General features: G+C 35.4%; 7 protein-coding genes, 1 non-coding gene and 1 pseudogene across 9 annotated transcripts; 6 read left to right on the top strand and 3 right to left on the bottom strand.

The window, feature by feature from the left end:
- Nucleotides 1-1,173: 1,173 nt before the first annotated feature.
- Nucleotides 1,174-3,042, top strand: LOC143551469 (F-box protein SKIP14-like). Its single transcript, XM_077041894.1, has 2 exons — nt 1,174-1,928; nt 2,540-3,042. Exons 1-2 carry the CDS (start codon nt 1,221-1,223, stop codon nt 3,005-3,007), a joined length of 1,176 nt encoding a protein of 391 aa, XP_076898009.1. The 5' UTR covers nt 1,174-1,220; the 3' UTR covers nt 3,008-3,042.
- A 3,715-nt stretch (nt 3,043-6,757) lies between these two features.
- Nucleotides 6,758-6,830, top strand: TRNAW-CCA (transfer RNA tryptophan (anticodon CCA)). The gene has a single exon. It is a non-coding gene; the product is annotated as a tRNA-Trp (tRNA).
- A 12,175-nt stretch (nt 6,831-19,005) lies between these two features.
- Nucleotides 19,006-19,944, bottom strand: LOC143551470 (uncharacterized). Its single transcript, XM_077041895.1, has 3 exons — nt 19,685-19,944; nt 19,295-19,383; nt 19,006-19,197 (listed from the first exon to the last, which is right to left on the bottom strand). The coding sequence occupies exons 1-3, from the start codon at nt 19,712-19,714 to the stop codon at nt 19,053-19,055; spliced, it is 264 nt and encodes an 87-aa protein (XP_076898010.1). The 5' UTR covers nt 19,715-19,944; the 3' UTR covers nt 19,006-19,052.
- Nucleotides 19,945-26,382: 6,438 nt separating this feature from the next.
- Nucleotides 26,383-30,484, top strand: LOC143551495 (glyceraldehyde-3-phosphate dehydrogenase, cytosolic-like). The gene is made up of 11 exons (XM_077041908.1): nt 26,383-26,434; nt 26,566-26,598; nt 27,476-27,576; nt 28,710-28,825; nt 28,925-29,024; nt 29,116-29,262; nt 29,362-29,422; nt 29,522-29,619; nt 29,706-29,848; nt 29,930-30,103; nt 30,210-30,484. Exons 1-11 carry the CDS (start codon nt 26,431-26,433, stop codon nt 30,256-30,258), a joined length of 1,026 nt encoding a protein of 341 aa, XP_076898023.1. The 5' UTR covers nt 26,383-26,430; the 3' UTR covers nt 30,259-30,484.
- Nucleotides 30,485-40,631: 10,147 nt separating this feature from the next.
- LOC143551496 (uncharacterized) lies at nt 40,632-46,613 on the top strand. Its single transcript, XM_077041909.1, has 2 exons — nt 40,632-42,390; nt 45,114-46,613. The coding sequence occupies exons 1-2, from the start codon at nt 41,707-41,709 to the stop codon at nt 46,335-46,337; spliced, it is 1,908 nt and encodes a 635-aa protein (XP_076898024.1). The 5' UTR covers nt 40,632-41,706; the 3' UTR covers nt 46,338-46,613.
- Nucleotides 46,614-48,368: 1,755 nt separating this feature from the next.
- On the bottom strand, nt 48,369-49,674 carry LOC143551485 (TLC domain-containing protein At5g14285 pseudogene; annotated as a pseudogene). The gene is made up of 2 exons (XR_013138506.1): nt 49,285-49,674; nt 48,369-49,126 (listed from the first exon to the last, which is right to left on the bottom strand). The product of XR_013138506.1 is annotated as a TLC domain-containing protein At5g14285 pseudogene (transcript).
- A 2,928-nt stretch (nt 49,675-52,602) lies between these two features.
- On the bottom strand, nt 52,603-55,992 carry LOC143551472 (putative F-box protein At1g67623). The gene is made up of 3 exons (XM_077041896.1): nt 55,636-55,992; nt 53,621-53,786; nt 52,603-53,123 (listed from the first exon to the last, which is right to left on the bottom strand). The coding sequence occupies exons 1-3, from the start codon at nt 55,779-55,781 to the stop codon at nt 52,719-52,721; spliced, it is 717 nt and encodes a 238-aa protein (XP_076898011.1). The 5' UTR covers nt 55,782-55,992; the 3' UTR covers nt 52,603-52,718.
- Nucleotides 55,993-59,092: 3,100 nt separating this feature from the next.
- Nucleotides 59,093-60,065, top strand: LOC143551486 (ATP synthase protein MI25-like). The gene is made up of 2 exons (XM_077041904.1): nt 59,093-59,110; nt 59,166-60,065. Exons 1-2 carry the CDS (start codon nt 59,093-59,095, stop codon nt 59,817-59,819), a joined length of 672 nt encoding a protein of 223 aa, XP_076898019.1. The 3' UTR covers nt 59,820-60,065.
- A 2,329-nt stretch (nt 60,066-62,394) lies between these two features.
- On the top strand, nt 62,395-70,702 carry LOC143551487 (uncharacterized). Its single transcript, XM_077041905.1, has 7 exons — nt 62,395-62,430; nt 64,168-64,675; nt 65,271-65,379; nt 65,478-65,598; nt 65,715-66,377; nt 66,981-68,589; nt 69,949-70,702. Exons 2-7 carry the CDS (start codon nt 64,480-64,482, stop codon nt 70,383-70,385), a joined length of 3,135 nt encoding a protein of 1,044 aa, XP_076898020.1. The 5' UTR covers nt 62,395-62,430; nt 64,168-64,479; the 3' UTR covers nt 70,386-70,702.
- Nucleotides 70,703-71,499: the final 797 nt, after the last annotated feature.

A 71,499-nucleotide genomic window follows, 5' to 3' on the forward strand; every position in this document is an offset into this window, starting at 1 on the left:
CACAACCTTATTATTTACCGGCACCAGCCGGTAAACCATTACCACAAACGGTCAAGCGTAAAACTAGATAAACACAAACACAACCAGCCACGTGTCAGTTTCCACCTCATACACTGACTACTTAATAATATAAATACTCGTTTTTAACCCTTCCATCTCCTTCTCTCATAACATAACATTCCAACACATACACACTCTCTCTCTAAAAACCCACTTTCTCTCTGTAGAAATTAACCCCAATTCGACTCTGATTACCCTCCGATTCGCTCAATGGCACCTGCATTAGCCTCCAATTGATCATCGGTATCGTCAATTCCGTTTAATTCCGTTTAATTCCATTCAATTTCGTTCAATTCCGTTCAATTTCGTTCAATTCTGAGGTGTTTTCGTGGCTTAATCAGGTTATTGTTCGATTATTATGGGTTGGATTTGAGGGCTGTTATCGAATTGTGAAATTAGGGTTTCGTTTGGAATTTGGGGATTAGGGTTTTTTTTGTTTGTTATTATTATGGCGATGATATTTGTTGATTTGTTGATTCGTTGATTTGTTGATTTGTGTTAGTGGTTTGATTATCATCTGTGTATTATAAATCGTAGAATAAAAAAAATTGTGAAATTGTGAAATTTTTGGCGGGTCTTTTTTATTATTTTGCCCCCAAAAGTTAGGGTTTTTTTTTTTGGTTTTTTATATTTTCGGTTTTTTATATTTAGGGTTTACAGAAGACGTGATCTTCAAGAAAAGCAAAAAAAAAGTGTAAAAGAAAAAAAAATAAGAAAAAAAATAAAAATTTAGGGTTTGTTATGTCATTTTCTTGGTCTAGGGTGTCGTTGAATTGAATTCGGTTCCGGTTTCGTTGATTAAGTTTCGGGTTTGTTAAGTTTGGCTTCGGTTTCGTTGAGGAGTTTGGTTTCAGTGTAGTTTGGTGTTGTGTTAATAAAGAGTCGTGTTGAAGGCGAAATAGAAGGCGAACGGGTGAACGGGTAAACGGGCGACAAGCGGCGCGCTTTTAACGTTTCGTATCTGGAAAGATATTTTTCCAGGGTTTGTTTTGTCATTTTCTTGGAATAGGGTTTCGTTGAATTAAGTTTTGGTTTCGGTTGTGTTTAGAAAGAGTAGTGTTTACATTGGAATAGAAGGCAAACGGGTAAACGCGCGCGATAAGCTACGCGCATTTATAGTTTCGTATCAGGAAAGATATATTTTCTGGGGTTAATAGAGAATGGCATTGAATTTCTCTCAGCGTCCGATATTTCCGACTCATACGTCGGGAGATAATATTGTTTCACCGCTGAGAATCGTGAACGGGGAGAAAGTGAGTCACGAGTTCGATAAAACCGGTTCACCGGAGTCTGTTTCGAAAGATATTATTGATCTGTTGCCATCGGATCCGTTTGGGATGGATATCGATATTAGTGATATTAGTACTACGTTCACCGCCATTACCGGATGGTTAGGTGATTTAGAGCTTGAGTATAGAGATTACATGAGAAACACATATGTGAATCATAAAGAAGATTACGGGTTGTTTGCGGGTTTTAGTTTGTTTTTAAACAGCGCGATGAAGTTCCAGTCGATCCCAACTGATTTCATGTTCCGTGAGTATGATTGTAACCGTGTAAATGACGGTGGAGAACCGCATGAACCGCACGAGGCGTTTGTACTATCGCTTGGTTATTTGGGAACAAAAGATCTGCTTGCGGTGGAGCGTGTTTGTAAATCTTTGTGTGGTGCGGTCCGTAATGATTCGCTGTTGTGGCGGAATCTTTACATTGATCAGCCATTGAATGAGAGGATTACTGATGATATTCTTGTCGAGTTAACGAACCGTGCTGAGGGTAATCTTCAATGTTTGAGCCTCATTAAATGCCCGAAGATTACGGATGATGGTTTAAAGCGTGTTTTGGAAACGAATCCGAAAATAACCAAGGTAAATACTTGTTTCAAATATTTTGATTTTATATTGTTATATCATATATGGTAATAATAATATCTTGTGTTTTTATATTGTTATATCATATATGGTAATAATATCTTAGTGTTATGTACTTATTCGTCCACGTGGTTTGTCCAAATTTACATTTTTAGTCTAATAGCTTCAAATTTGCGGTTTTGTCCTTGTGGTTTCATTTCACTTGCAATTAAACCCAAATTCATTAACCCCGTTAAGTCTGGTCGTTAAACCCATCTGCGTACCCTTCACGTGAGGGGCAGTTTTGTCCTTTCCCCCCCTCAAATACACCCCAACTTAACGGGGTTAAGTTTAACGACCAAACTGGGGTTTATTTGGGGAGAAAAAGGACAAAAATGCCCCTCACGTGAAGGGTACGCTGATGGGTTTAACGACCAGACTTAACGGGGTTAATGAATTCGGGTTTAATTGCAAGTGAAATGAAACTACAGGGACGAAAACCGCAAATTTGAAACTATTAGACTAAAACCGCATATTTGGACAAACCACAAGGACGCAAACCGCAGTTCACTCTGTTTTTTTATTCTTATCATATATGCTAATAATAATATCTTGTGTTTTAAATGTAGTTATTCATTCCTGGATGCACACGGCTGAGTATCGAGGGTATCTTGAATAACCTGAAGGCGTTTAACTCGAATACCGAAACTGTCGGTATAAAGCAAATAAAAACAGGTGGATTTTATGGGATAACATTAGATCATTATAAAGTGTTGAGTAACTTGTTGGGAATAGAGAAAACTAGTCATGTTCCGAATTATTATCACCGGGCAAACTCGTGTCATCCGTGTGATGATGAGCGCACGTTAGACGTTGAAATCTGCCCGAGATGTGAGAATCTGAGGCTCGTGTATGACTGTCCGGCTGGCGGGTGTCAACCGAAAGAGCAGTGTAGGGCTTGCATAATATGCATTCCTAGGTGTGCGGAATGTGGGCGGTGTGTACATAATAGTGAGTATGAGGAGACGTTTTCGTTGGAGTATCTTTGTTCGGAATGTTTGAAACAGTTGCCGATGTGTGAAGAGCCGCGTGGGTAGGTTGGTGGGGCCGCGTGTGATTGAAAGACGAAAAAGGCTGCCTCGGTTTGTTGGTCGGTCGAATATGAAAAAAGACGAAAAAGAAAAGTAACGAAAATATGTTTAAAGTGGGGGGGGGGTCGGGATTGCACGCTTGCATGCACGTCGTTAGATTTGTGGGGTCGGTCATGGTTAACGTTTTTGTTCGGGTCAGGATTGCACGCTTGCATGCGTGTCGTTAGGTTTGCGGGTCAGTGATGGTTGGTGGGGCCCGCATTTGGTTGAAAGATGAAAAAGGCTGCGTCGGTCGGTTTGTTATGTTAACGAGTCCCCTATCGGTTTGTCGGTCGGTCGAATATGAAAAAAAGACGAAAAAGAAAAGTAACGAAAATATGTTTTAAATGAGGGGGTCGGGATTGCACGCTTGCATGTGCGTCGTTAGATTTGTGGGGTTAGTCATGGTTAAAGCATGCGTGTCGTTAGGTTTGCGGATCAGTGATGACTGATGACATGGTTAAAGTTGGTGTTCGGGGGTCGGGTTAGTGCTTGTTTACATGATTTACATGAAGAGATGGTCAATGTGGAAGTGGTCTGGGTTCATGATGGTTCAACCTTTGTTGACGACTAAAGCGACAAGTGATGATGAGCTTGGTTGGGGCTCATTAGGTTTATGCGTGTCCGGGTCTGGTACGAGACTGACCCGGATCATGACCGGGCTTACTACGTGGGTGGCCTGGTTCACTGTGTTTTGTGTTGATGTTGCATTTGTGTCTTTTTTTTTTTTTTTACCAATGTTTGTTTTTGTTATGTGACTGTGAAGACTTGTATTTTGTTATATTACATGAAGAGATGGTCAATGTGGAAGTGGTTCGGGTTCATGATGGTTCAACCTTTGTTGACGACTAAAGCAACAAGTGATGATTAGCTTGGTTGGGGCTCATTAGGTTTATGCGTGTCCGGGTCTGGTACGAGACTGACCCGGATCATGACCGGGCTTACGACGTGGGTGGCCTGGTTCACTGTGTTTTGTGTTGATGTTGCATTTGTGTCTTTTTTTTGTATTTTACCAATGTTTGTTTTTGTTATATAACTGTAAAGACTTGTATTTTGTTATATGCATTTTATCGAGCCGGGGGTCTCACCGGAAGCAGCTTCTCTATTCTTATGGGGTAGAGGTAAGGCTGTCTACATCTTACCCTTCTCAGACCCTATCATAACTTTGCTATTGGTGGGATATACTGAGTACGATGATGATGATGTTGGTACTTTTAGTTTGGTGATTTGAATACAATAGTTAAATGGGGTGCAAGTTTCTTACATCACAAATGATGTAAAAGAAACCCGGTTTGGACCCGCTGACCCGTTTTATAACTTGACTCGCTTCAACGTAAAAAATTGGTTTGTGTCGACCCAGTTTGGACTCAAACCTAACCCGCGAGTTCATACACAAGTTTGTAGTCTCCTCTTGAACTGGTTTGGAACCGACTTGATTTAGAAAACTAACCTGTAAAGCTCGAGCTCGGCTTGTTTCATGATTTTAAAAGCATGCTTTTAAAACATTTTTTTTTTCGAAACGGTTTCAATTTGGTGTAAAGCTCTTTGCATCGCAATGTCTATTGTGTCTGCTTGACATTTGATAAGTGGAGACAAATTAGGGGTGTACACTCTTGCATCTAAACTAAGGGCGAAAACGAGTAGAGCTGCTCGCGAGCTACTCAAGATCGGATTGTGAAGAGGCTCGATCGAGCCGAGCTTAAACAATCTCATGCTTGAGCTTAAAAGTAAGCTCGTCTAATAAACGAGTCCGAACCCGAGCTTTACTTATCAAGCTTGAGCCGGGCTAGTGAGTCTAAATGAGAGCCATTTATACAACTTTTATAATATATATGCTAAATGTTTTGAAAAAATAACTAAATAACATGTATTATGTTATATATAAAATTATAATTTGAAAAAAAAAACTAATTATAAATTTAAAAAATTAATTGTTTTATAGTGAGTGAGCTGAGCCCAATTCGTGCTCGAGCTTGAAAAAACTATGAAACAAGTCGAGCTCCAAATCTGTGTAAGTTAAACGAGTCAAGCCCGAGCCTGGTCAAGCTCAGGCTCGGCTCGGCTCGGCTCGGCTTGTTTACACCTCTATCTAAACCGGCTCCCAACCCAATCATTTCGGTCCAAACTAGTTTTGACCAAACACTGACCAACCAATATAGGTTTCTAACCGAACCAATTTGGGCATCTAAGCCGAGTAGTACATGTCTACTTGAAAGTTGATTTGATAGACCAAATTATGAGTGCATGCAAATAATGAAAGACAAGTTATATATTATTTTTTTATTGTGGTACACGAGTACAAATATTTGGAGACATCATCACGGCTTTGTTGACCATGTTGGCTTTCATGTGATCAATTGAGTACATTATGTGACAATGTATCATTTCACGTGACATGTACAATGTTATTTTGTTCTTAGAATGGCAAAATGGGCAAGACAACTAATATTCTATAGGTTTTTATATTCTAGTTTCTAACCGTTTTAACTTTTGATTGAGTTTAAGAGTCGGTAAAACAGGAACACGAGAATGGATAACTTTTGTACTGGGTTCATGTCTGAAATTTTAAGTGTCCAAAACGAGTATAGAAAATGAGTCTCATATAAATTTTTACGGCCCAATTTCAATTGTTATTGGGCCTTTTTCCATTTTTTTTGCTCAAGTAAACATAAATAGAAAACACTCTTTTTTCCCGGTTAATTTGGCCCAATTAAACATAAACAAGCTAAAATAGGCCCTTTTTCATTTTTTTTGGCTCAATTTCATTTGTTAATTGTTAATGTTTAAAAAAACGGTATATGTGCGCGTATAATTTTTATTTTTTAATTTTGTGCCTCGGAGCTCGGACGGAAACCAAGTCTTAAGACCTAAATGGTTGTTGAGCCCATATCTAGGTCTGGTGGTTTTTTTCATAGTTAAATATTTTATCTTAACCTAGTAACCTATTAGTCCTTTTAAACATAAAACATAACCCAAAAAATATATGTGTTACCAAACATTTCAGTATATCTCATTCATATGGTAAGGTGCAAAAGAATGCGACGATGACAAACATTTTCTCTATCTCAAAGATAACAACTCCAATACTTTTGAAGTGAATTTGTGGTAATTCAAACAGCATAAACTTATTTATATGCAAGGTTACATATCATTTCACACCAAGAGTAACAAGATTGTCTTCGAGATTTCGTGGACCCAAAACGAGTATAGAAAATAGATCTTACATAAATTTTCTTTGGCTCAATTTCACTTGCTACCAGACCCTTTTTTTAGTTTTTTCGGCTCAATTTAACATAAACAAGCTAAACAAAGCTCTTTTTTAAGTTAATTTGGCTTAATTAAACTAAACATAAACAAACTAAAATAGGTCCTTTTTCATTTATATTTTTTTGCCCAAATTCATCTGTTAATGCTTAGATTTTGTTCCCAGTACCGAAACCATGTCCTAAACGATCGCCAAGACCAAGCAGGAATCTGGGCGACCCCAAATTAGGTAATTTTAAACCCGTCAAGAATAACCGATCTCAAACAACATATTTTTACTATGAAATAAACAGATAAAACTAAATCACAATGATGAAGAAAGCATAGAATACAAATAAAACAATTACAGTGGTCGCATGTGTACAGAAATAATGCAAGATGTACAAGTTTTCAAAGGAGATTAAGCGTTAGTCTTTATGATATTAATAGATGATCATAATAGAAGAGCATCAAGGATCCGTGGCGCAATGGTAGCGCGTCTGACTCCAGATCAGAAGGTTTGCCTGTTCGATTCACGTCGGGTTCAAATCAGTTGAACGTTCCAATATGTTTTGTTTATTTTTTTCTTTTCAAATAATATCCTTGTTATAATAACTTTAATTTAATACCTTACAATAGAAAGGAAAGACAGACTGTTTGAAATTTCGTATTTACAGATATGGTATTCACTAAAGTTGCCATGTGATTTCGTCATTTCACCATTTATGTTTTGTGGCTAGAATTACTATTTCTGAATTAGTGAAGCCATTAATCGAACCAAAAGTTCGCAAATTGTTTGACGGTAAGTTCATTCATTTTTGTTTATATCATAAACAGACGGGCATGAATAAAGTTTTTTGTTCATTTAATTAAAGGAACAAAACTAAAGGAACGAACATTATCACACGTTATGTTTGTGCATTTATGTTAGCGAACGTTGGTTTATGTTTGTTTATTTGCATTCAGTTATATTTGTTCACTTATGTTTCTTTAAATTTTAATAAATACATAAGTAGTTATATTTGTATAAATATAAACATGAAATGAAGTGTTTAAATTATATGTAGTGTCTTGATCAAGAATTTTTTTAATGAATGGGCATGAACAAAAAAAAATGTTCGATTGTGTATTAGTATTCGTATTTGGTTAAAGTTAAATGAACGAATATGAACATGTTCGTGTTCGTTCAGTTCGTTTCCATGCCTAACTTTCAATCCAAGTTAATGGTACCACACTACCACTATATATTATTTAATAGTATATATTAACGAGTAACCCCGGGTTCATTTACATGCCTAACCGTTAATTACTCAACGAATATTCCCCGAGTACTTATAGCCTAGGCCGAGTACTCAGTGAGTCGTTCCTGGGTATTTCCCGACTAAGACTGAGTAGTCACAACTCCCAGACTAGACCGAGCTGACAGCGTCTGGCGACCTATACAACCATGCTTACATCATATATGGTTTCACATTATTTTTTATGCTCATGTCAAAAAAGTTGCATCAATAAATATAACACCTACAATTCAAAACATGTCTTTCTTAAGATTTCCTCATGTAAAGGTAGTGTTGTTTTGGCCTTTTAAGGATAAACCTAGCCATAGATTTATTTGTCTTTCAGAGTATTGGAAAGGGCATGAGAAGTGGTTTATTGGAACCTATGTGTCCCAAACTCCATGTGCATTATGGTCCATGTAACTTGTCACTCACTAGACATAATGCTTTTAAAGTATTTTGTTATTTCATGAGATACATGTAGCATTACTACAGAGATTTAAGATGACTTGTGCCACTAGTAGAAATATACCTCTATATGTACTAGCCATTTTTTTTTCAAGCTATTTCGAATATACTAGTCATTTTCTGTCACACTTCTCCCTGTTTGATAAAGTACTACTATACATAGTTGTATTTGTTGGATTTAATGGTCGGTTCGGGTCAAGTCAACGCGACCGACCCGAATGTGATAAAGTACTACTATACATAGTTGTATTTGTTGGATTTAATGGTCGGTTCGGGTCAAGTCAACGCGACCGACCCGAATGTGACCCGGACTGAGTTATACTGGGGGTGACGAGATAATGGCCTACTTAAATGTTAATTAGGCCCGACACAATAAATTAGGTGGACTGGATATTAATTAAAGGCTTTGTTTGGTTTATTGGGCTCAAGCCCAAATTGGTTTAATTTGATTAAACCCTAATAAAGTTTCTATATATAGTATAAGATTTTATAATTAAGACAACCACAACAAACCCTAGCCCCATATTATCTTATTACAGCCGCCACCACCGCCGGCCGCGCCTCCATCTTCTCCGGTCTTTGGACATCACACACCACCATCTCAACCACTCATAAGTTGCTGGTGCTGCTTCTTGTCCGTCTGTCTGCAGTCGCTGCTGTTGTTTGTCGCTGCCGGAGAACCGCCGGAAAAACGTGGCAGCCACCGGACCACCACAGCTTGTTGTTTCTCCACTGCTGTTGTTGTTCTGCTCTACCACCAGCTGCCCGCCGCCGTTATTTGTTGTTCCAGGCTTCCGTCGCCACACCGTCGTAGTCAGCCGGAGCGCCGCCGCTGTCTGCAACCACCAACAGCTGTCGGATTTGCTTGGTGTTTTTGATTGTGTCATCCAGCTCATCTCGTTATCCTTCGGTGCCTTCCCGGTTTCGATAACCGAGGTATATCGACAAACTAGATCTATGGTTGATTTATTTATGTTTTATCATACTCGTATGAGAGTTGTAATCGGATCCGGGTTTTGGGTTTTCGGTTTTGGTTCGGGTTAATCGTTTGATCGTTCCGCTGCGTTTATATAGTTCGTTTATATATCCATGTTTATTAATATTGATTAATAACTATTGAAACGAAATAATTACTAAAACGGGTTTAAAAGGTTTATCCGTTTTCGTTCCGAACCACCGTTGAAACCCAACAGTGGTATCAGAGCCGCGGTTACAACGTACGAGTCGATCCCGGTTCGTTTAAAACCGGATATACATCTTAAACTTTAAATCGTTTAAAGTTTATAGATCTAGTTTTATTTTCGGGTGATTTTGAGTTGGTCAAAGTTTTGTTTATTTTATTTGACCAAGTCAAAACGATCCGAAATTCGTTTATTTTAAATATGTAAATCCGGCCCTGACCTATGTGTTTGTTTGGTTGTGTTTGGTGTTTGAGCTTGTTTTGGCCATATGGTTGGTTCAAAAGTTGTAAACGGTTATTATTTATTTTTCGGTTTTCTTTTGGCCATAAAGGTGGTTCAAATTTGTAATAGGGCAAATAATTGTTAGTTTATAAATTTGTAATTAAGAAGACGCGAAGATAACCGAGGACGAGCTCAAGGATTTCTTGGAGTTAGTGGGAGTTCGGACGAGATGACGGGATGCACGGAGAATTCCATCCTTGTGGTTGTTTGTGTTGTGAACCCCTTGACCCGATCGGTCTCCCTAATTGGCTCTAGCGAGACCGATCACCTTTTGGCCATAAGGATTTACATATTATTTGCTATTGTGGTTGCTTGGATTGTTTATAACAGGATTATAATATCACCGACCTAATACCAAATAAATTTGAAAATAAACATTTTATTAACCAATTATGTTTTGCAAATTATAAACGTTTTGATTTCCAAAACTAATAACTTAATAGATTTCTATTAACTTAAAATTGGTTAGTCATATCGCGACAAACTTAGTTTTTAATAGGTTATTTAAAACTAAGTGTCATGAGAGATGAAAGGGTTCATCTATTCGTCCCGTTAATAAATACAGTAAAATTTGACTTTTACTCTATTTGGTAAATTTTAAAAATTAATCCCAATTTAAAACCAATAGTTTATGCCAATCCTACTACAAGTCACACTTGAGGCATACTGCGAAATTTCGAGTGTTTGGAGCTACATCACCGCACTTGTTTTCTAGCCTATCCCATCAAGGTGAAAGCGCTTCGTTGACACATCCGACCCTTTCACACGTCACGGTACCAGGACAACTATTATTTTACTCTCCTGTTACGTGCTAAAGCTGTCTGGAGACTTAAAGTGGGCAAAGATGAGGCTAAACGTATATATACAGACAATCGTTGTCTCTATAGGCCTCATAACCGAGAGTTGTGCTCTATTCACAATTGACAATCGTTGTCGGTCTGCCTAACCACTTATTAATGTTGTGTGCTACAGCTGCCTTTAATAACTGGAAGCCAGATTCTCATACTCCTAATTAATTAATGTTATTGGGTCATTAATAATAGGACTACAACGTCAAAAATACTAATTAAATTTACTTTTGCTTAATTAATCAGATGTCGTCAAACGAAATCTCACCCTACGCCCTTAAGACTATCCTTGAGAGGGATAAACTGAACGGTACCAACTTCATCGAATGGCACCGCAACTTGAGACTTGTTCTAACCATGGCAAAGCGCCTGTATGTTCTCGATGGACCTGTTCCAACCGAGCCTGAAAACAACACAGCCGTTGCACGAAAAGTCCTTGACAAGCATAAGGATGACTCGGCTGAGGTCTCCTGTATTATGCTAGCCACCATGACTTTTGAGCTTGCTAAAGGCTTGGAAGACTTTGGTGCCTATGAGATGCTTGAGCAACTCAAGGGCATGTTCCAGAAAAAAGCCCGTCAAGAACGTTTCGACACCATGAAACAACTCATAAGTTGCAAGATGGCAGAAGGTTCTCCCGTCAGTGCGCATGTTCTTAAGATGAAGGGGCACATCGATCAGCTCAAAAAACTTGATTATCTCATGCCTGATGAAATGGCATCTGATTTCATTCTCAACTCTCTCCCCAAATCATACGACCAGTTCGTAATGAATTTCAACATGAATGGTTGGGTGAAGACAGTGCCGGAGCTTCATAACATGCTTAAGACGGCTGAGATGAACATTCCTTCTAGGACCAATCAAGTTCTAATGATTCGATCTGCTGGTGTCAAGAAGCCAAAACCAAAGAATCAGGGTTTTAAGGGAAAAGACAAGAAGAAAGTTATTGTTGCTGCCAAGGTTGCCACCAACACTAACAAGATAGTTGCAAAGCCAAAGCTGCCGCCCTTTGAGGAGCGTAAGTGCTACAAATGCAACCAAATGGGGCACTGGATGAGAAACTGCCCCGAATACCTTGCTGAGATCAAGAAGAAGAGAGCCAATGGTGAAGGCTCTTCTGGAGGTATTTCCATATACGTTATTGAACTTTTCACTGTCTCTAGCAAAACATGGGTATTTGATACCGGATGTGGTTACCACATCGTTAATGTCTTGCAGGAGCCTGAGAAGTGGAGGAAACTTAATAAAGGCAGCATGGAACTCATCATTGGAGATGGGAAGAGAGTACCAGTTCTGGCAACTGGAGTATTTCATTTTACTTGTCCATCTGGCCTAGTTTTTCCTTTAAATAATTGTTTGTATGCTCCTGGCTTGACCAGAAACATCATTTCAGTTTCTTTGTTGTTTGAACAAGGATTTAAGTATGTTCTTAATGGCATGGCTATTTCTGCTTACTTAAATGATATCTTTTATTTTGAGGCTAAACCTCGAAATGGTATTTATGAGATTGATGTTCAACCTGACAATAACGTATATCATCTTTCAAAACGTATCAAGACTAGCATCAATGATACTTTTCTATGGCATTGCCGACTTGGCCACATAAGCAAGGCAAGAGTTAAAAGGCTCCAATCCGAAGGGAATATTGAATCCACAGGACCGGACTCTTTTGACGATTGTGAATCTTGCTTAGCTGACAAACTCGCCAAAGACTCCTTCACTAGTAAAAGTGAACGAGCAAGTGATATGTTAGGACTCATACATACTGATGTATGTGGACCTTTCAGAACCATGACTAGAAACCATGAAAGATACTTCGTTTCTTTTATCGACGATTATAGTCGATACGCTTATGTGTATCTTATGAAACACAAGCACGAAACTTTTGAAAAGTTCAAAGAGTTTCAAAGCGAAGCGGAAAAACAACTTGATAAAACCATTAAGATACTTCGATCAGATCGAGGTGGAGAGTATCTCAGCTCAGAGTTCATCACTCATCTAAAAGAGCATGGAATTGTTTCACAGCTCACTCCACCTGGCACACCCCAACTTAATGGCGTGAGCGAGATGAGGAATCGAACTTTTCTAAACATGGTTCGATCGATGATGTGTAGAACTAACTTGCCTCACTCCTTTTGGGGATACGCCCTTATGACCGCCGCCCGCATTGTCAATTTAGCTCCAACTAAGAAGATAGACAAAACACCATATGAGATATGGCATAAGGGAAAGAAGCCCAAATTGTCTTATCTTAGAGTATGGGGATGTGATGCTTATATCACGAGTGAGTCTGATGACAAACTTGATCCCCGCGGCGAAAAAGTTATTTTCGTCGGATACTATTATAAAAGCGGTTATTACTTCTTTCATCCTGAAACAAATACGATTTCTGCCAGGAGGAAAGGCCACTTCCTTGAGAAGAAATTTCTCAATCGAGGAACTGGAGATAACATTGTCGATCTTGAAGAAATTCAAGATCCACAACCAACCGCTGAAGAAGTTGGAGAGTCTGATCAACAAGTTGTTGTTGCTGATACGTCAGACGTGAACACAAGCGTTCGCAGAAGTAGTAGGACTCCCGTACCAAATTCTAGATACTTATGTCATCTAGATGGTACCGAAGTCTTATTAGTAGCCGAGTTTGGGGACGAGCCTACTAACTACAAATCTGCTATCTTGGATCCGAAATCCAAGAAATGGCAAGATTCCATGAACGCAGAGATGCAATCCATGCATGATAACCAAGCTTGGAACTTGGTTGAGCTACCCCCCGATAGTCGGGTAGTACGGAGCAAATGGATTTTCAAGAAGAAAACCGACATGCATGGAAATGTGCAAACCTACAAGGCACGCTAGTCGCGAAAGGTTTCACTCAAACTCAAGGTGTTGACTATGATGAAACTTTTTCGCCCGTTGCCATGACCAAGTCAATTAGGATATTGCTTGCCATTGCTGCATACTATGATTATGAGATATGGCAAATGGATGTCAAAACCGCTTTCCTTAATGGACATCTTTCTAAAGATGTCTATATGGTTCAGCCTGAAGGTTTTGTCGATCCAAAATATCCTAATAAGGTTTGCAAATTGAACAAGTCCATTTATGGGCTTAAGCAGGCATCTCGAAGCTGGAATCTTCACTTTGACGAGAAAATCAAAGAGTTTGGTTTTGTCAAAAATGAAGATGAACCTTGTGTTTACAGAAAGGCTAGTGAGAGCACTATATCATTCCTCATCTTGTATGTGGATGACATACTGATCATTGGAAACAACATTCCTATGCTTAAGGAAGTTAAGCAATGGTTGGAATCTTGTTTTGCAATGAAAGATCTTGGAGAAGCCGCATATATTCTGGGAATAAAGATCTATAGAGATAGATCTAAGCGGATTCTAAGGCTAAGTCAAAGTACTTACATAGACAAAGTAATGACACGCTTCTCAATGGAAAACTCCAAGAAAGGAGCAGTTCCAATTACTAAGGGAACCGTGTTGAGCAAATCGCAATCTCCGGCAACGGACATTGAATCTGAACGTATGCAAGCAATTCCATATGCTTCTGCGGTTGGCTCTATCATGTATGCTATGTTGTGTACTAGACCTGACGTCTCGTATGCCTTGAGTATGACTAGTCGTTTTCAACAAAGTCCTGGCATTGCCCATTGGACTGCTGTGAAGAACATTCTAAGGTACTTGAATAGGACCAAAGACATGTTCTTGGTGTTTGGGGGAGTGGAAGAGGAGCTCACTGTAAAGTGTTACACTGATGCTAGCTTCCAGACTGACCGAGATGATTCTCGCTCACAGTCAGGTTTCGTTTTCACTCTCAATGGAGGAGCTATTTATTGGAAAAGCTCCAAGCAGAGTGTAGTAGCGGATTCTACCACCGAATCCAAATATATAGCTGCATCAGATGCTGCTAAGGAGGCTGCTTGGATGAAGAAGTTCATCACCGATCTCGATATGGTTCCGAGTATTCACAAACCAATCGAGATATTCTGTGATAACACAGGTGTTATTGCTCAAGCCAAAGAGCCAAGGTCTCATCACAGAACCAAGCACATTCTAAGGAAGTTCCATTTTATTCGGGAAATATTGGAACGAGGTGACATCGTGATAAGCAAAGTAGACACAGATCAAAATTTAGCTGACCCGTTCACTAAGCCGATGACTCAGGACAAGCATGATCAGCATAGAGATGCTATCGGGCTTAGACTTGCTAGTGATTTATTTTGATTTAGTATTTGGATGTATGAACATTTAATCAGTTGTACTTTTCTGTTCACTTTTGATTTAATAGTTAAATGCAAACGTTGAATAATACAACTGTGTTCATTTTAATACGTTTAATCCGTGAATATTGTATTCTAAATTATCCGTAGTCGGTCAGACTCGTGGGAGCGATTCTGAATTAAGACTATTCTGACTTTGGACTCAAGCAGTTGACTTCCAAACTCACAGACCTCATTATGAATGACGCTGGATGTAACTCACATCAAATCATCCTCATGGATCTTGATCATAAGATGTTTGTTAATAGTATGCTGATTTAATATCCTTATACCTGAGATACATATTAGAACTTTCGTTTACCGAGGAATATTCTTTGATCATGTCAACCGCTGTTGCGTAACTGCCAGCCATAAAGGCATTGGTTGGGAATGTTCTGGAGTTCAGTGGGAGTTGTATGTAGTCAAGATGGGATTATGTACTCTTACATTTAAATGTAACAGTTAGACATATTGGCGCCCTCGTTGATTCAAACTGGTAAAGTGTGAGGCCTCACCCAAACTAACTGTGTGTTTGATTGGACCACCTTGACTCTATATCGAGAATTACAATAATTGAACGTCATATGAGATTGATTTGATCCATGTCTCATTATTTAATTAATGTCTTATACAGAAATGATAGATGACAACGATTACTATAAATTCATTATCTTACAACAAGGTATTCCAAGATACTTTGATTATGGATTTAAAATGTCATATTCAGTTGGGGACAGCTATGTGTAGCTAGATCGCCTCTGGCTGTCAGCGTTATTATACTTGACCCAAATTCGTCCAAGTGGGAGACTGTTGGATTTAATGGTCGGTTCGGGTCAAGTCAATGCGACCGACCCGAATGTGACCCGGACTGAGTTACACCGGGGGTGACGAGATAATGGCATACTTAAATGTTAATTAGGCCCGACACAATAAATTAGGTGGACTGGATATTAATTAAAGGCTTTGTTTGGTTTATTGGGCTCAAGCCCAAATTGGTTTAATTTGATTAAACCCTAATAAACTTTCTATATATAGTATAAGATTTTATAATTAAGACAACCACAACAAACCCTAGCCCCATATTATCCTATTACAGCCGCCACCACCTCCGTCGTTTTTCCGGCCATCGGAAAAACGCGCCTCCATCTTCTCCGGTCTTTGGACATCACACACCACCATCTCAACCACTCATAAGTTGCTGGTGCTGCTTCTTGTCCGTCTGTCTGCAGCCGCTGCTGTTGTTTGTCGTTGCCGGAGAACCGCCGGAAAAACGTGGCAGCCACCGGACCACCACAGCTTGTTGTTTCTCCACTGCTGTTGTTGTTCTGCTGTACCACCAGCTGCCCGCCGCCGTTATTTGTTGTTCCAGGCTTCCGTCGCCGCACCGTCGTAGTCCGTCGGAGCGTCGCCGCTGTCTGCAACCACCAACAGCCGCCGGATTTGCTTGGTGTTTTTGATTGTGTCATCTAGCTCATCTCGTTATCCTTCGGTGTCTTCCCGGTTTCGATAACCGAGGTATATCGACAAACTAGATCTATGGTTGATTTATTTATGTTTTATCGTACTCGTATGAGAGTTGTAATCGGATCCGGGTTTTGGGTTTTTGGTTTTGGTTCGGGTTAATCGTTTGATCGTTCCGCTGCGTTTTTATAGTTCGTTTATATATCCATGTTTATTAATATTGATTAATAACTATTGAAATGAAATAATTACTAAAACGGGTTTAAAAGGTTTATCCGTTTTCGTTCCGAACCACCGTTGAAACCCAACAGTATTAATACATATGGAATATTTATCCTCAACTCTTATCAATAATGTAATCTCGTTTTAAACCTTTCTCAACCAAGAATTTAACCATGTCGATAGTAAGTCAATCCTAATACCTTGTATCATATATATCAACATGATTAACATCAACTTCATTTTCATCAATTTAGCATCATCATAACGATCTACATCAATACTAGCATAATCAAACACGATCTCCATCTACCTTCATGTTATTATATAAGAACACAACATTATAATATTGTTCGATTAAAGGTGACTTCATGTTATTATATAAGAAAACTTTCTTTTACATCTTAGAGTATCATTTTTGTTAGCATATAGAAATTGGCGTTTTTATAATAAGAGAAGTCATATAAATGGAGTCTAATTATTATCTTGGATTGTAATTTGTATCTTAAACTTTTTTTGTAAGGCCCCGTTGCCGGTGCCCCACATGTGGTGTTGGATTTACTCAATAAACGCAGTTCTAAATATTATAGTTAACTAAAACATTCGCGGAATATAAAAACTTTCATAAAATATTTCATAACAACCATATCTTGTCTTAAAACAACATATCGTCTTTCAAAATAAATCAAAGCATTAAACTTAAACTTCTTGAGCATTCCGATGCGAGCCTCTTATTCAATGCCACGTGTCCCCTCAAGCGAGCTGCCTCGTTCTACCCACCTGCGTGCATACTAAAAGTCAGCTACGCTGAGTGAGTTATAGATAATCATACAACATGCAATCGGTTCACATACTTGCACACACGCCCGAAGGGGTGTACATTATTCATACTTACTTGTCTTACGTAACTATCCATCCTATTTAAAGAGCCTTCCGCCCTATAACCTCACAGATATTATAAGGGTCTGGTCCCTAACATCATAGATATTATTAGGGTCTGGTCCCTACCATCACAGATATTATTAGGGTCTGGTCCCTTTTCTACCTGTCTATCTCTTACATTCATTCATAACGTACATACATGTCATTCATATTTCATACATAGCATTATAGCTTGACAGTACGTGCAATATCCGAAAATCGTTCACGTACCGGCAAGCAATCATTCTTACCTTTCACATAATCACATAAGGCATACACTTATCACTTAGGATAAATGTATTAACAATCACGTCGAGTATGCACACAGCCCCGAAAACATAACAAGGAAATGGGCGTAGAAACTCACCTGAATGCGGTTACGTTCACCGTTAATGGTAATCCCTTTCTTCAGTTGCGCACGGCTGACTGTATAATAATTACACATATCAATTAACTACTACAACTCACATTGTATTTCTAGTCTTAGTTATTACCCACAACGAACGGGGGTCCGGGGGGCAGCGCCCCTGGCAGCGGGGTCTAGGGGCCCCAGCCCCTAGCAGGGTCCAAGGGGCAAAGCCCCTGGCTGGGGTCTTGTAAAAATTTTATTTCCATTAACTGTCTTAACACATTTTTTATTAGGATTTTAATTTGTTTTCTAATTCGTTAACTCATTCCTCATAACGAATTAAGTCTGATTTGCTATCCGATTCGTTACCGAACTTAACTTACCCGAACTTAATTGTAAGCGAACTTGTATACCAGCGAAGTTATGTACAAGCGAACTTAGCATTAAGCGAAGTTAACTACAAGCGAACATGTTCAGGAGCGAACTTAGAGTGGCGAAGTTGTTCAGCAACGAACTTAAACCTCAGCGAACTTGGCTTGGCGAACTTAGCTGCAGGCGAGGTTAGCTGCAGGCGAAGTTGCCCAGTCGCCGCCTCTGTTCGATCTTAATCCCCCATAATCATCTCTGTTCTAACATGAAATTCTTGGATATGGTATTTAACTAACCCGCAATCATTCCTATGGTCGTTTTTGGATATGATTCGACCCGAAAACACGTAAAGTTTGGACCTTTAAATTCAAAAACGTTCAATACTAGGTTTAAGGGTTTATTAATCGAGCCGTTTCCATTTTCGGGTTCATTACACTCGTATTTATTATCAAGTTTACAACTTTATGTTTTGTTTATACCCGATCTATTCTAGACTCAAGTTTCAAGGTTAAACGTTAGTAAAAACGTAAACTTTAAGGTAAAGGACATACCTTTAGTGCCCGTTTGGATCTCGTTTAACTTGGTTATGAACTCTAGACCTTGTATATAGCTCGTGTGATAAAGATCTAATACAAGCTAGCGTCCGTTGGGTCTCAAATCCCTCTCGTCTCTCTCTCGGCCGAATATGGTGTAGGATGTGTGTGTTTTTGAGTGTGTAAAGGAATAAGATGGATATAAACGAGGATTTAGGGTTTTAGGGTGGGTTAAGGGGTATTTATATCCCTTAAAGCTCATGGACCTAAGGCCCATTAACCTTTAATCCACCATAATTAATTAAAGCCCATGATCTTTATTAGTACTACTTAATTAATTATTTAGGCCCAATAACTAAACGCGACTTTCTTATATTAAATATGGAAATTTTAGGATGTTACATTTTTTCAAGATTTAGGCACTTCAAATATCTTTTTATATAAATGTGTAAATAGGCTGCTTTAAATGCTAGCAAACTTAACCTTTTTAAAACAATGCATTCATACAAAACACAAAACATCTTTTCTAACTACTATGAAAAATACATTAAACCAATATGAACCGATTCAATATGTCTCTTCATTTTCAAAACATTACTCTCGAGTAAAATAATCATTGACTGATGGCATGATCTGAGAGGTACGACCTCGAACAAACTTTCTTAATCTATGTTCTGCATAGTTTTCACCTTCGGCGTGGTTCTCCAAAATCCCCGCGGCTCTGTTTTCTTTTGTAACCCTAAAACCGGAAACATAAAATTTAGTATAAAATTGTTACTAGATTCAAGATTCTTTTTGTTTGAACAATATCTTAGATATGTAGTTAAAAGTTTTACCTCACATCAGGATTAGTGGATATATTACGTACAAGTTGTGTAGCCATCAGTCCAATAACTCCAACAATCGGTACCATTAAAGGGTAGACCTACACAAGAAATACACTTTGTATAATAAATATTATGCATATAACTGCTTGAAACTTAAAAGAAAAGAAAATCACAAAAAAATGCACAATCTTTTGAAACCGGATCAATAGCCGAACCGACAAGGCAACAATTCATACGATTCAATAGGTCGACCAACCAATGAAAGAAGCGAGTGTGGTGATTCACTAGTTTCTATGGTTTAAAACCATAAGTCCATAAATTTCTATGCTAGGATTATCTAAACCGTCTAACCTTTAAAACAATACACAATAAAAAAATAAACAATAACGAAAAAGTTACCTCGGGTTTTACCCATCTCCGCCAAGACATTTTTAATGACAAAACAAAAGATTTCTTGCTAGAGGTAGAACAATGCAAATTTAAAGATCAAAGAAAACAAAGCTTGTATCCTTGTATTTATAATAATTTTTAGCCATCACCAAAAGTGCACAAAAGTTGAATTGTTTTGGTAGTCATAAATGTGCATTAATCTAGATTCATGGAATTCAATTCATACACGAATTCTATTTTCTCCCTTTGAAACTAATGGTAAACTTCTAGACACGTCTAGAAAAAAATGACGAAAACAATATACACCTAATTGTTTTTTTAACGTCGGAGAATATCACGTGTAAATCTATCTTTTTGAGGCTATGTGCAAGGTTGACTCCTCGACCACTGTGAGACCGTACCCCCCTTGATGCACGAGAACCAGATGAAATCTGTAAACCCTTGTCCCCCGTCAGATTCGAAATCGGGCTTAAAGCCCTGATTCAGCTCTTCACCATGATGTTTTTCGAACTGGCCCAAATGAGAATTGAACATGCGTCTTACCACTAGACCAACTTCTCTCCACATTGCTAGCTGCGTTGTTTTTTATTTTATAAACTAAAATATAAAATAAAAAACATTGTGAGATGGACATATTACGGGTTAATAATCCTAACCTCTTAGAAATGCTTGTTACGATTGTTTCGAAATGTCAAAATATTTACACATATTATGTTACGTACGTGTTGGAAAAATAAATTTCAAGTAACTTGTCTATTGATCCATGTTCATTTGTATTTGTTCACACGACCTTGTGTTTGTAATATGTTTTAATTCTAAGATATTTTGCATAATGCGCACTAAACATACCTTTTTAAACCTTATAATAAAAAACATTTGTACACTAGAAGTAACACGTCTATAGAGTTATTTTAACTACAGCGTCACCAAATAACAAACCTGTAATTGTTTTGTTACAAATCTCGTTTTATAAAATCATAACCGATATTTTTTCGTAATCTTTATAACATAAGGCAAAATAATTTTAAAAGTTTGATATATAAATATATTTATAAAATGAAATTATTAGCTTTTCGATGATGTCAAGTTTCACGCCGGTTTATAGGAATATGTCCAACTACTAAGGTGGTGTTTGTTTTTCCTCAAAAGCTCTTCCAGACCACTTCTGTCTGCGCCGCGCAGACGTTGTGGTCTGCAGTGTGTTTGTTTTTCCGAAGACATTTCATTAAAAAACCTCTGCCCGTCCTCTTCTCCCAGAAGTGTTGTTCATGCTACTTCTAACCTCTTCTCAACTTTTATTTCCCTTAGCTCTCTCAAACCTAAAACCTATACATCTTCTTCTTCAACCCTCAAATCCCGTCAGCCCCTTCCCACCTTTGATTCAGCCGCCACCACCTTGCTCCACCTCGCCGCCGCTCCTCCGCCACCTTCCTCCTGCACTTCCATCCATCCACCGCTGCTACGCCCTGTCTACACAACCCCGCCTCCCACGCTGTTCCTTGCCTCATATTATTCGGCGGCGCCACTGCCTCATATTATTTGGCGGCGACACTGCTGTTGGCGGTGGACCTTCGTCTCCGGTCCCTGGAATCCGTAACCATCCATCCATCCTTCATTGATTGATTGTTTACTTGAGTTTGTATAATTGTCCCCAAATTGATTGATTAGGTTAAATGTTTCAATTTTAGGGTTAGATGGTGTCACAAACTCTGTTCATGTGTGTGATGTTCTCACCAGAAAATGGACCACAAATTTGTTTATATATTTGGTTTTTTTAAGCATTTTTAGTAGGTTTGATTTGTTTATGTTTAGGTTTTGTTGTTGATTAATATTAATTTAGGTTTTGGTTGTTGATTAATGTCAATTGTGGTTTTATTTGATTTGTTAAGAATTTTAATAGGTTTGATTACCATTAGTTTGTTTGGTTCGGTTTGTTTATGAATTATTTGTTTATATCATTCAGAAATAATTTTTAACAGTCTGCAGACGTTAAAAAACAAACAGTCTTTTTCTTGCATGTTGCAGAGGTTTGGTCCACCTCTTCTGCCACAGATCCCTGCAGATGTGGTTCGCAGACTGCAGACATTTTACCACTTAAAAAACAAACACCACCTAAGTATTCTCGTCCACAACTCCAATCTTGCCTTTTGATATTATGTGAGCATTTGACTTCTCAATTTTCTTTTTATTTGACTTTTATATCTTAATTAGGAATATTATTTTTAAATAATTCAAGCTATGCTCTATTGAAAAATAGCAGTCTCAATTTCTTTTTTTGTTGGCGTTGATCTCAACTAGAGGTGCACAAATCGGTTTAAACCTCAAAGTCGGTTCGGTTTGGTCAACAAAAGTCAAAATCAGTTTATGATCGTTTCGGTTCGGGTTGAAGCTGGTTTCTTACAATGTTACGATCGGTTTCGGTTTGGCTTTTTACCGGTTTTGGCCTGCTTCGGTTTGGTTAAACCGGTTTTGACAGAGAAAGTTACAAACCGGTTCCGAACCTATATTTTCAATATGTTCCAAACTGGTTACTACATAATCAATTTCAAACTAGTTCGGTTTTGGTTCGATTATCAGGTCGGTTCGGTTAACCAGTTTGTTTGTCCACCTTTAGTCCCAACTAAATGTGTACTTTTTGCCAACCGTTCGCGGTTCGCGGCTGATGGAGTTAACCGTTCGTTAGTCTATGCTTACATGACATGCCTAGTTGTCAATAAACATCTATGTGGCAACATTACGTGACAATAATTATTTATTTCTTTTTAAGAAAATTGGTTTTAAATAATCTTAACTATGCTCTATTGCCAAAAAAAAACCCAATTAAAGGTGTATTTTTTTCAAACGGCATGCCAGGTGTGCCACGTAAGCAACAACCCAACGGAGTTAACAATTTGTTAGTTGCTAACCGTTGGAAAAAAAACTTTTAGTTATGACCGCCACCAACCAAGTGTGAAGTTGCAAGTTGGACTGTTATTTGCCAATAAAACATATTTGGATGATTTAAAATCAATTTTCCAAAAAAAAATAAAATTCATCCCTTGTTATTGATAATTCTCAAAGTTGAAAACTTTGGTTTTAGTTTCTTTTTCTTGAACGACAACTTTCATTAAACTGACAAACTAACAAAACGTTAGAGAAAACACTTGAGAGTAACCACATACAAATAACATATAGTATACGTAGGCAATATATATGATAGTTAAGTTACTCTTTTAACTTTATTAAACTTTACAATGACTATGAAAGTTTAACGTATTTGCTCACTAATCTTACTAAATTAGATCACCACTTTCATAATCCTATCACAACATAAAGTTGTGAAGAGGTAGGTCCCTGCAAAGCCTAGTTGGACCCGCAAGACACACTTTGAGGTACGTCTGCGCAAAGACTAACTGGTCCCGCAAGACCCACCAGGCTCAGAGATGAAGACCTTATACGCGGTAAGCCAGCTGTTCCCGCAGGAAAGCCTCCCTTGGTACAGTACCCTGCCTGTTCCCGCAGCTATGGGTACAAGCCAAAAAGGAAGGCTACCCGCACTAACGGTAAGGCTACACGCATAAGGCAGTAACTCATACTTCAGCAATGTCACCTGAAGAAGGAACGAGCAAGGCGAGAATATTCCCGCCCAAAAGAGCCAGTCCGTACGCTTCTGGAAGATCTTTTGTACTATACCTGCCAAGGTATGGACAAAATAGACAAGATCTGACCAAAGCAGCCCATGAACCAATCACAGGGTGACAGCTCACCGACAATAGTACGAGGAGGAGCACGCTCTAGTACAAAATGTCACTATCAGCCGCTGCCTACCCACCAGCTCCCATCGTGGCACGTACATAGCCCGTAGTTGGTGGAAAAGGAATAGTATACAGCCGGCCATGTCACTATCAGCCGCTGCCTACCCACCAGCTCCCATCGTGGCACGTACATAGCCCGTAGTTGGTGGAAAAGGAATAGTATACAGCCGGCCATGTCACTATCAGCCGCTGCCTACCCACCAACTCCCATCGTGGCACGTACATAGCCCGTAGTTGGTGGAAAAGGAATATTATACAGCTGGCCGTACCTGCTTGGAAACCTACCTTCGGCTATAAATACTCCAACACCTTGGAACGGTATCATCATCTTATCTTCTCTAGCTATTTCTCTCAATATACACTTATATTCAGAGCAATCTAGTCTGATTCTCACGCCGGATGGTGGTCACAAGGAGGAACCCCCCCTTCTCAGTGACGAGCTCACGGTGTCTGTTTTGCAGGTCAAGAAGAATAACCATCTTTGCCGGACCTAACCCTCGTGGGAAACATCTACTTAACCCTAAGATTATCCGTAATCTGCCGGGGTCACTTAGTGTTTCTTCAAGTTGTGAAGAGCATGCGCCACAAATTATTTGAGTTATTTATTCATTATGAAATTCTTAAAAAATAAATAATTAAATAAAGGTAAACTTCGTTTATTGGCTAATTTTATTAAATGCATTATTGAGTAAATAAAGTCAAATGTCATGGTCCCTCATTTCTTTTCCACAAATATACGTATACCTCTGTTTTCTTTTCCACAATATTGATGATAATATCAAAAAAAAAATATATAAATTCCTTTGGAAAAATTCCAAGAGTTGTCTTTTCTATATAAATATTTCGTTTGTGTCCCCGTAAATTAAGAGTTTCAGAAATATTTCCTCCAAGCACATTGTCAACGACATGTTTATAAGAATAATAAGACAAGACAACGTGTTTGTAGAACTAGTAGGTAGGCGGCATGTGTTATTAATAACTTAAGGAACGACTTGTTTGTTTAACAAAACTCATTGGGGCAACCTGTTTCTTTAACAAAGTCGTTGGCACGACTTGCTCTGTTCAACGACTTAAAAGATTGGGTTTCGCAATTTAAAAAGGGTAACGACACAACTTGTTGTTTGAATGCCTTCTGTTTCGATGTAATTACTACTTTTCAGTTTATTAAAAAAAAAATTAATTCCAAAAATATGTTTACAAACTCGTCTGCAGGACTTGTTTGTTCACTAAAGTCGTCTGAGACGACCTTTGAGGGCCAGGAGACGTTATTTGATTGGAGGACAACATATTAAAAAATAATTTTTATGAAACTCTTGATTTACATGATAACATATATTTTGAGACTTTTCTCATCCCATTTATTTATTATAAACAAATGTAAACTTTATGATGGATGACCAAAAAAAGAAAAAAGAAAAATATCAATTATGACCAACTTTATACTTTATACTATTATTCTTGTATGATTACAAGTCCTTGGGGACCTATTGAAAATACCGAACTTATATTATATACACCTGTAAAATTGTCTTTAGACGTTTATTAATTATTAAATTCAACGGTTGTCTCAACCTTTTTGAGATCTAAAATGGATTCCAAAATGTGAGAAATGATGATACATATCTTTTGTATACGATTACTGAAAAAGTAAAAATACTTATATGAAATATGAGACCGAGTTTACGTCCAAGGTAAATTTATTTGATTTTCTAAAGAAATAAAGTTTTAATTAATTATAAATAATAATAACTAGATAAATATATTTTATAATTAAATTAAATTTGAGAACAAATATGGCATTTCCATAAATTTTGTTTGACGTATTTAATTGAGAAAAAAATGGTAAATAAATTTTCTCTTTTTCAAAATATATTTGATTTTGTGTCCATATATTATATAAAATATAGAAATAGAAAGACATAATATATTCAGACATCATTTGACCCATTATACAACTTGTACAAGACATTAATGGTTGTATAAGTGTCATATTGTGTCATATGACCTTGATAAAAACTACACGAATCGTATAGCATGTATACAAGTGAAGTTAAAGAAATATACGAGACATCAAGGCCTGTATGACTCGCATACAATTTCTATACACTGTGAATATGTGTGACGCACACAATTTATACACAAGTTGTACAGGCCTATACAAGTCTAGGGGTGCAAATGAGCCGAGCTACTCCTGATATACTCGAGTTCGGCTCGTTAAAAAACTTAATCAAGCCCGAGCTTGAGCCTAAAAGAAAGCTCGTTTAAAAAACGATTCCGGGCCTGAGCTTCACTTTTCAAGCTCGAGCCGACGCGAGCCTAAACGAGTCTGCCATTTTTATAATTATATATATTTAATAATTATTAGTTAATATATATAATGTTATGCAAAAAATAAATAAAAACAGCTAAATAATATATAATATTTAATACATAAAATTATAATACGAAAAAATATATAAAAATAGCTATCATTATATAAAAAAATAATTGATAAATAATAAACGAGCCGAGTACAAAACGAGCTCGAGCTTGTAAATCTACTCATAACTCAAACTCGAGTTTTAAAAATAGAGCTCGAAACGAAACGAGCTCGAGCTCTGGGTAAATTAAACGACTCGGCTTGTTTGCACCACGTAACAAGTCATGTATAACCACATAAGATCACAATATAATATAAATTTAAAAATAATAATATTATAATGGAAATTATTCCAACGGCTTCATTTCAAAACTTACTATATTTCTTTTCTAAAAATAAACCTCCATTGGTCCATTTCTTTCTCTCCAAGACAATAATAAAAAAAAAACTGCTTACGTCAGCCAGCGTCTTGGTTTACTCCGCCAGCCGTACCTATAAATACCACCAACACCAACCAACCATTTTCTCACACTCATTATTCCTCTCTCTCTCTCTCTCTTAAACCTAATTACTACTCTCTTTTTAGTCTCCACTCATTCGCCATGGGTAAACAAACAAAACACCTTTAATAGTTCAATAATATTAATAATAATACCTTTTAGTTTATTATTATTATTATTATTATTACTATTAATGTATTGATTTTAACTTTATGTATGTTTGATTTCATTTTGCAGCAACTGATAAGAAGATTAAGATCGGAATCAACGGTACGGTTTCCGTTATTCTGTTACTGAATCCGTTAGATCTGACTTGATATGTTTTAGGATATGGAATATTCCGTTAATTTTCAGCTGTGCTTTAGTTATATGTTACTGAATTTGTTAGATCTGACTTGATATGTTTAAGGATAAGGTATAATCCGTTGATGTTCATCTGATTTTGAGCTCGTTTGTGAGTTATCGGTTACTGATATCGTTAGATCTGATTGATAGGTTTTAGGATTAGGAATATTCAGTTAACTTTGAGCTGTTGTTGAATTAGTTTTGCGTTATTGTTTACTGATTTAGCGGTTAACTTATAACAGTGTGATCTGTTTGAGTTCGTGTTGCGTTATTGTTTACTGATTCATTGGTTAAACTGTAATAGTTTTGAACTGTTACTGAATATGTTAGATCTGACTGATATGTTTTAGTATACGGAATATTCCGTTAATGTTCATCTGATTTTGAGCTCGTTTGCGAGTTATCGGTTCCTGATGTTGTTAGATCTGACTGATTTATTTTAGGATTAGGAACATTCTGTTAATTTTGAACTGTTTTTGAGTTTGTGAGCTCGTGTTGTGTTATTGTATACTGTTACAACGGTACGGTTTTTGTTAATATGTTATAGTTTGATCTGTTATTGAATTTGTTAGATCTGACTGATATGTTATAGGATAAGGAATATTCCTTTAAGTTTGAACTGATTATGAGTTTGTTAGGATAAGGAATATTCCGTTACTGAATTTGTGCTACGTACTTGTGTTATTGTTTACTTATTTGTTAGATCTGACTGGTACGTGTTAGGATTAGGAATATTCTGTTAATTTTCATGTTTTTTTCACTTCGTGTTTACTGATTTGTTAGATCTATATATATGTTGCAGGATTTGGAAGAATCGGACGTCTCGTTGCTAGAGTTGCACTTCAGAGAGATGATATCGAGCTTGTTGCTGTTAACGATCCGTTTATCTCCACTGATTACATGGTACTGTCTGTGATTTCATGATGCTAGTGTTTATGTATGCTTAGATCTCTACTTTTTATATTAATCATTGATATAGTGATTACTATGTGTGATATTATGTTGGGAAGGTGTCTATGTTGGCTTAAATATGTGGTTACTGTAGAATTGATTGATATGTTGATTACTGTGTGTGATGTTATGATGCTAGGTTTTGTGTAGGCTTAGATCTATGGTTCTGTGTGTGATGTTAATATGCTAGGGTTTATTTAAGCTTAGATCTGTATTTGCTGTATAAATAATTGTTAACTGATATTTGGAAGAATGTCATTGGCTAAATACTGTTAACGATCTCTTATGGTGTTCTGTGTGTGATGTTATGATGCTAGTGTTTATATTGTTTTACATCTTTGGTTACTTTATGAATGGTTGCTATCCTAATTACTGTGTGTGTGGTTATGATGCTAGGGTTTATGTAGGCTTAGATATGTCATATGTAGATACTGTATGAAAAATGTAGTGATTGCTATGCGTGATGTTATGATGATAGGGTTTATGTAGTTGTAGATCTGTTGTTGCTATTTGAAGTTATGAACGATTTCTGTGCTGATTACTGGTGAATCTGATTGGTAAGATATACGATGTTATTTGTAAATTGTAAGTTATTATTAACTATTAGTTTTTCTTCACCGACTACATTGTAATTCGTGTGATGTTATGATGCTAGAGTTTATATAGTTTTAGATCTGTATTTAATGTATAAATAGTTGCTATATTGATTCTTTAAGAGTCTGAACTGTGAATCGTACAATGCTGTTGGTTAACTGCATATAATTGCTGTTATGATGCTAGTGTTTTATGTATCACTTTTTAAATAATTGTTATACTGATTACTGGTGGAATTTGACCAGTGGATTGTACTATACTGTTAATCATTCGTTTAGGTCTCTATTAACTATATGATACCGTGTGAAATTTTTGTATTGTTATGATGATATGGTTATTGCATAAATGATTAATGATCTCTGTTTGTATGTGTTACATGTAGTATATTATGAGATCTGTTTGTTCAATTTAGATGATACATTGTTAGTGATTAGGATGCAAGTGTTAGGTCTTATCCTTTTGCAGTTATTTACAAGTTTATTTTCTTGCAGACATACATGTTCAAGTATGACAGTGTTCATGGCCAATGGAAACATCATGAGCTTAAGGTTAAGGACGAGAAGACTCTTCTCTTCGGTGAGAAGCCTGTCAGTGTTTTTGGCTTCAGGTAAAATTCGTTTGACGACAGTAAGAATTATCTGCTAAAATATTCTTTTCCTGTTAAGTTGAACAGAGTTCTTATTCTTATTTCTTTTGTATTTATTAGGAACCCAGAAGAGATCCCATGGGGTGCAGCTGGAGCCGACTTTGTGGTCGAGTCCACTGGTGTCTTCACCGATAAGGACAAAGCTGCTGCTCACTTGAAGGTCTGATTGGAGTTTACCTCACTAATTACAATATTATAATCCGAATGTTCTGTTATGTTTGCTTATTTTGCATACGGTTTTATATATTCAGGGTGGTGCCAAGAAGGTTGTTATCTCTGCTCCTAGTGGCAATGCTCCCATGTTTGTTGTCGGTGTTAACGAGCACGAGTACACTCCCGATCTTAACATTGTTTCAAACGCCAGCTGCACAACCAACTGCCTTGCTCCTTTGGCTAAGGTATTATTATTGTTGTTATTATTATTATTATTACATAATATTTATATATTCAACTTTCTCTATATGTATTGTCAACTAACATTTTTATATCAATTTCAGGTGATTAACGACAGGTTTGGCATTGTTGAGGGTCTGATGACAACTGTTCATGCCATGACTGGTAATGAAGCCTTTAAGTTGGTTAATAAAACCAGTCATATTAATAATATATTATGAGTTAAATCGTAAATGGTCGTGTAATATTGTTAAAACATTTCAGCCACCCAAAAGACTGTTGATGGTCCCTCGATGAAGGACTGGAGAGGTGGAAGAGCTGCGTCTTTCAATATCATTCCCAGCAGCACTGGAGCCGCCAAGGTAATTATTAAACTAATATAAAAAATATTATCGTGTTTTCATTATATTAGTCAGCTCGTTTAACCTTTTATTCCTGTTTTATGTAGGCTGTTGGCAAAGTTTTGCCCGCTCTTAATGGCAAGTTGACCGGTATGGCTTTCCGTGTGCCAACTGTTGATGTGTCGGTTGTTGACTTGACTGTCAGACTCGAGAAGAAGGCTACTTATGAGCAAGTCAAGGCTGCCATCAAGTAAGTTTTGAACATCTTATTAATATTATTGTTATTAGTTTGATACTTGGAATTTTACTAATGTTTTTTTTTGCGGTACAGGGAGGAATCAGAAGGCAAACTCAAGGGTATTTTGGGATACGTCGAGGAAGATGTTGTGTCAACCGACTTTGTTGGTGACAGCAGGTCAAGCATCTTTGATGCCAAGGCCGGAATTGCATTGAACGATAACTTCTTGAAGCTTGTGTCTTGGTATGACAACGAATGGGGTTACAGGTACTTTCTTACAAACTTATTCTGATTATGTATCGTTTTCAAATTTGACATACATAGTTCATTAATAGTCGGTATATTGACTTTATTTTAAACTTGTTTGTTTCAGCTCCCGTGTGATTGACCTGATTGTTCACATCGCGTCTGTGCAAGCATAAGCGTTGGATAGGTGTGGTGACCCGGCTATGTGTTGGTTTTTCTTGAGTTTGAATAAAAAGAATCTTATTATGAGATTGTTACGGTGCTACATATTTTGATACATGTAGGCTCGTTTTTGGTTGTTTCTGGTTTTTTTTTACGAGCACTTTGCTTTCTTTGTTTAGTTAAAAACCTTTCCCAATTGTACTCAGCTTCACAACATTTATGATATGATATAGCCTGGTTGGATTTCATCTGATTGTTTAACTTTGAACTTATATTGCTTAAATGTGCATGACAAAACTGGTGCAAAGAAGTTATTTGTCAAAACATATTAAGGCCTAAACGGCTATTAGTCAAAACTGGTCACTTTATTACTGTATAATCTTGTGTATAGGAGACTCGAGGTGAAAACGAGTTTCTTTCACATTGGTCTGCCAAACAGTGAGTGACGAAGGGTGAGCTACTCTAAAGTGTATTGAGGTCTTGCTAGATGGTTTAGCCGAGAACCATAGAGATTCAAGAAATGGTGAAACCAAAGGCGAGCTTGAATGACTTGGCGGCCTCTATGAACTTCATCGTTAAACACAAAGCGTTTTGTTAATATAATCTTTATTGAAGATACCCGACTGGACACAAACTAGACGACACCCCGTGGACTTAACCGGATGTTTCCACCTTAGCCTTCTTTTCCACCTTGACACAGTGACCAAGTATAGAACCGGTATTTTAAAACCGGGTATTTGAATACCCTATTCCCGGGTATTGAAAATCCCTATTTTCGGATGGGGCCACAAGTTTTTTGAGGTATTTTTCGAGTATTTTTCAGGTAATTTTGAATATGACTATTTTTAAAAACCCAGTTTCAGGTGAAAAGCTAGGTTCCGGGTATTACCGCCTTACCGGGTACAAATGTCTGGTTCCAGGTATGGGTTTTGTACTGAAACCCATACGCCATCCCGGGTATTGAAAATCCCTATTTTCGGATATAGATTGAGTTTTTTAAGGGGCCACGTGTTTTTTGAGGTATTTTTCGAGTATTTTTCAGGTAATTTTGAATATAACTATTTTTAAAAACCCAGTTTCAGGTGAAAAGCTAGGTTCCGGGTATTACCGCCTTACCGGGTACAAATGTCTGGTTCCAGGTATGGGTTTTGTACTGAAACCCATACGCCATCCCGGGTATTGAAAATCCCTATTTTCGGATATAGATTGAGTTTTTTAAGGGGCCACGTGTTTTTTGAGGTAATTTCGAGTATTTTTCAGGTAATTTTGGATATGACTATTTTTAAAAACCCAGTTTCAGGTGTTAGAAAAGCTAGGTTCCGGGTATTACCGCCTTACCGGGTACAAATGTCTGGTTCCAGGTATGAGTTTTGTACTGAAACCCATACGCCATCCGTACCCGACGACTCTCGTAGAGTCATGGTTTCAGGTTTTTCTCAGTTCAAGTTTTTAATGCACCTCTAGTTTAAGGCCATTCCCATCAATAAACTAGTTTGGTTTGATGCATTGTTTAAAACAAAGTAAAAATGCATCAAATTAGGCCGACCATTAGTTAAATCAAGCTAGTTTGCTCACCCATTTGCAAGGCCACATGTCACTATATCATTGGTTTACATTTTAATTTCTTTCTTTTTCTTTTCATATTAATTAATTTTAACATTAAAATGTTTTTCTTTAATAACTTTTAATTAATAAGTTTTTTAAAATAATCTAAAAACACAGTCTTATTTAGTATTTTTCGTGAACACACTTAAGATCGCAAAAAAGAAATATTTTTATAATAAAATAATATTAATCATTACTGATTTACATTAATCATTAAGATTTTTCTGATAAAACTTATTATTTAAACAATCTAACATTATCTGATTATATAATGCATCTTCCGACACTTGTCAAATTCGTATTAGTTTATAAGATTTTTTTGGATAAAACAACAGTTTATAATAAAATAAACAACTACAAATTATATTTATTTAATAAAAAGTAATGAAGTTTTATTTGTTAATGAGTGTGGAAAGTTTGGTTTGGTAGAAGAGAGATAAATTAATTTTATAATAAAGATTGGGTTGAGTTAGTTTGTAAATGAGAATGGTTTAAGTGAACAAACTACGAACTGACGGGTTGGATCGGGTATATTTTTTCAAACCGGGTGAAGTTTATAACCCGATAGTATACCAAAAGCTTGACTACTTGTTAACTTACACAAACCAACACCTTTTGCTTAATACTTAAGACCAAGTATAGAACCGAGTATTTAAAATCGGGTATTTGAATACCCAATTCCCGGGTATTGAAAATCTCTATTTTCGGATATAGAGTTTTTAAAGGGGCCACACGTTTTTTGAGGTATTTTTCAAAAGTATTTTTCAGGTAATTTGGGATATGGATCAGGTATAAACCGGGATCAGGTATTGGAAAAGTTGGGTTACGGGTATTACCGCCTTACCGGGTACAAATGTCTGGTTCCAAGTATGGGTTTTGTACTGAAACCCATACGCCATCCGTACCCGACAACTCTCTTAGAGTCGTGATTTCAGGTTTTTCTCGGTTCAAGTTTTTTATGCACCTCTAGTTTAAGACCATACCCATCAATAAACTAATTTGGTTTGATACACTGTTTTAAAAAAAATGCATCAAATTAGGCCGAACATTCGTTAAATCAAGCTAGTTGCCCACCCCCTTGCAAGGCCACATGTCACTATATCATTGGTTTACAATTTTAATTTCTTTTCATTTCTCATGTTTTTCTTTAATAAATTTTTAAAAAAATCTAAAAACACACTGGTATATTAAAAAACATAAGATCGCAAAAAAATATCTTTATAATAAAATAAATATTAAACATTACTGATTTACATTATCCGACACTTGTCAACTCCATATTGGTTTATAAGATTTTTCTGATAAAACTTATTATCTAAACAATCTAACATTATCTGATTATATAATTCATCATCCGACACTTGTCAAATTCGTATTATTTCATAAAATTTTTTTGGATAAAACAACAGTTAACAATAGAAAAAACAACTACAAATTATATTTATTTAATAAAAAGTAATGAAGTTTTATTTGTTAATGAGTGCGGAAAGTTTGCTTTGGTAGAAGAGAAATAAATTAATCTCTACTATATATAATATAGAAGTTAGGGACCTCTTAAATTTTAAGAGGTACCTAACTTGTTGCTACAAGTACAACTCCTATAGCCTTATATTTTGAATATTTAGGGCTAAATTTGTCTTTCCATCAACATATCATACAGTTACAAATTTAGTAGATATATATTTACACTATTTCCCCCTTATCTTTGTATTTCTTTTGTAAATTTAACAAATATTTACATTTCAAACCCATCATCTTTCTTCACATATTGCTCAAATATATTTTTCTTACTGTTTTCTTTATATCTTTCAAGTATATCATATTTTCTTAAAAATTAAAACATACCATTGTAACGCTCTTATTTTTATCTACGTTTTGATATAAATTTTGTCTAAAATTGAGGTACGTATTATGTAGTACAAGTCATAATTGCATCTATTTACAAGAGTTTAAAGCATAAAATTAAAGCTTTAATTTATATTATTTTAGCATCTCTTTAATTTTAGTAACCTGATATTTATCTGATGCATTTGCTATAAATTCTCTACATATTAAATTTTTTTGGATAAATAGAATAATTAACTTCAGATATTATACATAACATATTTAATAATAAGCCAAATTCAAAACTAAACTTATAGACAAAATATTGCAACTCAAGCATTTAAACTAATTGCACTAACATTATTAACCAAATCTCACTAAATGCTATTTAGCATGTTACAACTGTTTTTGCATAATATGACAGAAAAAAAATATATTAAAATATAAGTAAACCGAAACAACAATTATATGTAAAATATTATCATGTTATGAATTCATAGTGTAAAATTTGAGCAAACCTCTTAAGCAATGGATTGGTCCAGATAGAGCCGATGATGAACGGTGTTTGAAAAATCAGAATTAGAGGTGCACAAAAAACCTGAACCAAAAAATACCCAAAACCAGTTTTTTAATACCTGGGTTTTTAATACCCGAACTTGTACCCAACCTTACCCGTATGGTACGGATAGGGTATGCATTTCAGTACCAAAACTCGTACCCGGAACCGGACCCGATTTATACCCGAAAATCGGAACCGGTTCCATACCCGAAACTGGGTTTCTCCAATACCCGAAACCAGGTTTCTCCAATATTTAAAACCAGGTTCTTCAAAAATACCCGATCTATTCCCTAAATTTCCCGAAAAATACCTGAAACATTCTCGAAAGTCGAATATACCCTTAAAAAGTGCAACCCTTAAAAAAATCCAATCTTACCCGGAAAATACTTGGAAAAAAAACATGAAAAAACCCGAAAATATGGTTTTTTTCAATACCTGGGTTTAGAATACCCGGCTCTATACCCGAATCCGATGTATAGGGTATGGTTATTAGAGACAATACTCGGACCCGAACCCGACCCAGGTATTACCAATACCCGATATTCCAATACCCAGTCATACCCAAAACCATTTATTTAAAAAACCCGATTTGTGCACCTCTAATTAGGATGTACAAGAAGTATGACTAAAATTTATTATTCTTGGTTTAGTTTATTTCATTGTCATAATGGTTTATAAAAGAAGACAATAATTTTAATGTTAAATTATTATTTATTTCACAAGTTGACTTATAACCCAACATACACGACTATATCATTGTAAATTTTCGCCGCTGCATCGCGCGGGCACCATACTAGTTTTATAATAAAGATTGAGTTGAGTTGGTTTGTGAATGAGAGTAGTCAAGTGAACAAAACTATGAGCTGACGGGTTGGATCGGGTATATTCACAAACCGGGTGAAGTTTATAACCCGATACTCCGATTGTATACCAAAAGCTTGACTACTTGTTAACTTACACAAACCAACACCTTTTGCTTAAGACTCAAGAGTTAAATCTATTGAGTAAGTCTCAGTAAACTAATCATGTACATTAACACTAGTTGAAAATAGTTAATATTATGCTCACTGTTCAACAAATCAAAAATGTATAGCTTTGAATTGCATGATTATATTTTAGAAACATTGGATTTAAAGCAACTTACAATCATGAATGTTAAAATGTTTAAATTTTACAGTAATTAATCTCCTCGTTTCTGCATTTATGTTGCACATAAGGTGTTCGATGAAATGTTTTGTAGCCGTTTCGTAATGCTCGTATGTGTATTGCACATAAGGTGTTCGATGAAATGTTTTTAGCCGTTTCGTAATGTTCGTATGCGTATTGCACATAAGGTGTTCGATGAAATGTTTTTAGCCGTTTCGTAATGTTCGTATGCGTATTGCACATAAGGTGTTCGATGAAATGTTTTGTAATGTTCGGATTCGTATTGCACATAAGGTGTTCGATGAAATGTTTTGTAGTGGTTTCGTAATGTTCGTATGTAGATTGCACATAAGGTGTTCGATGAAATGTTTAGTAGCGGTTTCGTAATGTTCGTATGTAGATTGCACATAAGGTGCTCGATGAAATGCTTTTTAGCGGTCTTGTAATGTTCACGTGCATATTGTACATAAGGTGTTCAATGAAATGTTTTTTAGCGGTCTTGTAATGTTCGCGTGCATATTGTACATAAGGTTAGCGGTTTTGTAATGTTCGCATGCATATTGCACGTAAGGTGTTCGATGAAATGCTTTGTAGAGGTCTGTTCATGTTTGTATGTGTATTGCACATAAGGTGTTCGATGAAAATTTTTGTAGTGGTTTTGTAATGTTCGCATGCATATTGCACATAAGGTGTTTGCTGAAATGTTTTGCAGCAGTCTCGTCATATTTGCATAATCGCATGAATATCGCAAATAGGTGATCGATGAAATGTTATGTAGCGGTCTCATTGTGTTCGTATGCGTATTGCACATAAGGTGTTCGATGAAATGTTTTGTAGCGTGTAAACTTTGATTGGTGTAGTGTACCTGATTGGCATTTATCAGCTTATGTTTGTTCCTTATTGTGTTTCAGGCCAATTACATAGAAAAAAAATTCTTATTTAACAAGAACCTTGTTATCGGCATGATTTGCCAGACAATTTCAATTCATTACTAATGCCTATCTGGATTATATTTATATTAAATTATTCATACAACTGTATGTTTTGTTGGGAATTGCAGGATTATTAATTTACCAAACTTCTCGTGTGACTTTCTTCATATTCTGCTATGCCAAGAATCACAGTGAGAAAAATCCCTATACTTAAATCTTTTGCAGTTTATCCCTTTCGATCATCGTCGTATAAATCGTTCAAATTCACCAGCAATGCACTTGCAAATCAAGGAACATACAGTAAACTGGTAGTGCTCAACACGACACGTTTAATCCAACTGTTGTCATTAACAGTCTAACATGTATCTGTTTAATAAGTAAGTTACACGACACGGCACGTTGAACATGGATATAATTAGTCAAATAACATGAATCACACGGCATGACCCGTGTAACAGCGTTATTAATGTGTTGACTTGTTTATAACGGTTTTAGACAATTATAATTCATAATATTTATGAAAATCATATAAGAAAACTTAGGTTAAATGCTATTGATGATGAAAATCCAAATTTAAAAATGAAATGTGAAGTTTGAGATATCCTCCAACTGTGAGCCAATGTTATGAGGCTTGGGTTATCCAGTGGAGACCCAAGTTTGATTCCCACTTATGGCACCTTTGGTAGATATAGGCCATGAAATATTTGAGCTAGGTATTGCTAGTTTGTTGGTTCGAATCCCGAGCCCACCCCGGGTGTTAGTTCCACCGTGTGTTACGCCAGAGAGTTCTGCTATTGTAGTTGGCGGTATGTATGACCAGAGTGAGACAATGAGGCTCTTTAAATTGGAGAGTGCAGTAGCACAACACAAGAAAATCGTCGTGAAAAAATGTAAAGTTGAGAATAAGATGTCTTGTCTTACTACCTAATTGTGTTAAGTAATTTATGTGACTTAATTAGTGAAAAGGCCAAGTGGGCAACAACCAAACTATTAGAAAAAAATGACACTTCAAATTGGTCAAATGTCATCATTCATATTGCCAACATAAACCTAAAAGTAATTCTTTCCTCTCACCTATTTTTGTTTAGTTGTTTTATACTATGTCTTGACAACAAATTCAAAGGTTCAACTTGTTCCATAAATAGTTGGCCAACAAGAGGTGGAGCAGTGCATTGTCAATTTTTTACTTGTGTGCTCCCTAATTTCATAGGTTTTGTTTTGTGTTAATCCTTACTTTTAAGTTTTATCCGTATAATTTAATTGCAAAACACCTCAAACATGTACATTCAATTCCTTATATATCTGGAGTCTATGTATACCATGCATTGTCTTTTATCATATTTTATATTTCTTCTACTCACAAAAATATATGAAGTCCATATATAGAGTCACTTTTCAGTTCATATACCAATGACATATTTTATAGAATAGGTTGCATTGCAAAATTTGATAAAAACCATAAACTTTTCCATAAATTATATGGTTTGAAATTATATAGGATTCCAATGTGATTATATATTTGTGTGTTATAGTTGTATGCAAATTAAAATTTTGTTATGTTATGTATTTAATTAAGCTTTTAATACAAAATTTAGACTTTAAATTCATATATTTGTTTAATAAATTATAATATATGATTGTGTTTTGTTTAGGCATTTATATAATTTCATCGTCATCACATATTTTGGTAGAGTGGTCAGATAAGTTTTCCATAAGTGTTTCCTTCCTGGAAAAAAATAGGGGATCGAGTCCTGAAAAAGAGATTTTTATTAGTACGTTTTACACAATGTTGTAAAAATCGCTAGTTAGACGGTGGGGTGGGGACTATCAATTAACCGGGTCGTATTTTAATATATAATTTTCAGTTTTATACATACGCACACATTTTGGCCGGCATTGGTTACAATCTCGCTGGAAACCCCCGATTTTGGTTGGAATCTCGTGCGAAAACCGCAGATTTTGGCCGAAAACCTCCAATTTTGGCTAGAATAAAATCAAATTTTGCTGGAATTTCATCTAGAAAAAGCCGATTAAGTTCAATTAATCATGATATTGCCCGGATTTGATCATTGAGCGATAAGTCCAAAATTAATCAGTAAAATAGAGACTAACGATTAATCGGTGATTCATCGACGTCTAGTCGCGATTTTTATAACACGGCACTTATAAAAATAGAAGTGTTTGTTCTTAAAAAATTTGGTTTCATCAAATTATCTAATCAAGTGATCATACAGAAGTCAATGTTTCTTCATTACTCATACAAAATTAATTAAAGAGTGGCAATAAAACATATTAAAATACACAAGTAGCTAGAAGCCGCGTGAATCTGGTGTACAAATAATTTAATATTCAACTTCTTCCAAATAAGTGCACCGCCCCCTTCCCTTGATTTTAATTTCGCTCTCATGTTTTATATTTTTAGCCATGTCTAAAGACATGTAACTCTTTATTATTATTATTATTATTATTATTATTATTATTATTATTATTATTATTATTATTATTATTATTATTATTATTATTGTTGTTGTTGTTGTTATATAGTTAAGTTTGTTAGGGCATATATTATTAGTCATTCTTGCTTATATGGTAAGGTGGATTAGAATATATATTAGGAGTTTTAATTCTTGTAAATTGTAACATTTACCTGGTAAAATAACGACTTATAACCAAGGCGGTCCGTGTGTCAGCGAAACCAAACAAGGGCTTTAAGCCCATACTTGATTAAGATCTTCAAATCCGGAAATGAAATCCAATAAATATGGATATATTATAATGGGTAGAGTAAATTCAAGAGTTTGAGTCAGATTCTGTCCGGTTCTAAGCAACTTTTTTTATTCACAATCGTCTTGAAAGTCCGGTTCTAAGCAATTTATTTATTTTTAATTTTTGTTAACAATTGTCTTGAAAAGATCATAAAATATTATTTAGATTTTGACCTCCAAAATCATTGAGTAGCCCTGCATAATATATGAACTATTAGAAAAATAAAAAATTATTTTAACGTGAGTTCACTAAATATTTAATTCGGTTATTTATTAAACTATAGTCATAACCGAACCATAAAAAGCATTAAATGAATGTGAGTTAAATGTTTATGGTGAATTGATTGTGCTGTTCACCATAAAATACATGATGTTGAATTTCAGATATAATAATAATAAAACATTAAATCAATGTGAAATTTTTTTTTCTCCAAAAATAAGAAGATTGGGTGATTATTTTGGATTTTTATAGGAAAAAAAAATATACATTTATAAATGGGAAAGTACTCAAAATTCAAAATAAACATTTGATTTATAAATCTTAACTTTTCACCTAATTTAACGTCTCAGAAATTAACACTTGACATCTTAGACACCGTATGCAATAAAACAAATCAAGCATGCATCTTTACAAGTAAAACACCCAAAAATCAAAAGGCGTCAACGAATTTCCCCGAACATTCAAATTCAGTGGCCTATAGATAGCTAAGATCTCAATCCGTCGACATAACTGTTTACGCAACACGGTTTTATTGGTTCTTTTACAATGTTGTGTTATTGGTTGATTTCGCGCTCGTCACTCATTCCTATTCGTGTTAGGTGTCAATATGTCTGAAATGAACGTTTATACACAAATATCAAAATATCGAATATTTATTTTGTTGCATTTAACTAGTGAGATACCCACTTTTAAGTGTGAACGAAGTTCCTTTAAATAGTCTTGGGTCGGTTTTGGGTTAAAACCAAAAGTTTTATTTTTTAATCTATGAAAATTGTTTGGTTTCGTGTTTGTCATTTGAACTCGAGAATTTTGGCGTGAAAAAAAATTGACCCAAAATATATTAATAACCAATTAATTAGTATACACTTGAGCTCAAATAGGTGACACCTATATATTAAATTCTTATATATTATTTAAAATAAATAGTAAAATATAAAATTATATAAATTTGGGTTGCTTGGTTTTAATTACATATTAAACCAAAACCAAATCATAAGTTCGATTCTAACAAAACATGACCTTCAAAACCGTTGATTTTTATTTCCGTTCAAAACTTTTTACTTTTTTAACTTTAAATCAGTTTTTTCGGTTTTTTGCACGTCCAGTATATCGAATTTTCATTTAAAGATTTTCCTTTTTTTTTAACGCCCAACTAAGTAAGGTCGGGTACCCCGTACGCGGCCCCCATTGGCTAAGGTAGCCCGAGCCGGCCACTGGTCCGGACAGACAGAGCCCCTAACGGTCCACCTGTTGAGGGATTCACCAGATAAAGATTTTCCTTTTACACATAGATACAGAATATGATCACCGGCAATGACGTGTGTGATCACGGGCACAAAAGAATCTCCTTTCCAACTCTGCAAAAGTCATCTTTTTTTATTCACCATGAATATTAATAAATAATAATAATAATAATATGTTCATCAAGAAAACAAGAAAATTATTATATGTGGCTTTACTCCTTTTGTTTCCATCTGTCTAATTTTGTCTCTTTTCCCTCCATTTCTGTGATTCTCATCATACCTTCATCTTCAACCCTTTAAAATATAAAAATAAAAATTTATGTGATTATCATCATACCTTTGATACCCTCTAAATTTGCTCAATTTTAGTTTTTTATTTCAAAAAACTCATAATCTTGGTTTTCTGTGTACACCCTTCATCAAAAGTCTTCAAAAACTTGATAAAGTTTGAATCTTTGATTAGTTTTCTTGAAGCATAAATTATAAAGACTAATTTTTTTCACTTAAAATCTCAAAGAAATCCAAAATCCTCATTTGGGTTTGTTTAAAATCAGCTTCTGGTTTTGGGTTTTTCTTGAATTTTAATAAAGTTGTCATCTTTCTTGTAAATCTTTCCAAAAATAATATTTTTTTGCTTAATTTTATTAATTTTCAAAAAAAATCCCAAATCCTCATTTGGGTTTGTTCAAAATCAGTTTCTGGTTTTGGGTTTTTCTTGAATTTTAATAAAGTTGTCTTTTTTTGCTTAATTTTATTAATTTTCAAAAAAAAATAATAATCCAAAATCCTCATTTGGGGTTGTTCTGAATCAGTTTCTGGTTTTGGGTTTTTATTGAATGTTAATAAAGTTATCATCTTTCTTGTAAACCTTTCCAAAACAACTCTTTTTACTCTTTTAGTCATCTTGTTATAATAACTTGTGTGTGTGTGTGTGTGGTGTTTGATCATAATATATTAATCTTGAAGCATAAACTCAATTTTTATTATAGTTCTAAAAAAAAAATCCCAAATTCTCATTAGGGTTTTGTGTAAAATCAATTTCTGTTTTTGGGATTTTATTGAATTATAATAAAGTTTAATAAAGTCATCATCTTTTATGTAAATCTTTCCAAAATTACTGTTTTTTTTAATATATTTGTGTTGAAAAATTAAGATTCTCGTTTTCCAATGTCTACTTCATTATTCCCATTAAGATGGGAAAGCACAGGTGATCAATGGTGGTACGCGTCTCCGATCGATCTAGCGGCTGCAAACGGCCACTACGATCTAGTCCGAGAGCTTCTCCATTTCGACACCAATTTACTAATCAAATTAACCTCCCTTCGTCGCATCCGTCGGTTAGAAACCGTGTGGGACGACGAAGAACAGTTCGCTGATGTGGCGAAAAACCGATCAAAAGTGGCTAAAAAGTTGTTTCTTGAAAGTGAGCCCAAAAATGGTCATGGTCATGGTCATAATTCGTTGATTCGGGCCGGTTACGGCGGTTGGCTGCTTTACACAGCTGCATCAGCTGGTGATTTCGGGTTTGTTGAAAATTTGTTAAAGCGGGACCCACTTTTGGTTTTCGGTGAGGGGGAGTATGGTGTGACTGATATATTGTATGCAGCTGCAAGAAGTAAAAACATTGAGGTTTTTCGGGTTTTGATTGACTTTTCGTTGTGGTCAAAGGTTGAAAATGTTGGGTCTGTTTTTAAGTTGGAGATGATGAATAGGGCTGTTCATGATGCTGCTCGAGGCGGAAGCCTCGAAATCTTGAAGCAGTTTCTTGATGAGTGTGATGATGTTTTGATGTTTAGAGATTTGCAGGGGAATACTTTGTTGCATTCGGCTTCCGGGAGAGGTCAAACCGAGGTATTTTGGCTCATCAATCAGTTTTAGTTTATTTGTTTTGTGTTTTGATTGTTTGTTTGTGGAGTTAGGTTATTAGTCTAAACGGGTTCGGGTCGGTTTTGGGTCAACCAACCAACATATTTAGCTAAACAGGTTGGGTTCGGGTTGACCTTTTTAACCTGTTTATTTGTAGTACTTTATTAAAATCTATTGTATATCAATATATCATAAATTCATAACTTTTAGAGTAATATAGAGTTTTTTTTTTAAATCTATTGGCCTCAACTACATATTTGTAATTTTTTTCTCTCTAAATTTGTAATTTTAGAGTAATATAGAGTTTAAAAAAAATAATAATTGGAAGAAGAAATAACCTTTTTTGGATTAAACGGACCGTGTTTATCAGTTTTATGTCAGTTTGTGAATGTTCGTGTCTAAAACGATTTTATAAAAATGTGTTTGCATATTATATGCTGTTGCTATTTGTAACAAGTAGTTTTGTTGGTTGGATAACCGGTCACATTTTTTTCATGAAGTATATTGTTCTTAAATAAAAAATTGTTTTTTTAGGCCAAAGTTTAAACACTAAGGGGGTGTTTGGTAGAGAGAAAAGAGGGTGGAGAATTGGATTTCCATTGTTTGGGAGAATTAGGTAGAGAATTGGGGGGAGAATTGGATTTCTCTGGGAATTGGGTGTAGGCAAAAAATTGAGAAATCCAATTCTCTCCATTTTGAAGAGAAATGGAATTCTCTGTGAGCCACCATCGCTTCTCTGCTCTACTCATCTGTCTTCTCGGTGTAGGCAAAAAGTGTGTATGGTATTATTTCCATTGCTCCGACCGGCGATGATGTCCGGCACGGCGGAACCCTACTCCGTCGCGTTGCAACTAGCAACTCCGGCGATGATGTAGGCAAAAACATCCGTTCGTGTCCTACTCCGACTGGCGGAACCCTACTCCGTCGCGTCCTACTCCGACCGGCGTCCGTCCGTTCGCAACTAGCAACCCTAAATCGCGGCGGAGTGGTTGGCGGCAGCTGTGGTTTTAGTGGTTGGTGGCCGTGGTGGATTAGAAGAAGATAGAGGAGGAAGAACGGTCGCCGGAGAGAGAGAGGAGAAGGTGGAGTTGGTGGCAGCTGGAAGAGTTAGGTTGAGAGAAGGAGAATGATTTTCACTTCTTTTCTCTATTCTACCAAACAAAGGAAATGATTTTCAATTCTCCACCTATTTCCATTTCTTTCCAATTCCATTTCTCTCCTATTTCCATTTCCATTTCTTCTCATTTTTTTTCTCTGTACCAAACACCCCCTAAAAGGATATACACATTTGTAATAAAATTTTAAAAAATAAAATAAAAATAAGAAGAAATGACCCTTTTTGGACTCTAAACGGGCCGTATATATGTCGATTCGTGTCTAAAATGATTTTATAAAAGTGTGTTTGTATATTATATGTTGTTTCTATTTGTAACAAGTAGTTTTGTTGGTTGGATAACTAGTCACATTTTTCTCATGAAGTATATTGTTCTTAAATAAAAATTTGGTTTTTTACGCTAAAGTTTAAACACAAAAAGGATATTGACCTCAACTACACATTTGTAATAAAGTTAAAAAAAAATAAAAAAACAAGAAGAAATAACCTTTTTTGGACTCTAAATGGGGCCGTATATATGTCAATTCGTGTCTAAAACGAGTTTATAAAAATGTGTTTGTATATTATATGTTTTTGTTATTTGTAACAAGTAGTTTTGTTGGTTGGATAACTGGTCACATTTTTTTCATGAAGCATGTTGTTCTTAATAAAAAATTGGTTTTTTACGCTAAAGTTTAAACACTAAAAGGATATCGACCTCAACTACACATTTGTAATAAAATTTAAAAAAAAACAAGAAGAAATAATCTTTTTTTTGACTAAACGGGTCGTATTTATGTCAATTCGTGTCTAAAATGATTTTATAAAAACATGTTTTTATATTATATGTTGTTTCTATTTGTAACAAGTAGTTTTGTTGGTTGGATAACTGGTCACATTTTTCTCATGAAGTATATTGTTTTTAATCAAAAAAATGGTATTTTATGCTTAAATTCAAAAACTAAATTGATATTAACCTCTTTTATAATTTAAATATAAGTGTTTTATAATTTATATACACATTTGTATATATATTTTTAATTTGTAATTTTAGAGTATTAATATGGAAAAGATAGGAAGTGAACCTTTACCGAGCGTGTTAGTGTCAACTTGTGAATATTCATGTCGTGTTCGGTTGCACGTATCTCAAAAGATTTTCAGCTTCATGTCGGGTTTGACCCGTTTAGCGCGCTAGTTATCAGTAGGGGTGTGCGTGGTGCGGTCTTAGGCTAAAACCAAACCGAAAACCTAAACTTCGGTTTTGGATTTTTTGAAACCGTTCGGCTTCGGGTTTTTTTTGTTTCGGTTTTTCGGTTTTCATTTTGGTTTCGGTTTTAGTCTATTAGTTAACACTGAACAAAATAATTAATTTTGTTCAGTGTTAACTAATAGACTACATATGACCAAAAATATTTGAGTTACACATTAAATTCTTATAAATTATTTCAAATAAAAAAATAAAAAAACTAAAATTTAGGAATTCGGTTCGGTTTTTTTGGGTTTTATTACATGGAAAACCAAAACCGAACTGTTAGTTCCGTTTTTAGAATAACATAAAACCAAACCGTCGGTTTTTGTTTCGGTTTGGATATAACGGTCACCTTAAATTTTGCAGGTTGTTAAGTATTTACTCAAGTCATACAATATAATCAACTCAACCGATAGTCAAGGCAACACAGCGCTGCACGTTGCTGCATATAACAGTCACTTACACGTTGTCAAGCTTCTAATCTCATCGTCACCGTCGTTAATCACCTCAACAAACAACTACGGCGACACATTTCTTCACACCGCAGTCGCAGGGTTCCGAACACCTGGCTTCCGACGCGTTGACCAGCAGATTGACCTCATGAAAAATCTCGTGAGCGGAAAGATAGTAAACATCGAGGATATTATTAATATTAAAAACAACGACGGTCGGACGGCTCTTCACATTGCGGTTATTGAGAACATACATTCGGACTTGGTCGAGCTTCTTATGACCGTTCGATACATTGACTTGAATATCCGAGACGTTGACCGGATGACCCCACTTGATATATTGAAACAGCAGCCGGTATCAGCCTCTTCCGAGATTCTCATCAAGAGGCTGATATCGGCTGGCGGGATATCGAATTATAACGATTATATGACGAGGACTGCCCTCGTGTCCCATTTAAGAACACATGGGATCGCGGGCAGTCCCGGAACTTGTTTCCGAGTTCCGGACGCCGAGATCATATTTTATATATGTACGGATAATGACCGGTCGGGTGAGTTGACTCGGTTCAGCTCACCCGCCCGGTCAACGTCAAAATCAGGCCCACTTAACCGGGTGGGCCCACATGGAACGAGTGCGACTGCGTCTGCAGCGTCTCGACGGTTAAAGCTGCTTTTCGGGTGGGCCCACAGGAAAAAAGACGACGACGATCGGGAATCTCTAGATTCGTTCCATTTAAGAAAAACTAACCCCGAAAACCGGCCCGTTTCGATTCGAGAAAGATATATGAAAACAAACAGTAAACGGGTTTTCGGGCCCAGCCCGTCAACAAAGAAGAAGTTTTCAGCCCGGCTAACGCAAGGCGTGTTACAAGTCGGGTCCCCATCGAGCCAGTTTTCAGGGTCGTCTTGGTCTTCGGGCTCAGGAGACGATGATGACGAGCTTAGGCCCGCGAACGTTGTAACCAAGGACTATGCACGGTCTAGCTCGGGCCCGTTGTTTAGCAATGGGAAACCGAAGCTCCATAGACGACAGTCTTCGTTGAGCAAGATTATGATGAACCAGGTGTTCTGCTTCGGTGCGCATGGTATAGCCGTTGAAGAATCGGTTAAGCGATACAACCCGTCGAAGTTACGTTAGTCGGCTGCTTGAACTGTTTTTAACTTTATATATATATATATATACAAACTACTTATATATGTGTATTCGGATCGGGCTCGGTGTTTGGACTTAAGTTCGTTGTCGTCCGGCCCGTTGGGCCTAACCCAGCCCGGACCCATTTTTTCTGATATAAAAATGAGTATATTTTATATAAATCTCGACTACGATATATTTCCTATTTTCTTGAACACGGCCCGTATATTAGCAGGTTAACTCGAACAAAGACTCATATATTCGTGGGTTGATCAGGATACGACCTGTTTGACCCGAAAGTTTTTATTTTTATACTTTTATCACGTATTAATACTTTAAATTTCATTTTTTTAACACAAAATATATAGAACATGTACATTTTAATTATAAGATCTTATGCCAATATCATTTTAGTTTTACAATCATGCATAAAAATATAAAATACCCAACCCGTGAACCCGTTGGGTTAAATAGCACCTGACCGTTTAGCTATACGGTTTCAACCTGCGAATTTCGTGTTAGGTTTGTGTTGTATCAGAAATTCACATCCTTATAAAAAAATAAATAAACAAGTCTAGTAAAAAAATAAGTAAGATGAGAATAAGTCATTTACAAACACTTATGTTAAATGGTATAAGACATAAGATATTATTTGAGGTTTACTAATTCAGCTAGAATTTTCTTTTATTAATTGGAGAATTTGCTACATGCCTGCATTTATTAATTGGATCAACTTGTGAAGATAACCAAACATCCAAACCTAATAATATTGATCATTTTAATATTATTTTAAAGAAAAGATGCAATACAATAATTGCTTATCGTACAAGAATACTTATATTTCATGAAATCACATCATAAGATCTCTATATCCAATTAATCATTGGTTCATCGAAATTAACAGTTTTGGATCATTAATCGATCAAGTTTTTACCTTTCTTCACCAAAATCGTTTTTGAGCGTTTTAGTTTTTGGCTGAGCGTTTTAAGTTTTCGGTTGAGCGTTTTAGTATTTTTGCCTTTGAGCGTCTTGCGTAGCTATCGTACGTTAAGAAATTATTGTATAGTATCTCGACCCTATATAATGTCTTTACTATGTTCTTTTTTTTTTTTTTTTTTGAGAAAATATTGATCCTTTTACTATGTTATTTTATATAGAGTTTTAAATGTAATAATATTGATCACAAGTGATACCGTTTGCATAATAATAACACATATGTGACAACAAAAACTGGAAATATTTTATTTAACAAAAGCATGGCAAAAACAACAAATAAATATTGTTTATTTGTATTTTAAAAGTAACATTCTTTTATGCACAATTGCACATCACTTTTTAACTATTATAATAAGTCATTAATAGATGTAAAAATCACTTTTTTCATGGGTCAATTGCAATCTATATATAACAAAAACAATATCGTTATGTTTTTTCGTTTTTATTTCAAGACAAATCTCTCTGTAAACTGTTGGGCTTGAATCCAAAACCTTTGTACTTTTAAAAGACTTTCTCTTAGTTATTTCTCAGTACTTTTTATCAGTTTATTTTCCTTTAATAACCCCTATAAAACAACATGCTTTTCATATCTATGTACACCCAATATTGTAAAAATCCCGACTATGCACTGATTAATCCCCGAATAATCGCTAGTCCCTTCTTCACTGATTAATTTTGGGCTAGTCGCCTAATTAATCGATCAACGGTCAGATTCGACCAAAATCGGCGGTTTCGACGAAAATTCCAACCAAAATCAGCGAATTCCAGCAAGATTCCAACAAAAACCAACGGTTTCTAGCGAGATTACAGCCAATTTCCGGCCAAAATATGCTTATGTATAAAACTGAAAATTACATATAAAAATGTGTACGTGTATATATAAAACTGAAAAATATATACCAAGTCCGATCCGATTAATCGCTAGTCCCACCTCACTGCCCGATTACCGATTTTTACAACACTGAGTACACCAATATCATACAAATAAATATCTTTATACACAAAACAATATAAATCCCTAAAGAGTTTTTATAATCTAATCTATATCTTATTTAATTTCCTCATCTTACTTCTTTCTTTAAAATAATTTAACCAAAGACTATACACCCACAATATACTAACCAAAATAGCACTCATAATCACAACCATCCAAGAAGCCCAAGCCCACATAGGAACTAAACCAACACCACCACCATTTAAGTAAAACACCATCAACTTATACACAAACAATGGCCCCAACACCCCTCTAGCCATAGTGTAAACCCCATAAAAATAAGGTGACACCACCCGATACAACCGCGCTACCACGGCCACCTCATCTTCCCGGTACCTAGTAAGACTCCACGCGTTTTGAAGGGGGCTAGTGACCTCTGCTAGCATGAGAAGGATTAGTATAGCAAAACCGCCATAACCAACCACAAACCGGCATGTTATGAACACGTAGAGGACCGCCACGTGGTGGGCGATGAATAGATAGTCATTCGGGGTGAATATTAAGTAATGTGACGTGTCTATGATGAAGTATGCAATGCTATAATCAAATGCTAGGATTTGGAGTGGTGTGTTTTGGGATGCAAAATGGTGTTGTGTGTGTAGGAAATTTGCACAGATTGATAGAATAATTGATGGTGTGCCACGAGCTATAGATATTAAACAACTTGATGCATCTAGCCTTTTTTTGGTATCCCATTTTTTAAAAAGTATAAAATAGCCTATAAAATATATAAAAGTATACATAAGAGGGAAAATTGGTATTGATGAGTCACCAAGATTTGGAATTTCTATGGTAGTGATGTTTGCTTAACGAAAAACCGCGTAGCTGATTCTGGACGTCAGTAGCAGTAGTGCACGAAAAAAAACCCAGTATGAAGCAGTATGGACGATACTATTAAGTTGTACCTTGTCTTTACAAGCCAGATCCCTATACTTATATCATGTTAACTGAAGTCTGCCACACTAGGACAAAAAATTGCGTAGTTGATTATGCGCGTCAGTAGAAGTTCAAGAAAACAAAACGGTGTGAAGCAGTCTGGACGATATTGTGAAGTTGTACCTTGTCTTTACAAGCCAAAACCCTTGGCTTGTTTGGCACATGCCAAAGCTAGTTGACCAGGATGAGAAGTGTGGGTAGGGGTGTTTACGGTGGTTCGAGTATTGTTAGATTCAAAAGGTGAAGATGGTTTGTAGAACTTGACTTGTTTGACCGATTTAACCTGAAAAGTGGAGGAGGACGAGAGTTCGATCTTGAACCTTTAGCCAGAAAGTGGCTAAACGGGTCTGGTTTGGTTCGGTTTGGTTTGATAACTTTTTAAAACCAATGGATGAAGGAGAATTAAAACTAGATGACAAAAAAATGGGTTTGTGGATGTTATTAAAGATTGCGCATAGCAAATATAACACGCATTAGGATATTGCAATCTATAAGTTATACCATGTGCTCATGGAATATTCTTAAGTCTTAAATTTAATCAACTCGTTATCATAAGTCATAATATTATTTTGGACTTTATAGAAATATAAATACGTGAAAAAAATGTTACGTATAGAAACAAAATACCTCAAAGTTACATTAACAGAAAATTAACTGGGTTATACTATGTTTAAGGAAAAAACACATTTTGTAGAGGAAAATAAGTTGAAAGTTGGAACTATGTTGCTATGTTTCTTAAGTTGTGTTTAGCATCGGCTAATTGATCAAAGTTGAAACTTTTAATTTTAAAAATTCATGTATCAACCATTGAATTTTATAAAGTTATCATACGACCCCTAGACTCTAATAATTTTTTCTCGATAAACTAATTACATTACTAGTTTCCATGGTTTGAACTCCCATCCCCCGTTTTCTTTTTCTTTTTTTAAAATTATTTTTGTTATTTTTCCATATTTTTTAGGTTTATTTTATTCAAACTTTTTTATCTGTCTAACGATTCCTACCAAATTTTCACGTCCCCGTCACAGCGAGTGGGTTAGTCACTAGCTTATAACGAAAAGTAAACTTAAAATAAATATACTAGATAATTTTACGCATTTAATTTATATAAATATAAAATTATAAATGCATATAAATAAATTGCTAGATTATAAATATATAAAATAAATTAGCTAAACTCAAGCTTTAAAAACTATTCGCGAACCTAGCTTAATCTTTAGAAATAAAGCTTTAAACAAGTTGGTTTCATGCTTAGACGACCTTGAATCATTATTCTATAATATTCTATAAAATTAGTTAATGAATTTATAAATATACTTTAAAACTAAATATTCATAAACCATTTTCTTGATGATGATTATGAGTTAAGTACTTAAGTTATATATTCTAGTTGAATGCCCTAGATATCTTTTTAGTTATTGTTGGTCCACAGTCCACACATGTGATGGGTGGCATTTGCACCCCACGAGTCCATGTGAAAGAAAAGAAGAGTAGATATCGTACAATGTACATGAAGAAGCAAACCTACTTCGCGGTACCACCTTAATAATGAGACGGGTATATTGATAATCTCAGTTCTATATCTGATTATAAAATTGTATCTTATATTAAGACTAATGTCCAATGAGTACCTTATTGCTAATTACCTATTGGGTTTCATCGTGTTGTAAAAATCACTAGTTGTTAGTCGAGCGGTGGGGTGAGGACTAGATATTAATCAGGATTAATCGGATCGGATGTAAATGTATAATTTTCAGTTTTATATATATACACACACATTTTTATATGTAATTTTCAGTTTTATATATACACGCATATATTTTTATATGTAATTTTCAGTTTTATATATACACAAACATATTTTGGCTGGAATCTCGCTTGAAACCGCTGGTTTTTGCTGAAATCTCACGCGGAACCGTTGATTTTGGTTGGAATTTCGCCGGAAACCGCTGATTTTGATAGGAATATTGCCGGAAACCGCCGATTTTGGCCGGATTTGACCATTGACTGGTTAATTGGCCGACTAGCCCAAAATTAATCAGTGAAATACAGACTAGTGATTAATCGAGGATCAATCGGTGACTAGTCGGGATTTTTCAACACTACTATTATGTATACTAAGGGGTATTAAGTATGTTTGTTAGTTAGTTAAAATTACTTATTGGAGTTCTGAAGTACATTTAGTGTTATTCTAGATTTCATGTATATTTATTTATCAACGAAGAGAGAAACATAACAAAATAACAAAGTGTATAAGTAGATTACTATATACTAAGTATATAAAGGAAAATAGATTTAAAGAAAAAAAAGGTATAAATCAAATAATTGAATCGTTATCACCTAATGTCATATCCGGCTCATACCTGTTCAAATTATTAAAATTCATCTCATAACAAAGTGTATAAAACTTGGGTAATTGGATCGGTATCACTTATATCATACTTGGGTAAATTTTTCTTAGGTTTAGTTTCTTTTGCCAGTCCTTTCTTTTTTGACTAAATATTTCATTATACACGGTTTGAAACCTTAACCTCTTATTTTTTTTTGTCTTTTTGTTGAACGACTAAATATTGCATTATACACGGTTTAAACCCTTAACCTCCTATTTTTTTTGTCGGCCTTACCAGACAGGACTAAGTATAGCCAAACATATTACAAAAAGTCACAAAAAAATCATCATTTCTTTAAGGAATATTGGATTTTAATAATCCCTATTAAATGGTATTGGCCGATAATAATCACTATTCGTTTTACCGCCACTGGCGGTCCCAAATTCAAAAAAGTTGGCCCCCAATGGTTCTCCGTTAAATTTGACTTAACGACGTTATATTTTTTTCTGAATTTCAAACCAATTTTTTAGGGTTTTTGATCTTTAGAAGGATACGAGTCGATTGGTGTTAGTTTGAAATAGTGCTTCAAAATGACGAAACAATGCTTCAATTCGGATGTTTGAACTTACAATTAATCAAAATCAAGTCGTTTGGATCATTGTTTCGAGCTAAGTTTTACACCAACCGACTCGTATCCTCCTAACGATCAAAAGCCCTAAAAAATTGGTTTGAAATTCAGAAAAAACTATAACTTCGTTAAGTCAAATTTAACGAGGACCATTGGGGGCCAACATTTTTGAATTTGGAACCGCCGGTGACGATAAAACGAATAGGGATTATTATCGAACATTTTTGAATTTGGGACCGCCGGTGACGATAAAACGAATAGAGATTATTATCGGCCAATATCATTTAATAGGGATTATTAAAATCCAATATTCCTTTCTTTAATAACTGTAAAATGCTATATAATATTTGCAACATGCCTTCTAATATATAGTTTAACTATCACAATTCTAAATGGCCTACTGCATATTTTACAAGTTACATAACAATACTTAAAACCACCAAATAATATTATTCAATCATAATTTTAAATGACCTAAAAACAATATGCAACTTGATAACTTCCTAAACAACACCATCCACTATTTTACAAAATGAGAGAACCTCTAGATACCAACCACAAGCATCACAACATAAAACTTCTTCCTCCTCTTCAAACTTTCTTTTTCTCATACCAAACATGTTTCTTTCTTGACACTTGCATGTAACCTCATTTAGCGAAATCGAATTATTAATCCACATTTCGCGTATAATTGTTTTGATTTTAGCTCGGCATTCGCGTAACTTCAAGTAATTAGATCTTGTCACCTTCATTGAATTTAGAATGTTTAAACCTTGTTGACCCGATTGACCGCCTCGAGAGAGTAAGATCATGCCATACACGTATGTCGCCTCCACATGTCCTTTCTCGGTTGCACGCTTCAAGTACTCGAGTCCTGGTTCGATTCTCGCACGGCTAAAGAACTCAATCTATAAAATTTGAATGTAAAAATAAATTATATGGATGACTAGCATTTTCTTAAATGGTAAATGGGTCGAGCCAAGTCAAGAGTACTCAATAATGGCTCGTTAAAAGCTTAAATCGAGCTCAACTTAAACGAGCTTGGCCTAAATTGTAGTTTGATTAATAAACAAGCCTTTTGTATTTATACATAATTGATATTTTTATGTGTATGATTATGATAAAATTTAACTAAATAATATATAGATGTATAATCTTATGTATAAAAAGTTATATTATAAATATATAAAAATAATTGTATGTCTATAAATAAGGAAAAAAAATATAACTAATAAATAATAAATGAGTTGAGCCAGAGCTTGAAAAGTTATTTACGAGCCAAGCTTTGAGCTTTGGATACAAAGATCCAAATAAGTCAAGCTCGAGCTTGACTGGGCTCATATACATCTCTACAAAATTTAATGCCACAAACGTTAACAATACAAAATTAAAAATCATTTCGTACCATTCCTTGTCTAAACATTGCCTCCGGGTTCCCTGTGTCAACACATCGATTCAAGAACAAAAGCAATTCCTCACTTGGAGGAAACCAATGAATAACCGGAAATTTGTCGATTGAAACATGTTGAAAGATGAACTCGTCTTCCGCTGCACCAAGAAAATCCCTACAACTAAACAATGAACAACAACAACAACAACAACGCGTTAACTTTTCAATCCCAAAGTTATTTTTAAAGAAAATAAAAACAAACAAGTTGACTCATTGTCTAATGAAACCAATGTCACAACCCAAAAGTGTCTAGGATACTTCTTAACATGTTCAACCTCAAAACACATGTTCTGTCATTCATGTCATGTTTCTATTGATGGCCCCACAAGAACACTAAAATAAAAGAAAAGGTTAAAGGAAGCTGTATATTAGGATAACATTATCAATTGTCCCACAAAAATTAATTAGTTGGATGGATAGCACACCTATACCAAAATAATTATGCATCACAAAGTTTTTAGCTTTTTTTCAGATCCCCAATCTAAATCTAATAGCACTTATAATATCTTTTGATAATTATTCATAATAATTATTATGAAAATATACTTAAGCTTAATTCAAATCAACTTTTTTTGGCTTGTGGGGGTGGCCCGTGGGTGTTGTGTTGTTGTTTGGTGTCTGTGTTTATAAAAGTTCACAGTTCAAATAAAAAAAAAACTTTTTTTTTACTTTATCATTAGTAGCTCAAAGGATCGCCAATAGAAGCGTGCTAAAATTCACTTAAATTACTTTCCCCGCCAAATATTTGGCGTCAAATCAAAAGAAATACCTTTATTAATCGAGGTTGAGCTACAATTGGATTCCTCTGGTTATGCCCACAGTTACCATATATGGAGTATAAATTATTTATAATCCATTTATAGTAATAGATAAAAGTTTTTAGAGTTGTTTTAACATGCCAACATGCATTAAAACATCATTTGAAATAGAATAATACGAAACCATAAACTACGTGATTTTGATATTTTACGACGTCATCCATATGTACCATAAATGGATATACGATTTCTTTTTATGTAACCAATGCGTACCGTATATGTATATATGATTTCTGTAACCGTAAAAAACGTTAACGTTACAATAAGGTTTAAACCTCATTTGATAAGAACATTCAAGTTTATTCAAGAAACTTGTCACAAAAAGGGCTTTGCCCAAACTTTTTCAATAATGTTATGGGAATAAATTATTGTATCTCAAATCCAAATGGAAACTAGATCAAACCTATAAAACTGAAAGCTTTTGGAAAATTTGTGACAGAACTAACAATTTTCGAGATTTAAGTCTGATCATACTAGAAATCCGATTTTTTTTAAAAAGTAAAAATGAAAATTACTACTAGATCTCTTTATGTTTCTCCAAAATTCACCACTTTCCCAAATAATTCCTAAATTGACATTATTACTTTCATGATTTGTACTACTTAAAAGGAAATATACTTATTAGTACTACAGCCAGGCTGTGCATGAAACCGAGAAAAATGATCCCAACCCCCAAACCGAAAAAACAAAATGATTTAGCCAAACTGAAACAAAAATAGACGCTTTCCTTTCCTTTAGGTTTTGCATGTAATTAATTAAATACATTATAGCCCAAATGTATATTAATCAAATAAATTCTTAATTAACAATAAAAATTAAGGCCTAAATTTATTAATTTTGCCCAACATTTTACCGCCAGAAATTTTCAAGCCCAAATAGCAAAATCGAAACCCAACCCAACTAAAATATGAAAAACCCAAAACCAAAAAACCAAAATTTCCGTTTTTGTTCTGTTTCGGCCCAAACCCGAACCAAACAGACCCATGCACACCCGTATTTAAAACTACCAATATAAAGTTAACTAAAAAAAACGAAAAACCCAAAACCAAAATTTCGGTTTTTGTCAATTTCGGCCCAAAACCGAACCAACAGACCCATGCACACCCGTAATTAAAAGTTTAAAACTACCAATACACAAAAAACAAAAATTACCTTAATTTAGCATTAAAAAGATCCGTAAACGAAGATGATGCAACACGAGCAAGAACATCAATTAACAAATCACCCGGAAGATCAATCTTTCCTATCGAAGAAACCGAAGAAGCCGATGAATTACAATCTGTATCCATACTCTCCATATCTCCGATCAATCAAACATATGATCAAAATTTATAATAATATATGTTACAAAAATAATTAATTAACTTGTTGCATGTAACAACAAGTGTTACAAAATTAATTAACTGTTTGTAACAGATTGTATAAATGGAAAATGAAGATGTGAATATATGATATTAATATTAGAAGATTTAGATTTCTGAATTTGGTATGTGTGTAGATACAGAGATGATGATAATAATAATATATGTATATGTGGATGGTAAGAGAGTCTTGAATGGCAACCATGTTGTGTTCCACCGCTTAACATTGACCAACTAAACGGTGACGTGTTTGGTTACTTTGATATATTATTATTATAAAAGTAAATTTTTTTTAATTTTAAAGCCCTAATACAAATTGGGCCTCTTAAAGAAGAGTGTATTGTAGTCTGTAGAGGTGTAAAAACAACCGGTTTGGGACCGGTTTTAGGTAAACTGAACCGAAACGGTTTGGGTTTAAAACCGGTTTCACCTAAACCGTCTGTTTCAAGACTGGTTTCTCTTAAAATCTATCAAACCGATTTTAAAACCGAACCGATTTGAGAAAAACCAGTTTATAAACCCGATCGAACCGACTTGACCAGGCCGGCCTATCTTGCTTCTAAACCGGTTTATTTACAGAACAGGTTTGAGTCAAACCGGTTCTGACTAGCCGTTGACCAAGCCGTTTCTGTTTGGGTTTAAAACCGGTTTTGTACACCTATAGTGTATTGTAACGATCAACAAAGTCTAGTCACTCGGTACATTCAATGGTAAAAAATTATTTTACTTTCGTGATTGTAGACAGTATGGTGACATTAGAGGTGCAAAAGTCGGGTTTTTATAATACTTGGTTCTGGGTTTGGAACTAAGTTCGTGTATGGTCGGGTATTGGAAAATCAGACATTGACTATTCTCGGGTCCGAATACCTTATTTCCTGGTATTGAAACAACACTATTTTCTGGTTTTTTCCGGTTGTTTTTCGAAATTGATCGGGTTTTTTAAGGGGTTGCACTTTTTTAGAGTATTTTTTTGGGTATTTTTTAGTTGTTTTTCTGGTATAGATTGGGTTTTTGAAAACCCGGTTTCAGGTATTGGAAAACCCCGATTCCAAGTATGGAACTAGTTTCAGGTATTACCGTGTACAAATATGGTCTGCATCCAGATACAGATTCAGGGAGTAAAAACCCATGTATGAAGTAACCTAGTTCTGGGTTTGTTTTACACCTCTAGCTGACATGGCTCGTCACCAATTCTTTAGGAAACCTACTGCTTAAAGCCTATTGTGGCAAAACTTTGGCTCGCGCACGACATTTTGTCACGAACGATACTGGAGCCGACTACCTTCCTTAGAAAAAGTAATTGGGTTACCGTTAGAGCATCGCTCCTTTAATTTAGTGTATTTTTTTTATTAACGGCAAGATTTGTATGCAGGAAAAAGAAGGAATTATATATCCATTTATCTAAACTTGCAAACTTACATACTTTCTTAAATCATGCATCATATATTATGCATTAAAAACTTGTGTTATAAAAAAATATGCAATCTGACATACGTTAGAAATGCAACGTAAGTCGGATAACACACTAAGAAATATAAACATAAAAATAAATACATACTCAACAGGTAAAACTACACTTGTGGTTCTAATCACACCCTACATGTTTGCACGAATTAATATCTCAACGACTATTTGATATATGTATGGATCAAATACAAATGATTTTTATTGTGAGAAGTTTATAAATAACTAGAGTAATTATGTCAACATTAATTAAGTATTATTGCTCTATAACTTTTGAATTAAAGTAATTATTATTAAACTATATTATTTTTTTAAGGTATTTACTAATTACTCTTATTTAATCTTAACGAGTTTATAATAAATAAAACATAAGTCTCTAGTGGTAACTAATCACTGTATGAGATTTTGGAAACAAAATATACTAGATATATATTTTTTTAATATGGTCCAACCACCTATCTAATTTACCGGTTCAACTAACATACTTCATCATAGGCCAACTAAATATGAGATTTAAGTTTTAACTAAACTAACAACTCGTCATTATAAACCAAGAGTTAGCATCTCATATGAAAACCATAGAAAGCAAACACTTATGTTTTCTTCACTCATACATATTAATTTTCATATTCTAATGTATGCTTTGATTAGTTTATCTAATCTTTCATGCTCTCAAAGTTACTTATTATTATATTATATGAGACGCCAATGAACTTCTGGTGGAGTGATAAGAAAGAGACTTGGTGTTTCATGTAACACGGGTTCGATTTCTCAGCTGAAACAAGTGATGATGGGAGACTAGGCGAGTAGCTAGGTGACGTTCGCTAGTTGGTTCCTTGAACTGAACTAGTTTTATCTCATCGCATTGTCGTGCCTTCGGGCGAGTGTTCACAAACATTGGCCTTAGGCGAGGGCTTTCCCTGAATTGGAAGACGAGTGTATTCTGATATAGTGGATTAGCCAGTAGCTCATTTAAAGAATTCGTTATTCGTTAAAAAATGGTATTATATACGAGACAAACATTCATGAGTTTAAGGAGTGTGTATTAAAGACACTTGGCAACATTTATGTTTTTTAGTCAATATAGATTGCAATAACACCTTCAAGTTTGATAGGTATGACTAATTTGTTTTATACACAAATCAACTCCTTGTTGTCTAATGAAAAGTGATTTGTAAGCAGTAAAATTAGTTTACAAAATATAATAATATATACCTAAGTGCTTATAGCTTGATGATATTAAATGTTAAAAAAGTGTTTCTATCGATTGTGAGTGTTTAAATTTCATATAATATTTTTATTCACTGATTATATCAATTGTTTTATTCTCTTTTAAGAGTTGATAAAAAGATATGATGAGTGGCATAAAAAATACCTAGATCTCACTTATAAGAAAATAACTAGTTATTAAGTTGCATGATTCAATAAACTAGGTAGCGTGTCATGTGTAACACGTAAGACTAGAGTTCTAACTATGTTTGACTTATAATAACGTAAATGAAACCCTACGTAGCGGCATAACGGGAATTCGTTCTGTATCAGGCTACAGTATCATCACTAAAGAAAGAATAGTCTATCAACACCAAAATACAACAAGTTTACATATTTAAAATAAAAAAAACGTTGCACCGGTGACCCAACACAAATTTGGTCTTTATCAAACATAAGGAGTTGGGACGCATTACTAATTATAAGTTTTGTATTAATTTAATGTATATCTTCAAAATAAGCCACTTCGTTGTGGGGTTGTGTCCATGTCACCTCACCACCTTGTTTACAAAAAAATGGGCTTAAAAGATAAGGTACATCCTCACAAACAACCAATCACATATTTTTTTAATATATTGTTGAATCTAGTCAGCGCATAATATGCTTAGACTAGACGTAGTGGTGTCGTTGTGTAGGCCAAAACGTGATGAACACCGCCCTACCCTCGTTTTCCTCTTCATTTTGGGCGGGTTCGTTGTGTACACAACAACGAAGGTGGTGGTGGTGGTGGTGGTGGTGGTGGGTGGGGGGGGGGGGGGATCAATTTTTTTATTTGTAATAGCTCGTTGTTTTATAGGCTTTATCATATTTAGTCGGAAGAGTTTAGGTAAGACTTTCAAAGTTACTCTCGACGGGATAATCCAGGCTATTCAAGAAGAATCACGGCAATTCCTCAATCCTAACGAAGTAGTTCCTCCGGAATCCAATGAACAACAACGATTACTTAGGATCAGCTTGCGAATTTGTGGCACCGTAGTAGAATCATTACCAATGGCACACAGTGCGCCTAAGTGCGAAAAGACAGTGCAAGCTTTGTTATGCCGAAACCAAAATGTTAAGTCAGCAACACTTCCAAATGCCACTTCTTCCCGTCGCATCCGTCTTCAGGACGATCTAGTCACAGGTTTTCACTTCTCAGTGAGTGAAAGATTTGTCCCCGGGTCTCCGTTGAAAGCTTCTATAGTAGAACTCATTCGGGAGGGCTTGGTGGTCTTAAGAAGGGTTCGGGTGGGGGCTGAATAAAGAAGACGAATAGAATAGAACTCATGTTCATGCTAAGAGAAGAGCGGATCCAATACCAAGACGATTTCTTCGTTATTTCGGGCCGTCAGATTCTTTAATGTAAACAGGCTATTCAATCCATTCTAAATGAGATTGCAAAGTCTTCTTAAGGTTAAAAGAGGTTTCTGCCTCGGTAAGAAGATATTCCGATAGATGGAAGACTAGCCAACCAATAAAGCCGATATCGAGGATTTTTGAGTCTTCTATTCTAGTTTAGCTATATTAAAAAAAAATTTAAAAAAATATGTAATGATTGAAAGGGGTATGGGGCATTATATCACTACGTCACTTTTTGTAAAATTAGTCATTTCTGACTGGAAGATCTTATGTCACACACCCCATATACTTAGTTACCATTACGCATAATCTTATTAATTAAAAATATAAATTAATTAAAATCCACTTATGATACGACAATAACATGATTTTTTAACTATAATGTTCTAGTTAAAATACAACACATATGATAAAAGCCATTTAAAACATAGAATGATGAACTGTCATTGCCACACATGGGTGCAAATTGTATAAAAATGGACCCTAGTCTACTAAAACTAATAAAATATAGATCAATTCTTTGACTAAGTTTTTAATATCATGTCTATGGTTGTAAAATACACAAAATGGTCCTAGTCTATTTAAAACATTAAATTCCAACAGATTATTTGAAAATATATTAATTAAACTTATGAGCTATTTCGTTATTTTTATAAACTAATAATAATGATGTGGTTGCAAAATCATAAAAAATATATTAACAATACATCAAAATTACGGGTGGGTGAATCTACTTGAACAAAGCGAATCATGTTACCCGTATATAAGCTCATCAGTTTTAATGGTTGAATGTTAAAAAGATAGAATAATATTATAATGTGACTTGCATAGGAGCAGGTCAGAAAGTCTGACATGCATTGATAGCAAGCAAAATCCGAAGCAAATGTCATCTTATCACATGGGTAAGTGAACTTCATCCTTAAAAACTAGACAACGCCGACTTTGATGAGTTGGAGGGCGTTTGGATGAGATGCCTTACACGGGCAAGAGGTGGATAAACTAGCTGTTGTGAAGCTCAAGTCCATGGGCAAGTTTTGTGGCTCCACTCACTCACTCACTCTAGAGTCTATACCGATCCATATAGTCTTTCTCCATTTAGAACCCCCAAAGCAAAGCTAACTTATTCTAATGTAAGAAACTGATCTCAGACTCCTGTAATAACTGGTAAAACTGAAGATTGTTTCCCTCTTAGTAGGACCATTCAAGTCGCCAAGAACACGTACGATGTGTTCCCGAGCTCACTTAACGAAAGAAAGGAAAACATTTCCATTCATTTCTTTTCCTTTCATTTTCCTTTCCTACCAACTAGGTGTGAACAATTTAACCATCATAACCGATACAACCGAACCGATTTTAACTGATAACCAACATAATCGTTGGGTCGGTTTAACGAATTCTTAAAAAATCGTCTAATACAGGTCGGTTTTGGTTAAAGATGATTCCAAAACCACCATAACCGAACCAACCCATTATTTAACCAACAATATGTTTGGGGTTAACTTCCACCAAACATGTTGTTGAATACTTGGATTATATCATTTTGATGTTTTTGTTCAATGTTTATTATCAAATTAAGTTGAATTTCATTGTCGGATTATACAATGTCATCTTTTTGAATATTTGTTACTAATATTATGGATTATATACTTTGTTAGATTATGCCATGTCGATTTTTTGTAACAATTGATACTAAACTTTTAGTCTCAGTTACATTGGTTTGGTTACGGTTAACCGACCTATTACGGACTTACTATAACCTACAAGACCGATTAACTAAAACCGTCATAACGGGTCAGTTATGGTCATCTATTCACCGGAATATCGGTTATGGTTATAGGTGTATCTCGAAACCGCCCAAACCGACCCATACACGCCCCTACTACCAACCAACTCCTTCCAAAATGGAAAGAAAGAATTTACACTACAAAAGTCTCCACCTTTCTTTCTTTTCTCCATTTAAATAAAACCCGGTAACAATTATTTTATTATTTTCTTCTTTAAATGAAACTCAAGAGCTAACCTAAATAATAATAATAATAAGCAACGAAAGCTAGTTGAAAGAAAGAAAGAAAGAAAGAAAGAAGTAAAGTAAATAAGCAACAGCTCCTCTTCTCCTTCTTCTGCTACTCCCACATTACCATTTTCTCTTTCCTTTTATTAATATTAATTTAATTTCCTCTTCAACACTCCACCTGTGATTTCTAGGGTTTCAGAAACCACACCTTTATTCTTCTTCTCATTTCTTATTTCTTACTTCACCGACAATTAAACCATTCAGATCTATTACTCCAACTGCTTATTCCGCTTCATTCTCTCTCTGTTTCCGTTATTCTGTTGCAACCGATTTTTACTTCCGTACAGGTAGGTTAACTTATTCGATTGATTTACGTTACGTTTTGATGATTTATAGCTTCGCATTTGGAATTGAACGTATGTGAAGTGATTGCAGGTGGATTAATGTTTAATTTGTGAGCTTTAAGTTATTCTGTTTCAACGGATTTTGACTTCCGTACTTGTACGCAACTGATTTATGCGAATTTAATTAATTAACATTTGAAATTGAATGTATATGAAGTGAATCAGGTGGATTAATGTTGAATTTGTGAGTTAATTAGCTTGTTAACAGGTGTTGCTTGTGATATAGGAGCTATAAGTTACTGAATTAGGTTTTAATTGAAGCTAATTGAATCGATTTTAACTTCCGTACAGGTAGGTTAATATATTCGATTGATTTACGTTACGTTATGATGATTTGTAGCTTCGCATTTGGAATTGAATGTATATGAAGTGAATTAAGTGGATGCAGGTGGATTAATGTTGAATTTGTGTGTTAATTAGCTTGTTAACAGGTGTTATTGTGATCTACGAGCTTTAAGTTATTCTGTTTCAACGGATTTGGACTTCCGTACAGGTAGGTTAATATATTTGATTGATTTACGATACGTTTTGATGATTTATAGCTTCGCGTTTGTAATTGAGTGCATATGAAGTGAATTAAGTGGATGCAGGTGAATTAATATTGAATTTGTGTGTTATTTAGGTGTTATTGTGATCTAGGAGCTGTAAGTTACTGAGTTATTAGGTTTTAGTTGAAGCTAATTGAATCGATTTTAACTTCCGTACAGATAGGTAAACATGTTCTCGTTATTATGTGATTTTGATTGATTTACGTTACGTTATGAGGATTTATTGCATCACGTTTGGAATTGAATGTATATGAAGTAAATCCGGTGGACAATGTTGAATTTGTATGGTAATTAGTTTGTTTAGAGGTACTTAGGTTTTGATTTTGACTTCCGTACTGGTAAGTCAACTTATTCTTCTTACTAGTAGTGTGTGGTTGAAACTGGAGATAAGTTTTTTCCGGTTTATATTGATTTATGCTAAGTTACGTAACTTTACGTCATGGCATTGAAAATTGGAACTCAGATGAAGTAATTTCGGTGGAATAATCGAATAATGTTAAATTTGTGTGTTACTTAGCTTGTTAACAGGTGGTGTTGTGATCTAGGGTTATAGGAGGTGTAAGTTACTGAACTAAGCATTGATTTGATGGTGTTCTATGTATTTGTTGCGATTTATATTGATATATGTTACGTTACGAGGTTTTATAGCATTGCATTCGAAATTGGAATATATATGAAGTAAATCCAGTGGCTACTAGTGGTGTATCATAAGTTAATTAGCTTGTTAACAGGTAATTAGGCTTTAATTTTGACTTCTGTACAGTTAGGTCAACAGATTCTTCTTACTAGTAGCGTGCGGATAGAACTGGAGATAAGTTTTATATGATTTCGATTGATTGACGTTACGTTACGAGGATTTGAAGTTCGAATATATGTGAAGTAAATAATGTTAAATTTGTAAGTTACTTTGCTTGTAAACATGTGTTGTTGTGATCTAGGTACCGAATTAGGTTTTTATTTGACGGTGTTCTATGCATTTGTTGCGATTTACATTACTTTGCGAGGATTTATAGCATCACATTTGAATTACGATTATATATGAAGTAAATCTGGTGACTACAAGTGAAGTAATGTTGTATTTGTTAGTTAATTAGTCAATTAGCTTGTTAAAGATGTTGTGATCTAGGGTTCTAGGAGTTATAAGCTTCAGAATTTGGTTTTAATTTGACGGTGTTTTATGAATGCATTAAGTAGCAACAATGCCTATTTCATGCGATTTCGATTGAATTAAGTAATGTTAAATTGGCAAGTTACTGAATAAGGTTCTGATTTTGATTTCCATGCAGGTAGGTCAACAGATTCTTCTTACTAGCAGCGTGCGGTTGAAATTGGGGATACGTTATATCTTCGCCTGGATCTCGATATGCGATTTCGATTGATTTATGTTACATTACGAGGATTTATAGCATCACATTTGAAATTATAATTCAGATGAAGTAAATTCGGTGAGTGCAAGTGGAGTAACGTTGAGTGTGTAAGTTAATTAGCTTGTAAAGAAGTGTTGCGGTGATACAGGGTTACAGGAGGTGTAAGTTACTAAATTAGGTTTTGATTTCACGGTGTTATTACATATTTGTTGGATGAGTTAAGTAGCAACAATGCCTATTTCACCAGCAATGAGATGTTCTCCAGGGAGAGAACCAAGAGGTGGTAATCATAAAAGAGGGTGTAGTCTTGAGAGTGGGATAGTTTCCAAGGAGAGAGATGATGATCTTGCTTTATTTAATGAGGTGCAAAACAAAGAGAGCGACAGTTTCTTGTTGCAGTCTAATGACGATTTTGAAGACATTTTTGGTAAGTTCTTTATTTTTATTTGTGATGTATATGCATAATAATTTACTTTTAAATGTAAGTTAATTAAATTTAAGTGATTTGTGTTCACCTTGGTTTTAAAATGTACGCATCATGAGCACAGTATGTGCCACATCACATGATGTGGGATGTGGCACTTATGCAGTTAACTAGTATTTGAACAAATTAGACTGTTGATTGCAACGTCAACGTGTCTTGAGTTTTTCAAATCTGATTGAACAAATCTGACCCTGATTGAGCAATGGGTTTGAGTGTTTAAACAAATCTGACCAGAGATTGAGAATATGTAAATGCTAACAAGTTAAAACATTATCTATATTTTTAGTATTTATTTTAATAACTAACGCCTCACATGCGTGATGCACACGCTTCAAGCATTGGCTTTTGGGATCAAAATGTATCATCGGAGCACCATACGCCTCTTAAACCAATATGTTTACCTGATTACATGTGATCAAGCAGCTATTATATGTGGAGATGAGCGTTATGCACATTTTGGAAAGAAAATTAAATTGAGATTTTATTACTTATTATGGCTGACATATGCTTGTTTTGTTGTCTAATTGCATTTTTGCAGTGACCAAGTTAAGACATTTTTCAGATCACAAGCTTGGAATCAATGTTGCTGCTAGAGGAGAAAGCAGTGATCTCCTCAATGCAGAAGAAGAAAAGAATGATTATGAATGGTTTGTAGTCATTTGCTTCGTATCAATGCCTTATATTATATCAACTTAATTACTCATTAGTATTCATATTTTATACTACTTTTATATTGGGAATGAAGGTTAATGACTCCTCCTGACACCCCTCTGTTCCCCTCATTGGATGATGAAACGCCTCGAGTTAATCCTGCACAAAGGGGTAGACCTCGAGCTCAACCCATTACTATCTCCAGATCATCAACAGTAAGTTGTTTACACTGGTCATACTTAAAAGTTAATACAGTATCTGGTACACTAATGTTTTCATATGTAATTGTAATTCTTTTTAATGTGTGTAATGTGTACTTGATTAATTATAGATGGAAAAGAGTCACAGAAGCAGTAGAGGCAGTCCAAGCCCAAATCGCTTAAGCCCATCTCCACGTTCTAACGAACCCACATTTCAACCTAGAACTCGGTCCACATCCGCACCTAGTTCTAGCCCACCACCTACCCGTAGGCCCATCACTGGATCAAGAAGACCATCTTCCCCATCAAGTAAACCTTCCTCACCATCTCCACGGGCTTCTACACCAACTTCAAGACGTTTAAGTACCGGTTCCACTAGCACCACAAGGGGTAGTTTGGGGAATTCACCTTCACAAAAAGTAAAAGCGTGGCAGGTAAACATTCCCGGGTTTTCCACTGAAGCACCACCGAATCTCAGGACTTCTTTAGCCGACCGTCCCGCGTCTTACGTACGCGGGTCCTCACCGGCTTCTAGAAACGGGAGGAAATCAATGTCACCTACTGCGCCTAGAAGCATCGGCTCATTTCGTGGAAAAGGTTCAATTGCATCCGATGATGATGTTGAATCTCTACCGTCCGTTATTGTTGATGGGTCAGATCGGTCAAATTCAAGGAGAGTGAGCGGGTTTAGGAATAATAACTATAATAAAGTTCCTTCTCCTCAAAAGCCAAACAGAATGGTTACATCTAGCTCTGCTCCTAAAAGATCCTTTGACATGGCACTTCGCCAAATGGTAATTAACTATCTGTTATGTTCTTTTTGGGCAAAACCGTAATTAACAAACTTTTAGTTAGGACTTAGGTATACATTAGATACCAACTTACAAGTTATTACTTATTTAACAAATAACTAGCCTTATTCTTACTGGTTTTAAATGTTATTTGCTGTTGTGGCACTGGTTGATGTCATGCCAGCCACCACATCAGATGCCACATATGCTAAAAATTGCTTATGGTACAAAAGTAAAATTAATTTATTTACAAGATTAAAAAATGAACTCTTCTAATATTTATTTCTTATAAGTATTTGTTAAATGTCACATCAGTGGCAAATGGCTTATACATTTTCATTAAAATGAGTAAATGACAAATAAGATGCTTCATCTTCATCAACATATTCGGTGAAATTGGTATTAAATTGCAACTTGGTAATAAAAGGCAAGTTGGCTTCTATTTTACATTTAATTTACAGTTTTCTAAAATCAGGAAAAGTGTGAAGTTTGTTTCTTGCAACTTGTGAGTAGCGAGTACTGATTTTTAACAATTAGAACCATTTTTGTTGTTCAATGCAATATATGAAATGACATGTTTAATCTTTTTTTAATTATATGGTGTAGGATCATAGAAAAACTCCACAAAATATGTTCAGACCACTTCTCTCGAGTGTTCCTACTTCAAATTATTATGCTGGGAAAGCAAGTCCTGCTTGGAACTCTTCAGTAACAACTAGCAGTAATGCAAGTTCTGATTTAGGCACTAGTGGGCCCCATGATATCGAAGAACATGAACATATTGATGACGATGCAACCAGTGGAATTACAAAGATCCCAGATTCTAATGTTAATGATGAAGAAATCTTCATGTTTGAAAAAACCGATTCTGTAAATGACGACACGAGGACAATGCAATGTGATACTGCAACTTCTGTAGTGTTAGAAGATTTCAACGGCCAGGATGATATGTTAGTTTGTTCAAGATGTGGTTGTGAGTACCCTGTTACAACACGAACAGAAGATGATGTTAAACTTTGTCTAAATTGCCAAAAGTCAATTTCAGCTTTGACCGTCAATGATACCGTGACAAGCATAGTGTCGGTTGCTAGTTCCGAAGCAGATATGAGTATGTCAGACAAAGATCATGAATTTGCCAACAACACAGTGAAGCCTCAGTTGACTTTAGTGAAAGATGAATCTCTGGAGTTGACTTGTGAGCGTGAATCACAATCTGAGCAACATGAAGAATTAGTCCACGATCAACCCAACCATGATGAAATAAGTCAATCAAGTTTAAGTTATAGTGACACGAGGGGAGAACAAATTCAACAAACTGTTGACTTTCCAAAGTCAAAGGATGAGTCTTTAGAAGCAAAAGGTATTTCAACGATTCTTGAAAGGTCTAGTAGTATAAAGGGGCCCGTTACACGAAGCAGGAATTTTTCAGCCAGTAGCATTTCTTATGATGCTCTTTCATACATGTCCGCTTCATCTTCTGTTGACTTCGGGCCTCGTTTACAAAGTCAACTGAGTAGCAGGAGATCCGACATAGAAAATTACAAATATGACCCTGCGAATGCAAAACATCGACGCAGTATGTCATCTTTATCTGCAACTTCTAGTCATGCCTTCCGTCCTTCCAGTGTTGGAACAAGCACACTCGATTCATTTGATGTATCTGTTGTTCGTGTGGAGAGAGATGTTGCTGACTCAGCATCCGTGGGCCCGCAAGAAAATCCAAATGAAAACGTCACGTGCACTGAAAATGTTGAAGTTCTGTTACCTGAACTTGTAAATGACGATCAGGTATCCGATGTGCGTGTGGAGAGAGATGTTGCTGACTCAGCATCTGTGGGCCCTCAAGAAACTCCGAGTGAAAACGACACGTGCACTGAAAATGTTGATTCAAAGGGAGCTCTGTTACCTGAACTAAATGATGAAGATTTGAAAAAATATATTAATGCTTTAGTGACTTGTACCGTTGAGGAAGGTACAAGTCTAACTGCAGCTGCTGATAACAATGACGTGACAGAAGTTCTATCGGGTGCCTTATCAGAAGTTGAAGTTGATCACACTTGTTCATCTTCTCCCGCTTCACAATGTCATGTTTCTCAACATCCCGAGAGCAGCATAGAAGAATTTCACGACCCTAATGTTTCAGATGCGGTTAGTAAAGATATGGCAGTTTCTGACATGGATATCAACACCGCAAATCATTCAAGCAGCATAAATGGTACATGTCTATAATATAAGTTACTTGTCTTTCTATTCTTTGTGCATTCTCCGGTGTCGTTTGGTATATTGAAGATACAGGTGGCAATATGGGCGGGTTGGGTATGAGGTCAAAGCAGGTTTGGTTTGAAACCGGTCCTTTTTCTGTAAGGTTGGCAAAAAACCCGAACCTGACAGAAAACTTGAAAACATTCGGGATGGGTAATTGGATATGGGATTAGCTTTATTAATTTTTGCGGGTTTGGACTGTGGTAGGGGGGGGGGGGGTATTTGGATTAATTTTTCTTTCTGTAGGGATGGCAAAAAAACCCGAACCTGACAGAAAACGTGAAACATTCGGGATGGGTAATTGGATATGGCCGATATGGGATTAGATGATAACCTGGTTGCCGGAGTATATTAATATATTATAGAATTTTGAAAGTATAATAAATAGTATGTTGAGTCAGTTAGAAACTTAAAATTGTTAAAAGTGTTATAGAAGTTTAGTTGAGTGTGTAATATTTCAAATCGGTTTTTGAGATGACTTTAAGATTGATTTTCGGGTAATGGGTATCCTAACGGGTAAATTTTAAACACACAAAATAACAAACGTGCATACCCGATACTCGCGAACCCTATGGGTATAGAGTTAATACATTAAACATGATTACAAAACTTTGTTACTAACAATTTATGATGCTATAATCGTTAAGAATAGGCGTGTAAATGAACTGAACCGAACGAACATGAACAAGGGCATGGTCGTGATCGTGATTTAACGTTAAACGAACATGGACACTTAATCGAACACAAAAATTTGTGTTCGTGTTCGTTTATTTAAAAAATGAAAATGTTCGAGTCCGTTTATGTTTGTTTTTTTAAATTCTAAACGAACATAAATGAACATAACTAAACAAACATAAATGAACATATATATGAACAAACACAAACAAACATAAACGAACATAAATGAACACACGTAAATGAAAACAAGTAAACACATATAACACCATTTAGGTGACTCTTCAAGATAATATTTAATTATTTTCTATTAATATGTATAAACGAACATAAATAAGCGTACATTCACAAACGTAAATGAACGCCAAAACATATGTTCGTTCCTTTAATTAAACGAACACAATTTTTGTGTTCATGTTCGTTCGTTTGTTAAATAAACGAGCATAAACGAACTTCCTGCCGAATGGTTCACGAACAGTTCACCGAACATTCGGTTCGTTTACAGGCCTAGTTAAGAATACACTTTTCGAATCCGAATCCCTTTTAAGCTATTTGCAGCATTAAACTACGTGCCGAGTCAAACTTCGAGTCTAACTTTACATGTATTGTGTATAATGACATTAAGTTTTTATGTCAGAAGAATCAACGGTTTTGGTTGAAGGCGAAAAAGGAACAAAGGGAAGAAGTTTGACTCTTGAAGAAGCAACCGACACGATACTTTTCTGCAGCTCAATTGTTCATAACTTAGCCTACGAGGCTGCAAACATAGCTATCGAGAAAGAAACCCCGTCAGAACCTTCCGTAAACAACGATTATCAGCCACTTGTGCCAGCTGTCACTAAATGTTACCCCGATAGAAAAGATCTTCAAAGCCGAAAAACAAGCAAGCGGTCATCGAAATCCCAAAAAACAAAGAGAAAAACCACGGAAACCGACACCATAAAATCTCCTAATAACGTAAACAACACCGATGAGGAAACCGACTTACAGAAAACCCGTATTGTTTATTCTAATAATAAAGAGAACACGAAACCGCCAACACTAGAAGCTAAATGCAATTGCAGAATAATGTGATAGAAAGAATGTGGTTCTTCCGCCTTTAACCCTCTGCGCGTTTTTAACACGTCTTTACGGTTAGCAAAAAGATAATAAAATATATGGTTTGAGTATTAAGTATGATTATGATTATAATTTTTTAATTTTGGGTTTGATGGTGTAAGTATTGTAAAGTTAATTAGTACCATATTTTTGATTTATTAGTGGTTTGTATTTGTATTGGTGTCACATAATATATAGAATAAGAATTAAGAACTCCTACTTAGTAATTGGTGATTGGTGTTTGGATTGATTGTGTTGAACATTATGTAACTTTGACATGATTGAAAGTATATGACAATTAATTTGTGTTTCATGTTTATTATTATGAATTGTGTTACTTTCAGGACTTGGTTTGGTTAGTGTGAATAGACTATTTGGCCGGAGCCGGACCTACAAAACCGATCACCTTAGTCCCGTCACAGGCAAGGGTTGTTCATGTGACCAATCTCTGGCTTGAGAAATAAGAATTAGTAAAACGATATGAGATGGTAAGTGAAACTAAAGTGCTGATAGTGTGTAAAAGATGAGTGTAACTTGATCGGAGTCCTATTTATAGTTGATGTGGGTAAATACTAACGTTAGGGGTGAGTAATAACTGAATCGTTAACCAAAACCGAACCAAAAACCGACGGAACGAACCGAAGTAACCGAAACAACTGAAATTAATCGAACCGCGTCGAACTCTTCATTTTTTCATATTTTCCAGTCTTTTTTCCTCTATTTCATGTATTATACGTATTAATAATTTAGTACTATCAATTTCATGTATTTATTATCTTCAATTCCATGTACTAATATCTCAATTTCATATATTTATACCTTCATTTCATGTACTTTTAAGCAAAATTTGAGCCCATGTTTGATATCGGTTATTAACCGAATCGAACCGCGCACAACCCTAACTAATGTCACTCTCATTTGAGCGTGGACCATTATTTTTTAGGGTAAACGTCTTTGATAATGACTTTTTGTATTTGGTTGGTTTTAAACCTATCGCACGGATTGGACTGTAGATCTGATGACATGCGAGATAATCTTCGAACTGCCTTGTAATTGCGTGACACGTGGACATGACATTCGGCTGGATTTA

This window comes from Bidens hawaiensis, unplaced genomic scaffold (genome assembly GCF_021521415.1).
Source record: "Bidens hawaiensis isolate Kalapana, Puna unplaced genomic scaffold, B.hawaiensis_p1.1 tig00016458_1, whole genome shotgun sequence".
NCBI lineage: Eukaryota > Viridiplantae > Streptophyta > Magnoliopsida > Asterales > Asteraceae > Bidens > Bidens hawaiensis.

Excerpts from the sequence above, each read along its gene's own strand:
- LOC143551496 (XM_077041909.1), top strand. The coding sequence starts at position 41,707 with ATGTCTACTTCATTATTCCCATTAAGATGGGAAAGCACAGGTGATCAA. Across the intron at positions 42,391-45,113 it reads CCGGGAGAGGTCAAACCGAG|GTTGTTAAGTATTTACTCAA; the intron begins GTATTTTGGCTC and ends TAAATTTTGCAG.
- LOC143551487 (XM_077041905.1), top strand. The coding sequence starts at position 64,480 with ATGCCTATTTCACCAGCAATGAGATGTTCTCCAGGGAGAGAACCAAGA. Across the intron at positions 65,599-65,714 it reads CTATCTCCAGATCATCAACA|ATGGAAAAGAGTCACAGAAG; the intron begins GTAAGTTGTTTA and ends GATTAATTATAG. Across the intron at positions 68,590-69,948 it reads TCATTCAAGCAGCATAAATG|AAGAATCAACGGTTTTGGTT; the intron begins GTACATGTCTAT and ends TTTTTATGTCAG.
- LOC143551472 (XM_077041896.1), bottom strand. The coding sequence starts at position 55,781 with ATGGAGAGTATGGATACAGATTGTAATTCATCGGCTTCTTCGGTTTCT. Across the intron at positions 53,787-55,635 it reads CTTTTTAATGCTAAATTAAG|TTGTAGGGATTTTCTTGGTG; the intron begins GTAATTTTTGTT and ends TTCATTGTTTAG. Across the intron at positions 53,124-53,620 it reads CAATGTTTAGACAAGGAATG|ATTGAGTTCTTTAGCCGTGC; the intron begins GTACGAAATGAT and ends CAAATTTTATAG.
- LOC143551470 (XM_077041895.1), bottom strand. The coding sequence starts at position 19,714 with ATGTCTTGGCGGAGATGGGTAAAACCCGAG. Across the intron at positions 19,384-19,684 it reads GGAGATGGGTAAAACCCGAG|GTCTACCCTTTAATGGTACC; the intron begins GTAACTTTTTCG and ends TTTCTTGTGTAG. Across the intron at positions 19,198-19,294 it reads TCCACTAATCCTGATGTGAG|GGTTACAAAAGAAAACAGAG; the intron begins GTAAAACTTTTA and ends TTCCGGTTTTAG.
- LOC143551469 (XM_077041894.1), top strand. The coding sequence starts at position 1,221 with ATGGCATTGAATTTCTCTCAGCGTCCGATATTTCCGACTCATACGTCG. Across the intron at positions 1,929-2,539 it reads CGAATCCGAAAATAACCAAG|TTATTCATTCCTGGATGCAC; the intron begins GTAAATACTTGT and ends TTTTAAATGTAG.
- LOC143551495 (XM_077041908.1), top strand. Across the intron at positions 28,826-28,924 it reads GTCAGTGTTTTTGGCTTCAG|GAACCCAGAAGAGATCCCAT; the intron begins GTAAAATTCGTT and ends TGTATTTATTAG. Across the intron at positions 29,849-29,929 it reads CAAGTCAAGGCTGCCATCAA|GGAGGAATCAGAAGGCAAAC; the intron begins GTAAGTTTTGAA and ends TTTGCGGTACAG.